At 43.7% G+C, this 72089-nt stretch overlaps 1 protein-coding gene and 3 long non-coding RNA genes across 15 annotated transcripts; 3 read left to right on the top strand and 1 right to left on the bottom strand.

The window, feature by feature from the left end:
* The first annotated feature begins 15488 nt into the window (after window positions 1–15488).
* On the top strand, window positions 15489–17874 carry LOC135369230 (uncharacterized). Of its 2 annotated transcripts, none has more exons than XR_010414993.1 (4): window positions 15489–15858; window positions 15997–16082; window positions 16187–16323; window positions 17317–17874. It is a non-coding gene; the product is annotated as an uncharacterized LOC135369230 (long non-coding RNA). The 2 variants fall into 2 exon arrangements; XR_010414992.1 differs by having other exon boundaries at window positions 16152–16323.
* A 29686-nt stretch (window positions 17875–47560) lies between these two features.
* LOC135369227 (uncharacterized) lies at window positions 47561–51421 on the top strand. 11 transcript variants are annotated; one of them, XM_064602847.1, is made up of 6 exons: window positions 47561–47666; window positions 48048–48385; window positions 48460–48621; window positions 48745–48942; window positions 50093–50182; window positions 51164–51421. In XM_064602847.1, exons 4-6 carry the CDS (start codon window positions 48796–48798, stop codon window positions 51356–51358), a joined length of 432 nt encoding a protein of 143 aa, XP_064458917.1. In that variant the 5' UTR covers window positions 47561–47666; window positions 48048–48385; window positions 48460–48621; window positions 48745–48795; the 3' UTR covers window positions 51359–51421. The 11 variants fall into 11 exon arrangements, 7 of the variants coding, with proteins under 7 accessions (XP_064458917.1, XP_064458918.1, XP_064458923.1 ...); XM_064602848.1 differs by lacking the exon at window positions 47561–47666 and adding an exon at window positions 47900–48002 and having other exon boundaries at window positions 48232–48385; XM_064602853.1 differs by lacking the exons at window positions 47561–47666; window positions 51164–51421 and adding exons at window positions 50326–50454; window positions 50556–50705 and having other exon boundaries at window positions 47900–48385; window positions 50093–50125.
* On the bottom strand, window positions 50144–50656 carry LOC135369229 (uncharacterized). Its single transcript, XR_010414991.1, has 3 exons — window positions 50617–50656; window positions 50312–50446; window positions 50144–50251 (listed from the first exon to the last, which is right to left on the bottom strand). It is a non-coding gene; the product is annotated as an uncharacterized LOC135369229 (long non-coding RNA).
* A 16626-nt stretch (window positions 51422–68047) lies between the features above and the next one.
* Window positions 68048–68375, top strand: LOC135369226 (uncharacterized). The gene is made up of 3 exons (XR_010414986.1): window positions 68048–68142; window positions 68211–68273; window positions 68338–68375. It is a non-coding gene; the product is annotated as an uncharacterized LOC135369226 (long non-coding RNA).
* The last annotated feature ends 3714 nt before the right edge of the window (window positions 68376–72089 follow it).

Below are 72089 nucleotides of genomic sequence, written 5' to 3'. Positions count from 1 at the left end.
GGCACTAAATGATAATGAACAACGTAGTAGGAATTTGAATATGGAGATACACGGGCTGAGCTATTCAACTGATGAGAACCTGCGTTCACTGTTGCCTACAATGGCACAAGAATTCAATATAACTCCGTTTGATATAGATGATATTCAAGAAGTTCATAGGCTTCATACAAAACGAAACACTACTCCACCTATTACAGTCCGTTTTAAGAACCAAGATGTTAAAAATCGTTGGATGGATGTGCGATCCAAGCAAGGCGGACTTCATTGGTTGGGTTCAAAGTCGTACTTGAACGAGAACTTAACGCAAAAGAATCGAGAGCTTTTTTGGAAAGCGAGAAACTGGTGTAAGGAAAATCATTACCGGTTTACGTGGGTGAAAAACGGAAAGGTTTTCATTAGAAAGATAGAGGGCGAAGGCGCAAAACAGATCAAATCTCTTTCCGATTTTGATACCTTGATCTGAAATGGTTGGTTGTCGTTATTCATGTCTATCGAGTCTTGTAGTGTTCCCGATGTCTTATCATTACGGAATAACTTATTAGCATCCGAAGTTTCTCTTGAAGGATCTATAAAGGTTTTGCATGTAAATATTAGAAGTTTACGTAAGCACTGGTTGGAGCTGGTTGCGTTAGTTGAGAGTTGTGCTGACATTTTAGATGTTTTGGTGATAACAGAAGTAAACTTATGTAATACAGAAGTTGAATTGTATCAGCTTAATGGTTTTGATGCATTTATCTATGTCAGACAAAATAGGCGAGATGGAGGAATTGCTGTGTTTGTTAAATCTTCATGACATTGTGACATCGAGTTTCCCGCGGTACATGAGGCTGAATTACTGTTTTTGACTGTCTTGTAAAACAAAATTGTTTACGCTGTTGGCATGTTATCGTCCACCATGTACCAATGTGACTTCCTTTTTGGAGGAATTACGTATAGTTCTTGATTCCAAGAAGTCTTGCAATGCTATTTGTATGGTTGGTGATGTAAATATTAATATACTAGATGATACCCGTAAGATTGTTTCAGATTATTTAGATTTGCTTACACATTATGGAATGCAACCCACCATTCGAGAACCGACAAGAGTTGAATCACGATTTGGCCAATTACAAGAATCATGTATTGACCATATAAATGTGCGTTCTCATTGTCAAAGCTGGTTTAGTGCTGTAATCTCCGAGAAAATCACGGATCACTATCTAGTCTACCTGTCACTTGTAGTTCATCCGGTTCAACTGAAACTACCACAACTATCTAGAATTGAAATTGTTGACACTAGGATACTTGACAGACTGTTAGCGAATAACGATTGGAATGCCATGCTTAGTACTGGCAACCATGTTCAAGTCTATGATAGGATGGTTGATTGTTTTAATGACTTTTACGAGAAAGCAAGGTTGGTGACTTATCGGAAAAGGAGACGTTCTCACCACTATTGGCTAACAAACGACATCTTGGCGGAAATAGCTGAAAAAAATGCCCTGTGGAGAAGAGTGCGCAATAGACCTGATGATGATGAATTGATATTGCAATACAAGACACAAAGGAACAGGGTTAACAGCATGCTTAAATTGGCAAAGAAGCGTTATTATTATAATGCTTTTAAAAAAAACAGCAGAAACCCCCAAAAAACTTGGGGGCTTATTAACAATTTGCGTGGTTCTAGTGGTGATAGTGATGAGGACGTCTTAATCTCTAAATTTGATTTGCCGCCAATGCGACTAGCCGAGGATTTTTGCACTCATTTTGGTCGTACGTCTTCAGAGGAATGCGCTCCTTGTGATTATCCTGTTCAATCTTCATCTATTGCGTCTGCATTTCTGCATGAGATGACTGAAGCTGACTTATGGTCAATTATATATCTAGTTTTAGGTGCAATAAGGCTGCTGGTTCTGATGGGATTAGGATTGCTGATATCAGACGTAACTTCTCAGTCTTGAAGGAAATACTGCTTTTTGTAATCAATGGTACTTTTCGTTCTGGCTATATTCCTCCTGGGCTGAAAACTTCTGTTGTGCGTCCCTTGTTCAAAAATGGGAAACGTGACTTGTTGACGAACTACCGTCCTATTTCGGTTTTGCCGATATTATCTCAAATAATGGAAAAGCATGTGTGTAGAATTGCTAATTCCTTTCTTGAAAAATTTGGATTACTTTCTGAGAATCAGTATGGTTTTGTAAAAGCTAAAGGTACTATATCGTTATTGGAAGACTTATGTGACCTTGTTTATGAGGCTCTGGACAATAACATCGTTACGGTAGCACTATCAGTAGACCTATCTAAAGCTTTCGATGTTATCAGTCACGCTCACCTCTTGAGAAAATTAGAAGCTATTGGGTTCAGAGGACCCTTTTACAATTGGTTCCACTCATATCTACAGGATAGAACGCAAAGGGTGAAAATAAAAGATGCCACGAGCAGACCTGTTTCCATACGTGCTGGTGTCCCGCAAGGGTCTTGCTTCCTCTTTAATATATACGTCAACGACCTTCCAAGAGTTACAAAAGGCGCACACATCTTTCAATACGCTGACGACACTTTGCTTCTAACAAGTCACGTTTCTTACACACAGGCGGTAGAGTGTTACAAGCCAACATTCGTTTGTTGATGGACTGGTTTAATGGCAATTCCATGTGTGTCAATCCCTCTAAGTCAAAGCTTATTTGCTTCCATAGCCCTTTGAAGCAAGTATCTTGTAATTTGCCTGTATATCTGCACGGGTCGGAATGTTATGATTGTGATTGCGTTTTCTTGCCGTATGTCTCTTCTATTAAGCATTTAGGCATTTATTTCGATTCGGACATGAAGTGGAATACTCATCTTTCGAATATTGCAAGGAAATTACGATCTGTCGCTTGTCTTCTGTATCATGTTAGAACTTTCATGCCTTACCCTGTACGACGGCTAATCTTACAATCTCTTGGTTATTCTCATTTACATTACGGTATCACCTTATATTTTAACTGTTCTAGATTTTGGAGTGATAGAATTGACAGTATTTTCCGTGCATCGCTTACGAGTTTGTCTTACGGGCGGTTACTCGGGTCATGTTTAGAAACAGTTGACCTCTTCAAGCTACATGGCATGCCACATTTAAAGGACCTTTTCACGGGGAACTGTTATACTGAGGCATTATTGGTCACAGGAATTTAGGAATTATCGCTCAAGTTGCTATGCCACTAGATCTTCAGATTTATATTATGTTCCCAGAATTTATACAAATTACGGGAAGGGTTATCGTCGTTATTATGTGCCAACCATATTCAACTTGTTACCTCAGGATGCTTTAAACTTTAATACTATCAGTGATGTTAAACAAGCACTTCATTCTTTGAAGTTTTTTTTTTTTGATTGCATATTAGCGCCGCGAAGCAACAGTGGCTATGAGCGGCGTACAGATGTGGACAGACGGAGAGAGGACAGCAGGAAGGAGTGGGGGACAGGGGGATTAGTATGCGTCCTGGGCCGACTTCAGGGGGAACTGTGCCGACATTCGTCTGGAAAGTCTTCGGAAAACCCAGGGAAAACCTCAGACAGCACAGCCGGCGGTAGGATTCGAACCCACCACCTCCCAGTCTACAGCACGACGTTGGTTACCACCAACGAGCGGACGCCTTAGCCCACTCCGCCATGCCGCTGGTATTCTTTGAAGTATAAGGACGTTATGAACCAAGCTGATAATTTTAATATCTAGATCGTTACTGCGTTGCTGTTTGGAAGTATTTCAGTCTGTGTTTTTTCAGTGTTTTCAGTGTATGTTTGTTTTGTCTCGCTAGTGCATAGTGTTTTGCCACTTGACCGCGAGGTTCTGCCCACAATCCTATCGGTTTAGGCGGGGCCTATATTATGTGTATATTTAATATATTGCAATAAAAGTTCCAATTCCAATCGTATTGATTAAGAATATCTTTGATTAAATGTGTTATCACTTCTGATTCATTGAAAACTTGTGTGATTACAGTTAATAAAAAATATTGTGTTTGATCTGTAATACCTGATGCAGTCCTCTGGAGCTATCTGATATGCCGGTTGCTAACTTGCATCTTGTTATCTAGATACTGTACTGCTATCGAGGAACCTGCACAACTGGGAAGACAGCGACACGTGCTTCAGCGCAAGAGAGCCATCAAGCTTCGACGTCATCAACAGAAGTGACACCTGGCGGACGTTATGACTTCATAAGCGCCCTACGATCGTCTCCGCTCTGCAGTCCTCTGGAGCTATCTGATATGCCGGTTGCTAACTTGCATCTTGTTATCTAGGTACGTGATTTTATCACAGTGTTATTCTGTTCGCTCCAGTGGACTGCAACTGTTATGGCTAGTATTTGTCTCGCATGTATGAAGCCTGTCACTACTGATGATAGTGCTGTTAAATGTGCCCTATGCAATAACCGCTATCACTCTGGAACATGTAGCTCCATCACGAAAACGACACTAAAAGCAATGACAGTGCCTGAACGGGAATCTTGGCTTTGTAACACGTGCACCGTGCACAAGAGGAGAACTGGTCAAGATCAAAATCAGATCACTCCTCAAATGTTACTTGCTGCTATTCAAAGCAATGGACAAAAGACTAGTGAGGTATTGGAAAGAATGACAACTATAGAGAAAAGACTGGACAGTATAGAACGGAAGTATGATGACCTTGTACATCGTGCCGATGACACAGACACTAAAGTGACAGCTATGGAAAGACTTCTGAAAGATAAGGATGAGAAGATTACCGGCCTAGAAAAAACTGTAAACTATAATGAGCAGTACGATCGCCGACTGAATATTGAAATTCATGGCGTACAGTACACCCACGGCGAAGAGCTTGTCAAAGTGCTTGATGAGCTCGCCACAAAGATTAAGGTTATGCCTATCTCAAATACGCCGGTAGAGGCTTATCACCGACTTCAGACTAGGTCAACAACTAAGCCGCCAGTTATCCTGATAAGGTTTAAGGATCGTTCCGACGTACAGTCGTGGCTTCTCGCAAAATCAGAAGTTAAGAAATTATCTATCGAGCATCCGTATCTAGGTCTGTTTGTGTGCGAGAACCTTACCCGCCAAAACAAAAACATTCTGCGGCTGGCCAAAGAACGGGCGAAAGAACAAGGGTACATGTACGTGTGGGTACGAAATGGTCGTATCTTCGTTAAACAAAATGACAAAGCTGAGCGCATTTGTATTGAACATGTGAATGATATTCAGAGGCTGTAGAGCGGCCCTCACTGCTTATTTTTTTTTTCTTTTTTTGGTATGTCCCTGCTTTCTGTGGATGATTTCTGTGACGAAACGCACAACTCTGGCTTCTGTGCCGCGCATTTAAACATTCGTAGTTTAAATAAACATTTCGATGATGTACAAACGTTGCTTTCGTCGGCAAGTATACAGATATTTGCTCTTTCTGAAACATGGCTTGATGATGAAACCTCTCAGTTTTTTCATATAACTGGTTACTCGGCAATCTTTTGTAACAGAGCTGAGAGAGAGCATGGAGGCGTTGCATTATACGTGAAGGAGGACTTGCCATTCAGACAGTGACCCGACCTGTCCATAAGTGTTCCAATGTGCGAAAGTTTATTTATCGAGTTACCGAAGCTGACTATCGGCAGGGCTATGCCATTCAGAAACTCATCCCTGATTGTTGGTGTAGTTTACAAGTCTCCTTCAGTAAATGCCTCTGTGTTCTTAAATGAGTTGGAGGCTACATTGCACTCGCTATGGACAACTAAATCAAATGTACTGATCCTTGGTGACTTCAATATTGATTGTCTGAAGCAGGGCTCTGTTGCTGTCAACTATTTGGAACTCCTAACGAACTATGGTGTAAATCAGTTGGTCAAAGTCCCGACTAGGTTTACAGATGATGGATCGTCAACCATTATTGATCGCATTACAACTAATTTTTATGAAAATGAGGTTGTTTGTGAAGTTGTTGCAACAGGGATCACGGATCACGAACTAGTCTTCATTTCTGTTAAAGCAGCTTGTCCACGAGATGATAGCATCAGGGAAAAGACGTTCACTGGTTTTGAGGCATTGGGAACATTGCTGGAAGCGGTAGATTGGTCGTTCTTAAATTCTGATGCCTCAGTTGATGTTAAGTGTAATGACTTTCTTACAAATCTCTCCACATCAATACAAGCTGCGACACATACTGTAACAGTTAGTAAGAGGAATAAGATAAGGAAGCCATGGGTAACACCTGCAATGCTAAGAAGCATTAAACACAAAAACAATTTATATAAAAAAGTTCGTATTCATCCGCATAACGTAACGTTAAAGGATCGTTATTCCGCATACGCTGCCATTTTACACAGAGTGCTACGCCATGCAAAAATATTGTACTACCAGGAAAGCATCAATAACGCTGTTGGTAATAGCAAAAAGGTTTGGAGTACGATTAATCAAGTTCTGTGTCGAACAGCTCCAGTGAATGACGTTCCTGCGCTCCGTGGTACTGGCGGACAGCTTGTTAACGACAAGCAAACAATTGCAGAGATGCTCAGTGAAAGTTTTGTCATAAGCGATGTCGATGGAGATAATGATGTTCCAGAACTGCCACTGCCTCCGCGCAATCCGGACTCGTTTTTCCTTGCGCCAGTTACTCCATTAGAAATCGAGAGTATCATTCAGAAATTAAACAATACAAAATCAGCTGGGCATGATGGGATATCTGTTTCTGTGTTGAAACGCTTCCGACATGCATTATCTGTTCCTTTAGCTAAATTAATTAACTCCATGTATCAAGAGGGGTCCTTTCCAGACGAATTAAAGATTGCGAAGGTGGTGCCTGTTTTCAAAAAAGGTGACAGGTTGGCTACCACAAATTACCGTCCAATATCTGTTCTGTCTGTGATCAGTAAAGTAATTGAGAGAAGTATACTATCCAGGTTGCAGAAATTTTTTTCTGATAAAAACTTACTTTCGCCTTCGCAATATGGATTCACGAAGAAAAAATCCACTGAAATCGCGTTGGTTGATATTGTTGAGTATTTAAAGAACAACATGGATAGCAAAATTTTAACATTGGGCACATTTATTGATTTTACAAAGGCATTTGACCTCATTAATCATAATATTTTATTAATTAAATTAGAACGCTATGGGGTACGAGGGCTACCTCTTGATCTCTTCAGGAGTTACTTAACCAACAGAAAACAGTATGTTAAAATTGATAGCAAACGCTCGTCAATGCGTGTGACTTCTTGCGGTGTCCCGCAAGGGTCTAAACTAGGACCTTTTCTATTTTTGGTCTATGTGAATGACCTGCCCAAGTACTTATCAACAGTTACAGCTTTGTACGCAGATGACACAAACATTTTTGTTGAAGGCAACACTGTACCTGAGGTTATTACTAAGGCCAACCTGGTTCTTAAAAGACTGTCTCTGTGGGTCGCTGCAAATCAGCTAAAAATTAATCTAACCAAGTCATGTTACATGATTTTTCATCCACGGCAAAGGAAAATCGCAAATCACAGTTTGAATATTATTTGTTGTGATGCAACACTCCAGAAAGTCGACTCTGTCAAATTCCTGGGTGTACATTTAGATTCTTGTCTCACTTGGTCTCCACATATTCTCCATGTGAGAAAGAAGATTTCACAGGGCTTATTTGCACTTGCTCGTTTAAGACACCTGGTGCCATTGAGTGTTTCTGTGTTAGTCTATCATGCACTTATTCATAGTCACATTTCATATTGTCTGGAAGCATATGGGGTTACCTACAAGACAAGTATTCAACCAATATTTCTTTTGCAAAAGAAGGCCTTGCGTATTATGATGGGACTCCCCCCATATGAGTCTGTTACATTTTGTTTCGCCTTACTGGGCATTAGAAACATCTATTCTTTAGTAAAATACAAATGTCTGTTACTTTTGTTTAAACTTTTGCACAATATGTTCAATTCATCATTAATTTCAGTTAGTTATGCTGCTAGTCAGTATTGCTTCAGAAATAGTGAATTTTGTGTAACGCTTCCCCAGCCCCGCACGAATTATGGTCTACAGTTATTTTGTTACTTCGCGGGAAAGCATTGGAATAGTCTTCCGTCACAGGTACGAGAAGTACCTAGTTTCGAGATGTTTAAACGGCTGTTGTCGAATCTGCTGTGATTGATTTCTTCTATTTATTCCTTCTTGTAACGCTTATTGCTGTTTATGTATTTACACTGAAACTGTCTCGGCAAAGTTATTTCTGATCTTTTTTTTTTTGTTGTTGTTTTCATTGTCTTGTAAAAAGTGTTGTGTTTTTTTCTAGGCGTATCAGATCATTAGTAATCACTGTAATTTTTACGGGGACCGCATTACAGGCGTGCCTAGCGGTCCCGCTTATAATTTGTAATGTATAGAATGTTTAAATAAAGCACTTATCTATCTATCTACCTATTCAATGCTATTGTATCATACCTTTAATAAGTATACTCTTTGTTACGTGTATTGTGTTCCTTGTGCTTCAGGTTTTTTGGCTGGGTTTTTCTCCTTCACACAGAGTCATAACATAATTCCTGACACTAATGACTTTAATAAATATATTTTCACTTGTACTTTTGTGTATGGCTATCCTTTGCATGTAAACAGTCTATGCACATCTGTTGTAGCTGAAAAAAAATAGGGATTCAATTCGGCTTAGGCTGAAAAATGACGAAAGTCGGCGGCCCAGGCTGAAGGGTAAACGCGCACGCAGCCCTCCGGCCACGCGCCACCCACCGGTAAGCGTCTCCATCCGAGCGCCGCCCGCCGGGTGTGGGAGAAAATACGCGACCCAAGTCGGCCCAGACTGAAAAATGTGAGAGGGTAAGCGCGCACGCAGCCCTCCCCCCGCCGATAAGCACGTGGACAACCCTCCGCACACGCGCCGCGCGGGGAAAAATACGCGCAGGGCTCAGGGGTTCAGGTTGTAGTTTCACCACCATGTAGTTCCTCACCGCCCTCTTACTACTAGTAGCTGTAACAACACCACCAAGGGGGGTCAGGCCAGCACCTGCAGATGTTGTCCTGACGACCTCCTTCGGTATGGTCCAAAGGGAGTTCTTTAAATATCGGGTAATGTATGAACACTGCCTCCGCTGTGGGAGCACACTCTGTGAAACAATGGTGTCGTCACAACTCCTTTAGGGGAGTAAATGGTTTGTCCCGTAGAACACTCCCGTTCGGAGTAAAACTTAAACCCTCCAGCTGCTTTCGAATCATGTGTGAAATTTCTGATTTCGGAATATCTGTGCATCCGCTTATGAGCGGCTCGCAATAGTACATACTCGATGGGGATGGGAAAAGTTGTGCATAAAAGAGAAAGGGAAGTGTTGTGACAGTGTACAAAAGGTAGTGGGGTGATATCTCCATCGAAATTTGGTGGTCTCACGGGACAACCCACTAGAAAAAAAAAACATCCGAACTTCCCTCAGTAACCTTCATTGGGAAATACTCTCGAACGTGGCAGACTCCGGGACAAGTATTCGACGTAATTAGTGTGTCAGAAGGTCACATTTCACGATGTGCTCTCACGTAAGAGCACGTAAGGCACTCTCACGTAAGGCAAACAAAAAATGAGGCGATTATAATAATAATAATAATTTTATTCCTTTTCAATCAAATCAAGATACAAAGCAGGCCCGCCTAAGCCGAAGGGCTTGTGACGCTAAGCCTGGAGGCAGTCAGCAGCAAGACAACTAACACAACTTAGCTAGAAGAAGCAAACCAAACACAACTACATAGTACACTAATTAGGCACAATAATATAATTGACGCAGTGACCTTTCCAAGTCTGACTTAGACTGGATCGTTAAAAACTGACAAGGAAGACCATTAAAAACGCGAGGGACATAACACACTCTGCGACACAGCCCATACCTAGTGAAAGAGAATGGTACAACAAATGATTTTGTTCTCATTGAACGGTTCGCCGTGACAGGTATTTTGAAGGTAGATTCCCAAAAGTGATTTAGTACAATGGTGGATTTAAAAAGATTATCAAAAGATGCAAAAGACAGATCACAAAAAAGGTCCCCAGAATTCCCCATGCAGCAATTTTTGTAAGCAACACTTTTGAGACAGCTTCTAAGAATGTTATTAACCTTAATTTTCCAAGTTTCACTACAATGTGCGAACAATGTTATACCATATCGTAATATACTGTGACCGAGAGCATCTAGCACTGACCCATGAACTCTCGAAGGCGTTACATACCTAAGAGAAAAAAGTACGCAGGACGTTTGCCGCAGACGCTTACAAACATACGATAACTGAGAATTCCATGTCATGTCCGAATCAAAATACAAACCAAGGTACTTGATTGTATGTGAATACGTCAATGGTTGTGAGCCAGGTAAAACAATAGAGCATGTGTCATCAAAGGCCTTAGAAGGATTGCGAAAGCAGATGAGCTGGGTTGTGTCAATATTCAACTGTATAGCACTTTTAGAGAACCAGTTAGAAACATTAGTGGCATCAATCTGTAGCAACCGAATGGCCTCCCGTTGAGATACGTGTACCGCTACCAATAAAGTGTCATCAGCATACTGAAATACTCTACAGAACTTCAAAACACGAAATAAATCATTCACGTAGAAATTAAATAATAAGGGAGCTAACACAGAACCTTGTGGAACACCAATGTCTACTGCTACAACGTTACTAAATGCACCACCCACAAAAACCACCTGAGTTCGATTACTTAAAAAATTGACCAACCAAGAGTATATACGACCTCTGAACCCGTAAGCATAGAGAAGACGGAAAAGAATATCATGGGATATGGTGTCAAAGGCCCTAGAGAGATCCAACGATAATCCAACAGCGAACTGCCTCTTTTCTAAAGCACCATAAAGTAGATCGCTAAGGTTCTCCAAGAGCATTATTGTACCACGACCTTCAATGAAACCGAACTGGTTGTCGGAAAAAAGCTTAAAACGGGCAGCAAAGTTATTCATTATCGAGAATACAAATTTTTCCATTATTAATGCAAGAACCGGGACAATAGATAGTGGACGATAATTCTTAACATCGTCACGCTTGCCTTTCTTAAAGACAGGCCTCATCACGGCTCGCTTTAGTAAAACAGGTATGTGACCCGTAGAAAAAATACCATTTAAAATAGAAAGCAGAATATGTTTAATAACATGAATATTTCTTTTGATGTCAATCGAGCGAATGCCATCGCAACCAGGGCTTCTTGTATTAGAGAGGCTGTTTACAATAAACAACAGATCACCCATATTCAACTCGGGAAACCCACACGAATCCCTATTGGAAAATACTGGCAACTCATAGCCAAAGGAAGTAGAACAACCCTGCTGCCTTGGGACACTACTAAAATGATCTCTAAACTTGTCAGCAAGGTTGTCCACACTACCAAAGCTATTCAGCAAAAATTCATCTAGATTACGTTCCGCGTGCACACCCCGCAACTGGTTTACTAAACTCCACGTCTCTTTCGAATTCTTCTTCGCACTACTGAATTTATTGTTGAAGTAAGCGCTCCTCGCTGATCGAATGAGAGCGGTTATCCTATTACGCATGGCATTGAATTTATTTTTTAAGTCTTGATCTGAGGGAAACCTACGACACCTATGCCACAAAATTTCCTTTTGCTTAATTAGAGCAAGAATATTATTATCAAGCCACGCATTTTCAACCTTCCGCTTGTGGAATCTTACTCGCCTTTTCGATGTATCATAACATTTTGTAAACTTGCCAACTAAAATATCGTACATTTGCAAGTGCGTACAATCTTTGAAATCATGACTCCAATCAAGCGATGCTAGATGTCTGTCGAATATATCATTATCAATAACATAAGTAGTAACAAACTGATGCATAGTAGCAGGGGGTTTGAACAAATCCTCACAACACATAAATGCAAAGGTGAAAAAATGATCAGAAAGTTTTTCCTCAACAACACCTCCCCAAACGGAAGTGTCACGACATCTCATATTAAAATGGTCTAAACAAGCAGAAACAAGATGATCACCCAGAAACTCAACCCTAGTCGGTACTTGTATCAATGATGAAATACCAAAATCCGCAAGAATATTCAAATAATCACATACAATAGATTTCTCCGGTTTCATAACATCAATATTAATATCACCAGTCATACATATGTCAGTGGAAGAAAAACTAGAAAGAAGCTGTCTTAACTCACTGAAAAATACAGTTATATTCCTCTTAGGTGGCCGGTATATGGCTAACAAACCAAATGAAGCATTGTCCGTAGTTATCTTTAAGGCCACACACTCCATTTCTTTACACATGGTTGACTGTATGCTAGCAAGAATACCATTTCTAACAAAAACAGCTATACCGCCCCCACGACTGTTCTCCCGTGTGAACGAAAAACATGAGTAACAAGGAATCTGATAGAGATCTATTTCAGCAGCGGAAACGTTTATTTCCGTTATAACAAAAATGTCGACCCAGTTTTTCACTTTGCTAATTGTAACTTGCAATAACGCCCAATGCCTACGCATACTTCTGATATTAATGTGCAAAACACCAATAGAAGTTGCAGAAGTCTTGAAAACGTTTACCTTCTGTTGCAATTCATTGAAGTTAGACCATGTAGTACATAAATCCATATCATTCAGACAATTTTAACAAGATCACTCTGAGAGGTAATGCGCAAAATGGAACCATTTTCATCCTTCTTCACGAAAATCTTTCCATTTTTTACCCATACAAACTTGTATGCACACTCTTTAGCACGTTGTTTAGCCATCCACAACAGTTCTCTGTAGAAGCATGTTAGATTCTCATTGACAAGTAACGGAAACGGCAGATCACCTTTTTCGAACAGTAAACGGACAAGCTTCCGTTTTTGCAGCCACATGTTTCTTATCGCCGAAGAGATAAATCTGATCAGTATAGGCGGTATTTTGTCACTTTTCGCTGAAAGGCGGTGGGCAGCCTGCACATGTTCTGGTTTAAACTCAAACATACCAAGTTTCTTAGCAATGTCTTTGACTATATCATCTATGCTTTCATTCGCCTCAACAGGAATACCATGAATTTCAAGATTCAAATTTCTACTGTACTGTTCACTTTCATTTAGAGAAATCTGCAGTTTCTGAATTACTTCAGATTGATCTTTCACCTTATCTTCCAGATGGTTTACCTTCTTTGAGATGTCAGTTATTTCACTCTTGTGTTTGGTTACTGTCTCATGAGCTTCATCGTAAACTGCAGAGAGGAAGGCAACTGAGCTTTTAAGCTCATTGATGGTGTCCCTGATAGGTAGGAGTGTTTCAATTACAGGCTTTAGTGATACGAGGTCCTCAACTTTCTCACTCAGTTGAGGAATTTGACTTACACTTGCTTTGACTGACAACAATTCAGTCATAATCTTATCAATGCTACCTCTAAAATCATTCATACTCTGACTAGCAGCCGCTGCTAGTTGGGCGCCTTGGCTTGCATCCCCTGAACGAGTCTCATTTACCCGACACGTACGACAGACCCATTCCTGCCGCTTTAGAGAACTCATTGACCGAAAACTCTTGTCATTCACACCAGAACATTGCGAATTTAAATGGTACCCATATTTACAGTTTGCACAGCACAACATATGACCATCAACAGGCAAAGCCTTATTGCAACTGATACAGTCACTCATGATGCAGTCAGCGGCGCCAATAACCACTATAAATTGATGACTACTGGTTGTACGTGCTTACCTATTCAAACATGAAACGCAGATATGAGCAACAGTCAAACAAGCCGCTGACTGCAGTGATCTGAGGGGTGTAGCATCCTTTTGTAGGTTCTGTAGGCGCACAGTGCTGCCACCACAATCTTGATGTCTGAAGAATCTGGGCAGAGGCGGTAGAAACGATGTCAGGAAGAAAGGTTGCAAGCCGGTCCCGCTCCAAAGCAGATAACTGTTGAAGGTTGTAACCTATTCAAACATGAAACGCAGATATGAGCAACAGTCAAACAAGCCGCTGACTGCGATATATGGATGGTTGCGCTGTAGTACACACGTTTATAACTCGAAAGTCGCTGTACGACGAGGAGGGTTATGTCACACATCACTTCTCCATTAAAATTTTGCCGGCAAGAGGGAGTAACTATTTTCAGTGATGGAGCTACATGGTGAATGCAGGAAGAAAGAGGGAGTAAGCGACTAACAGGTAGAGTACAAGTTGAGTAAATTTATTATTTTTATGTGTGTATGTATTTGCATGTAAATTTATTATTATTTATAAATGTGGGAAGTTACTTCCCCGTTACTCCTTTTTTTCTGAGAGTGCAGCAGTGACACTACCCTATGGAACCCCATTAATGCTGTGAAATGGAATAACAGTAACGCCCACTAGAGGAGTTGATAAAATGCCCTATGGGGATGTAACTGTCATGCCCTGCAGAGCTTCTGGCTTACGTTTCGGCAATGTTTGCGGACTAGTTTCTGCAAATTTCTCTCACTACATCTGTGTTCATTTAGAAATTAAACTGATATCAGGCCAAGGGACTAATTAATTCCTCGTAATGGAATTTGCTGCCTACAGGGACTGTTTTCTTTCGACACCAGCTTACAGGGTGCCAGCTACACATTTTGCCCTGCAGGTTATCTCACGTCTTCTCTGTAGAAAATATTATTGCCATTGCGAGATGACAAACTTCAGAATGATGAACAAATACCCGACCAGCTTCTGGCTTACGTTTCGGCAATGTTTGCAGATTGGTTTCTGCAAATTTCTCTCACTACATCTGTGTTCATTTAGAAATTAAACTGATATCAGGCCAAGGGACTAATTAATTGCTCGTAGTGGAATTTGGTGCCTACAGGGACTGTTTTCTTTCGACACCAGCTGACAGGGTGCCAGCTACACATTTTGCCCTGCAGGTTATCTCACGTCTTCTCTGTAGAAAATATTATTGCCATTGCGAGATGACAAACTTCAGAATGATGAACAAATACCCGACCAGCTTCTGGCTTACGTTTCGGCAATGTTTGCAAACTGGTTTCTGCAAATTCCCTCATTACATTTGGTTCATTTGCAAGTTAAACTGATATCAGGCCAGAGGACTAATTAATTGCTTATATCTGACCCCTCTCTCACCCCAGACAGTGCTCATCATTGCGGATCCCATGGGAAACCTGAAACAAAGTGTCTCCGCAATCACAGGCATTGTTAAAGGTCGGATATGCCGATTTTGAAGTGCCGCAGAACTGAGCGATACTCGCGCTGTGTGTTCATTACCGAACACTGAATATGTGTGCGAAATATCTTGCTCCAACTGTTAGTAGTTTTTTAGAAAACAGTTTTTTTAGTTCCCACGCCCGGCCGTCAGACCGTCGGCAAACCCTGCGCACGGGCGCACCGACGTCACTGCTCTCGGTTTATCTGTCTTTGGCTTGGCATGGACTCTTGGCTTGGCTGCTTGGCTTCTTTCGTTTCCTCCTCTGTGCACCGTACATAAGCGAACAGCTGTTATGTTGTTGCTAAGCCGGAAACAAAGCATGTGAATGTTTTTTTTTTTTTTTTTTGGCACAGCGTCGTTTGGAAAGTGCACTTCCTTGTTCTGACCTTGCCTTTTATGGGCTGGAGCTATATGATTCGTGAATATGCCACGGCGAAGTTGTCGAAGATGCGAGAGTGCTACGCTGTTAGAACAATTCATCGGTGCATTCAAGTGTTACCTATTATAAGCTGCCAAAAGACCAAGCAGTGCGAAGCTCTTGGCTGACAGTGGTGCCTGCTAATTTCCACTGCAAGGATTTGGTCCACGAATGTTATCATAGGTTACGCGCGACTCCAGAGGCAATTTGGAATCTCGGCACGTAATCGTCTGATGAAAATCCGAGGTGCCCGACGCATAACATTTTGAACGTGCCACGGAGGATCAAGGCAAAAAACGAGAGCAAAAAATGGTAAGTCGAGGTTTAGATATAAAAAAATAGCAAGCTTAATGAATCGATTGTGCAGCTGTCCCACTGCGCTTACTCTGATATAACCACGATTAACAACACAATAGTACTATTGATAATCTAACTTCTGAATTATCACAGGTGCACGCTGAAGGCGGAAATGAAGCATGATCTGGCTTGCATCTGGTCATGAAGAAATTGCTATTGCAGTCCACCTCCACCAACAGGTATGACAATGTGATGTTATAATTTGAGTATTCATCTATGTTCAACTTTTCATGTGCATTCGCATGCAGACATTTTGACACCACTTTTAAATCTGCCCTCAAAGTTACAACCTGTGCTTCGAGGGTGGAAAACAAAGATCGCCATTCCGGTTAGCTGCTATCTCCCAGTTCAAGCACTTTTGTGTCTGGACACTGGTTCCTGTGGATGGGGTGTTACAAGCTTTACTGTCTGATATAGAAGGTACGTTATTAGTTCAGTTAATTTGTCTTTTGCACATTTTTGTTACGGTTAGCTGGATTACTGTTGGACATACAATCCTTTGACACACCGAAGCTGATGTCGCCTCTGATAACATTTTAGAATTTTCAGTGTCATCAACGTCCATTGAGGAAGGTGCCTTTACTATCTGTGAATCTTCATCTGAAGAATAGCCCAGAATTCATGTTAACATTGTCTACTCTTATTAATTCACTGTCTGTTTTCTGAGAGCTAAGAAAAATGGAAACTATTTATTTGTCACAACTTCACACTGGATACTGGTGTGGTACTGGCTTGACATGTAAGCTAAAATACCTGGATTCTACAATAATTGTGTTCAACTTGGTGCATTACCGTGGGCAATGCCACATTCACTATATTTTTAGTGGGTCCGGTGCACAAATACTGTGTGCATACTGCATACATACATACTGTTTGATAGGCAAAAATACCTGAGCAGTGCTGTGTAGTCTTTTTACCCAAAGTCCATACTCTTACTGCAAAGTCACAGTACGTAGAACAGCAATGTGGAGGTATGCTGCGATAGAGATTCACAACAGAAAGAAGACTGTTGAGATCATCTAAATTTTAATGAGACGAGACTTTCGTGCACAAGGCTGCTCTTGTTAATGTCTAACATGAAGTTACAAAATCCCAGAATATAAAACGTGTTGTAATGTAGAGAGCGAGGGGTGGTACAGACATAAAGATAATTATATAATCATATATAATAAAATAAAAAGGGGGTACAACTGCCCCCTCAACTCAACTCGACAACTCAATAACTCTACTTATTCTCTACCTTACAACATGTCATATATTCTGGAATTTTGTAACTTGATGTTAGACATCAAGAAGTACAGCCTTCTGTGCAAAAGTATTCTTTCTGTTGTGCACAATCATTATGCAGTAAATGCGACTATCCATTTCTTGTCATTAAATGCTTTCCCTTTCTTTCTTTCTTTTTTTCTGCAGTGATGAGCATCCATAAGGACACATGCCAGAAAGGGAGTCTCTTTGGGATGACAAACCCTCATCACCTCATGAGGATACAATGGTTGACGAATGGTTCTCAAGCACATCGAAACTTCAAACAAATAATTCATGAAAAAGCCAGTCAGTGCTAGCACCAGGAATTGAACGTGGGCCATCCTGCTACCAGTCAGAGATGTTCAGTGGTGTAGCCACGGCGGGGCTAGGGGGGGCTCGAGCCCCCCCCCCCCTACCTGCCACGGACCGACCCACACAAATCGTGCAAATCCGAGAACATAATATATGGGGGGGGGGACCAGTGTCACTATCGCGAAAGTTCTTGCAGTTCATGGCGTCTATCTAAGAAGCATTCTTGAATGGCTTTCAAAGTATGAGCTTTTCAAAATACTTCCAATCTCGTGACACCACTTCATTGGTCATGACAGCCTATACATGTAATCGTACTGTGAACGTCTAAATCAACTATTTCGTTCCCTTTTTTAATCCTCAGTTTGAAGTGTGCACAAGTATGTGTGTGTTGTCGACACAGGATCAGCGGGGGGGGGGGGGAGTTTTCGTGTCGAGCCCCCCCCCCCCTACCTTTGAGGTCGGGCTACGCCACTGGAGATGTTACATTTCAGGCGCTCATTGACTTTTGGTGAATTACTTGTTGACTTTGTCCCAAGGTGGAGCTCACTACAGCTCATTTGCTATCTGTTAATGTTGCGGCGTGTGTTGCGTTTTTCTCTTTGTGTGTTCCAGACTCAGAACGGTTAATTTGGATCAGGTCAGGTACGTTTCATTTAGACATGGCAAACATAAAGTGGTGTTTCTCAACACAACTTAGCAGTGATCTTCATGCATTACTGCTACGGCCATTAAGCGTGAATAGAAACCTAGCCAGAGCAGCTGATACACAGAGAGAACATAGCCCGTGTGTGTTTGTCTTTCCCACCGCAGCCCTTGGGTTTCCTCCCTGATGGCTACACATGTCAGGGATAGGTTTCAGAACCGGTAGTTCCCGCCAAGTGTGAATTGCTTTTCAGGGGATCATCACGCTGGCAGATGAAACATATGGTTGAAATTATTTGCAGGACAGGAATTGCGCAGCTTCACACAAATACTACTACTACGACGTAAGAGTGGTTTAAAATCAATATTTTTTGTGTTCCTGACATTATCGCACAAGATGTAGTATCCACTATGATCCTTTATGTGGGGGGTATGTACAGTGCAATCAACAGATGCAATTTACAAATCTGTGTTTTCTACTGTGTTGAAATGGGGTAGTTTGTATCTGAGAGCCATAGTGAAACACAGGCCCCTGAGAAACATGGCAACACAGCAGGGGCTCTGGATGCTGCCTAAATTTCCAGAACACACAGCTCAAGGCAGCGGTTAAATAACAAGTGGTTAGAGAAATCCAAGATAGTTGCATCCGTAAGCAGTCCGCTGTTGGATTTGCTTCTGTCAGAGATACGTTATCTCAAAGGGAACGCACGGACACACTCAGAATGATACTAGGGCTGCGTGTGAAATAGAATGAGGAGAGGGGAAGATATATAACCCTTTTTCTTGTCTGTTATTCTATTGGTTAAATTGTCATTTTCTTAGCAGCATATGTGTATATTCCAGAGTCTGCTAATAAATATATCAGTTTAGAGCTAGCAGTCGCATTGTAGATGTCTCATCCTGCCCTTGGTTGCTTGTGATTCACTATGGCCATGCTTGCTAATGCAAAAACAGAAAAGAAAAAAAGACAATAGAAAAACACGAAAAGAGCGACCTAAAAAGCTGCCTGTTCTAGAGCTGACATGGAGGCAATGCAATGAGGTAACATGTTCCATTAATGAACTGTGCATAGTAGTACATATCACAACGGCAACCGATTATTCAGATTTTTCTTGAAGTACTTTGTTTTTTTTTTTAGCTTTGTTTGCACAGTCTATTATTGGAGCTTTATGTGATTCCCCTCTTCAGATACTTTAAGATTGCTGATGCTGTGCAGTTTGTTAATTTTGAAACTGTACTGTGCTGAGGTACAAAAACAGAATTGTCATATCTGCATTTGAGCACATAGGAATAATTTGTAAGTACTTTACTTGTTGACATTAATATTTGCACCAGGTCACAACATTGTTGATTTATGGAAAATGTAAATAAATATATTTATTTGCTTGCCAAACGATGCGCAAATGTCTTCTTTTCTAGTGAGATATTCCCTGTTCACCAGACATAAATGTGGAAAAGTTAAAGGGGCACAATGATGGTAGAGTCTAGCATTGCTTTTTGCCACTTCACATATATGCACTGTTATTCGTGTGCACATGTAGGAATAGGAAGGTAGAGGATGCGCATAAAAAAATTCGTATGCAGCCACACATATGGTTCAGAAGATTAATTAGATGATGTCCAAGCATATATAATTGTGCTTCATGTGCAATGGGTATGCTAACGGATTGCTTCCATGAAGCCTTTTTATTTATTTTTTATAAATTATTTTTATAAATGTTATTTTTTATTTCATATTACATATTGTATACTTATATTTTTATAAATTAAAAACTCAAGTTACACGGCCCTTTTTAAATGGTTTGGTAACGTGTCTCTCACTGTAAAGGTAAGAGGCCATTGAGAATGCTGCAGACAAGGTTGCAACTTACATATTGCTTATCACGTCCTACATACAAAGTGATTTGTACAATAATTCCTGAGCACGGAATTAATCCCGAGGCTGGCCAGTGATGTCACCCACGACGACAAGTCACATAATTGCCTTTAGTACTTTTACACCCCATGGGCTGAGTTGTGAATTGAAAGCGCACTCTACAGAAGGATAAGGTGCACCTGATTTCTAGGATCTATGCTATGCCCTAACTCTTCAGGCACCACATTTCTAAGTGGCAATATGTGCTCTGGTACTTCTTTTGCGTCTGCATAGTGTGCAACCACATGGCTACTGGAGCTTTCGTGTGCATGTTTTTGTGCGACGGTGTTCATTACAAACAATATCCAGATGTTAGACATAAAATGCAGTAGTTTGTAGCGTACCACACAACGCAGCGTGACATGGGAGTGCATGATTCAAAGAAAGCTTCTGGAAAATGCACAGAATCTCACAAAAAGTTTAAAATGTGATTTGTATTTCATTTTACGTCTTTCGTCGTTACATACCGTCGTCGACGCTGTTGCACATTGATAAATCGTACGTAAAACTTGTCTCATAGCAGTATGCGGTTTCTCAAATACATAGCACAATGTTCCTGCAGTAAGAAAACGCTGTCGGCATTTTCTTCCTGACACGGCTGTCGAAACGTCAGCCTCTACAATGGGCAAGTGCTGTAAAGGGGCTAACGCAGACGCGACTTGATACAAATTGTACGTGCTCACAAAACACAAACGACGAATTCCAGTCACAACATCGCACAGAGGTTGGTTCGCGAATGAGTTCGCAGCTTCTGCACTGTTTACTTATCGCGGAACGGTGGAACCCGGCTGTCCGCCATCTTCAAGCACAGATACGTGAAGCCGCGAGAAGCCGTAGCTGAAATCCACTGACAAGTACGAAGGCGCGTACACGTCACAATGCCCGTTCGGGCGCATTTACGTCATAAAAATGGCTGCGCCCATGTGTGTTTCGGAATGAATTACCTATTTTTTTGACATGGTACTGTACCGAACTGAGAGAATGAAGGTGTATTTTGGGGACAGCTGGATGTGGGCTTTCAGAATATCACAACCGTTTCGACTATTTGGGATATCGGCATAGCTGACCTTTAAGCATTGTCTGGACGGAGTAAGCAGTCGGAGTACAGGGGAGTAGGAATATAGTGCATGGGAGTAACTTTCAAGTGTGGAGGGTAAGAGGAAGTAGCCAACTTATAGGGGGAGTAAGAATTCCAGGCAAAGGAGTAAGTTCTAAGTGTGGAGAGTAACACAGCAAAAAGGGAGTAAGAGGAGGGAGTAAGAATTCTGGGCGACGATGTAAATTTCAAATGTGTGGAGTAACAGAAATTAAATAGAGTAACTTATAGGGAAGGGGGAGTAAAAGTGAGCAGTTACTCCCCCGTTACTCCTTTTTTTTTTTCAGAGTGCACGATCGATGGGATAAAACTTTGAGTATGTTCGAGGATTTCAGGAACTTCTGTTTTGCATAGTTTTTGTGGTGCACAAAAGACAACTTCTTGTCAAATACCACCCCCAGAAATTTTTGCTCATCACAAACTGGTAGTGTGTTGCCACCAGGAGCAGCGAGAGCTCAGCAAATGTGCCTCGCCTCCTCGTAAAAACAACACACGCTGTCTTTTGCGCGGAAAACATGAAGCCGTTTTCATCAGCTCACTTAGACAGACGGTTGATCGTGAGCTGCACCTGTCTCTCAGCTGTCGAAAGACTTGATGCTGTGTAGGAAACCTGGAAATCGTCTGCGTAAAGGGAGTACTGGACGTCAGGTATGATGGCTCTCGCTATCGTGTTCATTTTCACAACGAATAGCGTAACGCTCAGCACAGATCCCTGTGGAACCCCGTTCTCTTGTACAAAGACGTCAGATAAAGTTGGTCCCAGACGTAACACGAAACTTTCTATCTCTGAGGAAATTCTCGATGCACCTGTACATGCACCCTGTGATACCACATGCGTGTAGATCTTGCAGAATCCCGAAACGCCATCTGGTATCGTACGAGTTTTCGAGATAAAAAAAACACGGATGCGCAGAACTGCCCTCGAACAAAAGCCTCTCTGATTTGTGATTCTGGGTGAAGTAGGTTGTCCTGGGTGCTTCGGCCTGAATGAAAACCACTTTGGTGTTTGTCAAAGATGCCTGCCTCTTCCAAAACATATACGAGCCTTGCATTTACCATGCGCTCAAAAGTCTTCCCAAGGCAGCTGGTTAATGCGATGGGGCGATAACTAGTAGCAGCAGACGGGTCTTTCCCTGGCTTCAGAACTTCGGCTAGCTTCCAGGACAACGGAAGAGCTCCTTCTCTCCACACACGGTTAAAAAAGTGAAGTAAGATTTGTGGGTGTTAAATGCCGCAACATGTCACAGTGTATGCCGTCAGGGCCAGGTGCAGTGTTCTTTCCTGCCTGCATATGGTGTTTTGAAATATGAAAAAATGCGCCACGCAGCCTTTTATGTTCAAGTTGATTGCTTCGGCTAAACCTGTAACAATAAAAAATGCGTATATGCTCCGTGTAAAAGATGCCTACAAACGCGGCGAAAGCCTACGCAGTATAGGTCACTTGCGTTCTGCATCATTACCTATATATATAGACATCTACCCGAGAAACGTCATCATGACGCTGGCAGACAGACTGAAACCGAAACAAATCGGAAGGAGAGTGCTGGCTTCAACGAATGGGCACTTGTTCGCTGCCTGCTATTGAAAGAAAAGTAGGACCGAAGGTCCTATAGTCAATATGAGGTCGCAATGTGGTCCCCAGGATGGTCATGATGGTCCCTATGAGGGACCATCGTAATCCCCTCAAGATCGTGGCTTTCGGGCGCGACCTTGTTCGCACATAAGCTTCGGGCGTAGTTTAAGTCTACCAAATTGGTGGCGCTGTCGAACACTATGACGTCATTTCTTTACAAACAGGAATAGGCCCATAAGTTACGAAACACCTATCTGAAATCGCGAACGAACGAATAAAACAGGTCGGATGAGATTTAAGAAGACATCGACGACGGACGGTGACTGGCGAACGAAGAACTATGCTATTAAAGTATGAAGGGAATTGCCTCAGGACGATAGCCGCCGATATTTCGAAATATCGGCGGCTCTCCTCCTGAGGCAACTGCCTTCATATACTTCCTTACCGGAATAAATGAATGAGTGTGCCGGACAGCGCTAGGTGGTGAGTGAAAACTCAAAATATCAAGTACAGATTTCGCGTCTGCGATGTTATGAATACCTTTATGTAGAACAAAGAAACCGACTTAATCTACGGTTACACCACATGGACATAGACATATACGTGGAAACCATCGCGCACAGGCAACGCTGGAGGGCAGAATCCGAACGTACAACGTTACGTGTATGCGACGTATATAAACGAGGGGAATGTGCCGAGGTTGCTTGTTCGATTTCAGTGTGCGTAATATTGTTTGCCCAAAGCAATGTCGCGTAATTGTTCCAACCTCTATATGAGGTGAAAGAAGCGAATAATAAAGACAGGGTACATGCAGCATTGATCAACCAAGTCCCTCGTCGCGCTACATATCACAAGGATTTGAGTGTCTTTCTTGGCAATGTAAATATATAAATCACGTGCACCCTAAATGCGAGACGACTGTGTCACCAAATCTCGAGATCCTTGACAGCATACACGTACCCTACAGTACCCTATGTCATTGACGAAAACAACATGCAGGGACAAACTAGTAGGTGACCTGCATCCCTTTCTTGCTCCTATTCAAAGCTATCATCCAGGCATGACTTGGCAACAGCTGAATATAGCATCAACAAGGGTGACAGTTATACTCGCAGTGACGTAGTCAAGGGGGAGGGAAGTTTCGGGTGTTCAACCCTCTCTCCACCGTAATCTTAGATTCAGTAGTGCATTTGGGAGAGAGAAACGAGGTGGAAATTCTTCTCCCCCATGTAAAAAAAAAAGAAAAGAAAAACAGCTGAAGGAAGCAGACGTGAACGAAACGGCAAAAAATGTGATGTCTCATTCGCGCCTATCTCCTGCCACTGATTCGCACGAGTTCCATTGTTAGCTGAGGCTTGTTGAGACACACACACACAAAAAGAACTCTCCATGCAGAACACTTAGAACAGATGGATACATGAGACTTTCTTTTTGCATCGGTCAGGGCATTCTTTTTATATACAGGGTGTCTTTTTTTAGGCGATACAGATTTAAAAAAAAAAAACTATAAGGGCTATATAGACGGAAAGACGGGTCTCCGAAGATGCGCAATGAACAAAATAAAGAAAGAAATTGTGTTCCTTCACGATTTTTTTGCGGACGATCTACCGAACGGATTTTTGTTCTGAAAACGGCTACGATATCAAGTCACCGAAAGGAGCAGATGTTCTCATTCGGACAACTTCGTAGCTTTTATAACTAAAAAGTAAATTAACGGTTTTTAGGTAATTATTCATTTGAGGGTCTAGCAACATATGCCCAAGAACGTCCGCCGGACCAGAGACCATAGAAGTGAAAACAGTATGTCTATAGCCCTTAAATGTTTTTTATGAAAAATCTGTATAGTCAAAAAAAAAGACACCCTGTATACATATACATATACAGGGTGTCCCAGCTAAGTGCGAACATATTTTTTGAAGATATATGTGTCACTCTTTCCGAGATGAAATCAATTGCAATATAACATATGTTCAAGAGCACTCCCTAGGAGGGGATTAGCAGACTCCTAAAGCAATGTCTTAATTAACTTTCAATAATTAACTTTTATTGAAAGTTAATTAGGTTAGCTACGAAGTTGTTCCAATCAGAACATCTGATTTCCTCGGTCACCAGATACCAAAGCCGTTTTCAGAACAAAAATTCGTTCGATAGATCGTCCGCCAAAAATTCGTGAAGGAACACCGTATTTTTTTTCTTGATTTTGTTCATTGGGCATCTTCGGAGACGCGTCTTTCCTTCAGCCCCAGTGTGAGAGGGAAAAGAGCACACTATCGCCTCTTGCGTCATGGGACAAGCTTAAAAGGAAACAGAAAATGCAACCCAAGATAAGGGCAGTAGCGATAGAGTCACACGATACATTTGTTCTTGTTTTGCTTCCGCAAGTTAACGCTAATCGGCTAATCTTGGAAGCATTAGGCGGCACTGTGCTCTTTCACTCTCTCACGTTGGGGATGAAGGAAAGACGCTTCTTCGAAGATGCGCAATGAACAAAATAAAGGAAGAATGGTGTTCCTTCACGATTTTTTTTGCGAACGATCTATGGAACGGATTTTTGTTCTGAAAACGGCTTTGGTATCTGGTGACCGAAGAGATCAGATGTTCTCATTGGAACAACTTCGCAGCTTTTATAATAGAAAACTTAATTATTGAAAGTTAATTAAGACATTGCATTAGGAGTCTGCTAATGCCCTCCTAGGGTGTGCCCTTCAGCATACGCTATGTTGCAATTGATCTCATCTCGGAAAAAAGTGATAGATATATTTTTAAAAAATACGGTCACATTTAGCTGGGACACCCTTTAGAAGGCGATAGCACAAAACAAAAGCCTAACGTCCTGAGAAAGCTGAATTTTATTTATCCACGTGCAAAGCGCTTAAATATATCTAGCGTGTACAGGGTGGTAGGGTGTAAGGTGTTTAAAACTATAGCTCCAGGCTCCACGCATCCCAGTTACTTCTTGTTTGCACAGTGCTACACGGACTTCAAACGCACCGTTGGCTGCTCAACGTGCAACGCATATTCCCTTCATGATTTCAGGAATCTTATATCCGCAACATATTATTACAAACATATCCTAATATAGGTATTCCCTACACGTATGTGGTTGTCAGTAAGGGATTTCCGGTACTTACCGAAGTGCACCGATACATGCGCGCTGGTATTTATTTTTACGCGGTCGGTGACAATATTTATTCTCAGATAGTCAAAGGAAAGAGCACTTCAAATTATCCGTTCAATCGCACTATCTGTTGCTAGATATGGCTGCTGCTGCTCGCGACTTCCTTGCGCTATTCGCGTGGGTATTTTCAAACAAAACATTCTTGCAACGAAGGGCGTATAATATGTGCAGCTTCGTCTGAATTTAGCATGTGCCTGGTGCTTGAGTACGTCAATTTCAGGTTTTCACCGGTACTGTAACGACAACAAAATCAGGTAGCGTAACTATATGACAGAAAATGGCATAGATCTAGAAGTTGCCCGTCGAAAAGAGCCCCTTACAAGTTAAGAGAGAGTTACAAGATGCTAAAAGGGGGACTAAAGGGTAAAATTTCTGCTTGAGGAATGAAAGATCTTGTTACCTTTGTGACATTCGTGCGCTGTCACACGACATCTTTTAGTGACACTTCGCAGAAAGTGCACTAACGATTTAGTGAGCTCCCCAAACTCACTTCACTTCACTTCGCCGAATCGACAGGGTAGCCTCGACAACAGGTTTTGAGGTACGGTAAAAATATCGAGGAAAAGGCTGTGACAGGCACAATTTTCACACAAATTTTATTTTATTTTTTTCATCGGCGTACTTACTTTACTTAAGTACATTGTAACATTGTACTGAAAGGAAATGTAATTACACTCGTTAACTGCCTACGAAAGAAATACCTGCGGAACGGGAGCCGCGAATGATAGGGTTGTCCCTTTTGATTCGAGGAGAGAGTGAGGCGTACGCCTTTTTGTGGCAATTATCATCTATCTAAATTGCCACAAAAAGGCGTACGCCCGTCTCTCTCCTCAAATCAGAAGCAATAACTGTATCATTCATGGCAACGGTTGGCTCACAGGGTGCTATGCGGTGAAGCTTTGTTTTTAGAGTGTAGGATCGGTGTTCGCAGCCAGCACCGGGAGTGGAGATGGCACTGAAGAATATGAGTACTGCTCGAAGAGAAGTTGTCGTCTTCAGAAGCTGAAACACTGTCTTGCCTTCCCACAGCCGTGTGAACTGCAGTTCGTCCGATTTCCTTCCCAAAAAATACGAGTCATGCTCGCTGCGGCGGCGTGCTGCTGTATAAATGCCGCGCTTGCCACTCACTTTTGGGATTTCCCGTCTTCCTGCGACAAGGAACGCACGAACACACGGTGAACTTCTGCTAGGATCCTAACCTTGAGGAATGTCCTTTCCCAAACATAACAAAACCTCCCGGGGTGTTCCTATGGATATCCTTTCACGGAAATTCGGATCTCCCTGGAAGACAGACATTTTTCCGACGGACGTCCCCCACACCTCCGAGTGGCCACGGTTCGAACTTCCCACAAATATCCGTCGTTTGTCCTCATAGGATGTTACATGTAGGAGATATCTGGACATTGCACGGGCTTACTTATTTACATGCACACGTTGTGTGGATATACAAACATCCGTAGAGGAGAAAGATATTGATCCTCAGTTTTCGTAGAAATCAGCATTTTTCTGCCTGCCATTTTGTTTTAATCCCCGCCTCCGCACCTTTTAATTTCTGTTGCTCCTGTTTGTTTCTAGTAAATGCCATGAGGAAAAATGAACGCAGCATTTTAATAAGAAAAAAATATATATGAAAGCTCCGAGAAGACCACCCATTCCCAGAAGCTCACTTCGAAAGGCAGTGCCATTTTCTTCCAAAGAGAAAACAGATACCATATACTGTTTGTCTCGCGAGCATCCCCATATTCCAGATACCTTCCCGCCTGTGAATCAAAGCGATGGATGAGTTGTTTAAGCTTAATGCGATTACGCACGCGTACAACAACGAATTGAGAAATTGATCGGTGTACTAACTCGCTATCAAGACAACGTCTGTGTTTCTTACTGGTTCTGGTTAGAGACATTCAACTGGTACTTCGAAAGTCATACTTCGCAGTGCTACATCGCCCCCAGTTTCTCTCTCTCCCGCAATAAATGATCCGTGTAACATCCAGACCAGTGTTGTGGATTTGGCGGCTCAAATCGTATTTAAATCAAATCCACATTTTTTCTGAAGGTAGCAAATCAAATCCAAATCAAGTCCGGATTTAATTTTGACACGTTAAATCAAATCCTTTCAAATCTGGATTTGTTTTACCGGACCTAAATCAAATCCGCTTTTAAATCGGGATTTATCGAATCTTTTGACAAATCCGGGAGCCAAAATTCGTGCAGTAGCGTTACTAGACCTATAACCGTGTCTACAAATTACTAATACTGCACGCATTCACTAACAGCACTTAAATAACAGCGTGGCGTGGCACAAAGAGCAATAAATTTCGTCTGATTGACAAGGATATAAAGGGCCAACCTATCAATCCTCTGGCCGAAATTTTATTCCTATTTTAGGACAAATTTTTGAGTTTAGAAAGACATTTTCGGTTACGCCTGCTCGGCCTGCTCCAAACTATCAGTCACAACGTATCAGCCTGTGTCAGGGGCGGATCCAGACGCTCGGTTTGGGGAGGAGGGCAATTTCTTTGTCCGAGCGCGTAGTGGGGGAGGGGGAGAGGGACATTTACTGTATAAACCCAGGCAGAACACCATCTCCTACGGACGTCCGAAATAGATCCCAATGTCCATATCCGAAAACTGACCTCCGTGGGACTGTCCTCGGATATTTATGGAGGGATATCCGTAGCCGTATATCCGCAGGAGGTCTTGTTGTGGCTATTTCACGGATTGACCGAATCAGCTCCATGATGGGATGCTGTACGGATCATGTATTTGAAGAGACAGAGAAATGCGGGACGATGTAGCACTGCAGAAATTCGACTTTCCATGAACCAACTCACTTTCTCAAACTACATCAGTAAGAAACAGAGACATTACCTCTACTCCGACTTGATACGCCAAACAATTTCTCATTACGCCTTTGTTTGTGCACGCAATCGAATTAAACTTAAGCAGCTCACCCTTCATTTCGACTCACAGGCGAACAAAGCTCTCGAATATGTAGAAACTCGCGAGAACACCCATGTACAGTGTCTGTTCCCTGTTTGGAAGTGAATGTAGCCTCATTTGCAAAGCATTTCGGCTGAGTGACCCAATCTCCTTGTTCCTGTTTTTCCTTCTTTTCTTCTTTCTTTCTTTTTTTTTGAAACGCCGCGCTGATTTTTCCTCGTGGGAAGTAAAGCGGAGCAACAGAAAGTGAAACGACCGGCGACGGTGGCAGTTGTTAAAAAAATGGCGCAAAATCCGCTTTATATTTTGCTACAAAGCGTATACTGACTTCTGAAAATTAAAAAAAACAGTAACACGCGCTCGGAGATACACGCTACATCCCAGAGAACTCCGATTTATGTCCGTATCTCCTGGTTATATCCGCAAAGTGGACGTTCGTAGGAAGTTCGAAGCCCAGCCAAGTGTAGTATATCCGCTGGAGGAATTTCATTATTCTGCGGATATCCGTATCTCCGTGAAAGTATATCCGATGGACATCCGTAGGACATAATTTTCTGACTGGGAACTGACGTTTTGTGGGGGGGGGGGCGATTGGGGGGAGCAATTTCGCGAGTTGCTTCTACTTACAGCCGTCTGCTCGCTCTACCACAGGAGCAATATAAATGATATCTATACCAGTTGATAGAGAATGAGTTACCGGTTCTAATGAATCTACCTTCAAGGGAATGCGTGTACCCGCTCATGAACAATAAAAGTTCGAAATCGTACATTTTTTACCGGAAGTGCTGTGTTCGGGAATTTTTTCGTTGCGCCCCTTTAAAATAGGAGTCACGGAACTTTTTCCACGTGCTGTCTTGAACCCATAGTTTTTATCAGCCACATTTGAAGGATGTGGTAAAACAAGAAGCGCGTTGCTATGAGGTCCAAAGTTGGGAAAAAATCCGAACCAACCTTCCGCCTCTCCATATCGGAAACGGTTCATCTGATGGAGCTCGAAATTGTTGCATTTGTCATCAATTGAGATGCTATCTAACATATATTTTTTTCATGGAAATTAAAAATTGTCAATTTCCCACCCTTGTCGATTTAAAATGGAACTATCCAAGAGTGGACTGTCACCTCTAGCGTTCGCACGCCCCGTGCGGGCAACGGGCACGCCGAGCGTGCTCCCTCGTAAATGCTGAAGACGCGCAGCCATTTCGGATCGTTGGGATCGTTGAATGTGGATGTTGTATTTCACGCGCGACCAGCCGCCGTACGATTAACTGGAAGCTAACACCAGCCGCGTTTTGGAGGGCATGAGTACTTCCCCCAGAGCTAGGCAGTCCCGAGCATTGCCCGAGCCCAGAACTGCGTCGGCCTGCAGTGTGATAGCATTAGATTCCTCCTCACGAAAAAAACTCGTCCTCCGACATTTAATTCCCCGTTGGCTCAGACGGCTCTCCTTGCCGGCGCGTAGCCGACAGCTGGCCACTCCTCCGCGCAATGCCAGTGGAAGAGGGGCGCAAAGGGAAGCCCAACGAAAATACATGTAATGAATGAATGATGGGAGTTGAGTTGAAGGCATCCAGAAAGAAAATAGTAAAACTTTATCGCAAATCAGCCGCACTTTCTGTTGCATTGCCAACACGTAATTCGTTAAGTGTCCTTAAATTTTTGTGTTACACCAAAATAGAAAAAGTGATACTGATAAAAGTGTATTGAATCGTAGATGACTGGCTCACTCTGGGAGGGGCGGTGCACAACCCCCATCTCCATCATCACGTATCGTGTTGGTGTTGGCTCGGGCTTCACGGGGCATGAACAGTGTGGAGTTGGTAGGTATGGTACACATTCCCAAAAGCGGATTTTGGGTCAGGGACGTCCTCGTCATTTAGCACTGGGCGAACACGCCTGAGTGAAGGAATTCCTATCGCGGGCCTAGGCTCAGCTACGCCCAAAAACACACGCCTGCGTCGATTTCTACCATCAGTACTCAAAAGACCACACGTCGTTGGTTACTGTACCCTGGGGGTCACAACTAAATGGATCGTTAATAAATCGCGGGACATGTTACGAATACTTATACTAAACATGTAGCCCATGGGTCTATTTTAATGCTGACGTTTCGGGGCTTTGTAAAAATTTACCTCGCGCAGTACAGACTGTTGTAATCAAGGAGGAAAAAAAGGTATGCGAGGAAGAGTGGCACATCTTGCCATGATTGTCCGTGGGAGTAGGAAAGGCTTGCCTTCCCGAAATCACGAAATGATAGGATATGATATATTTATTGTTCGTTTTTACTTTGTTTTCACGTGAATGCGTGTACCTATATGCGTTCAATATGATGGCGAAGACCAAGAATTTCGCGACATGATTTGGTAAGCTTGAAGCAGGTCGTGCTTGAAGACTCAGCTGGAGGTCCACGAGAAAGGTGCCGTCCAATCGACAGAATAACATTAACTGCGTTCAAAGAACTGCACCTGGTGTTCCCTCGGTGCGGTGAGGGGAAGTGATTGAAACAAAACGGCTACTCCCGTCGCTCTGGGTAGAGGACGCCGCTAGTGCGTGTGCAGATTTCAGACAAGGTCACATTAATTCGCGTAGAATGTGAAACGACGCTTCGCTCAATTTCAAATCCATGCATCTTGTGAGGGAGCTTGGCGAAATCCACGCGCAAATCCGCTGAAAAGGGGGCGATTCAATCAAAATCAAAATCATTCGTGGAAAATGCGATTGAATCCAAATCCCAATCATGCCTGGAATATGCGATTGAATCCAAATCGAAATCAGTAGTGGAAAATGCGATTCAATCCAAATCCAAATCCTGCCCATATTTTTTTTTTTTTTTGCGCAAATCAAATCGCAAATCAAATCCGCCAGCCCTCCGGTGGATTTAAATCCGGATTGAAATCAAATCCGTGGATTCAAATCCGCAACACTGATCCAGACAGGGATCTAACTCGGACAATTCTTGAAACAACCGCGACCGGACATCCTGTGGATACAGATCCTGGGACGTCCATGTATGGGGCTCCCAGTGATAACCGACGGATATAGATTTCCGGATATGGACCTTGGGATTTGTTTCGGACATCCACAGGAGAAAGTGTTCTGTCTGGGTTAGCGTAGCCTTGACAGTGCTTGTGTCACGTGCTACTGACGTAAACTTTTTTATCAGCGAAATGCACTACCAGAGCTGCGCCAAAAGGAAATGCCTCAAGATTAGGATCCTAGCAGAAGTTTCGTGCAAGCGGGCCCTGATACACTGGAGCGAGACACAAGCCACCGATCGCGCAACCAGACGCGTAGCAAGTAACCATTGAAACCCATTCATACGCTATCGTGCTATTCCAAAACTGTGACGTGCTGTTCGCACATCACTCAGAAACAAGCGCACGCATTGTTTTGGTAGGCGTCATCATTCTGCAAGTGGACTTCACCTAGCGCACAAATGCATTAGATGAAGCCCACTTTACAAACCTACCAGTACGGCTAAACTGTACGTACGCTTCCGCCAGAAATGGCGAAATGTAACCCTTTGATGCCAGGTGAAGCCCACCTTACGGAGCAGCTTGTGTTGCTTCATATCGTTGTCTCCCCTTCGTATTCTTTGTAAAAGTATGTGCATTTTTAGCACGATTTCTACGCCTGTACCATGGGCGTCCCTGTGACTCTTTTTTCAGCGTAGGGCAAAGAATTACCGAAGGGAGAGGGGACAGAAACGTACAACCAATAGACCCAAGACAATAGCATGAGGACAATCGAATGCTTCGACATGCAGACGGTCCTCTGATATTGTCCAAATGATTAGACGATATCCGAGCATAATTCTTGACTACCTGCGAGCGTATACGAAGAGGGGAGTCAAGTCCTGTAGATCACATAAACAAAATACAGAAGCCGACACTGAAGATTTTTGTTTAAGTTTAATTTGTACAAGCTTTCGCGTGGAGGTCCACGCTTCCTCAGGTACAAAGTGAAGTGGTGACACACATAAGTATATATAGTATAGACATATACACTGCTGTACAAAAAAAGGGGAAGAGGAAAGGAGATATGGTGCCACATGTCTGTGTACAATGAATAGCTGGGCTGACGGATAGGTGACCTCTAACCGTTTAAGAACAGTAAAAGGTGTTGTTGTGAACAAAAAGGCTCGCCAACCCAGTTACGCGGAAGGGGGGTCAGGAGTATGGGAAACGAGTGGCCCAGAATGGACAAAAGGGAAGGTTACGGATTATCTAACGGAGTACCAGACGATGACTGAAAGTGGGGATTCAAGAATTGTGCACAAATAACAACAACAACATATATATTGTGATGATGAAGTGGCGGTGATGCCTAAATTTACATCAGCGGATATAACGAGCCAGGACTAAGATTCAGACCATTTGGTGTGAGACACTTGAATTGCGAAATTAAGTAGGACTCTCTATTCTTACGTTTAATGTCGGTGCGGAACCCAGATTCTAGCAATATAATTTTCAAATCAGTTTCAAAATCGTGATTAGGTTGATTGAAGTGAATGGCGACAGGAGGTTGGCGGGCATTTAGGATATCAAATTTGTGGCCATAAAATCTTTTTCTCATTGTGTTGGAGGTTTCACCGATGTATTGTGAATTGCACTTGCTGCAGAATATCAAGTAACAAATATTGGGTGAATTACAGTGGAGTGAATGACGAATTTTCAAACAGAAGTCACCCAAAGTGCTACGGGCAATGGTGGACGGCGCGATAAATTTACAGGTCTGGCACCGTGTACTACCACAGGGATAACAACCCGGCGAGCGCTTCATCATGCATGATGACGTGAGGATGTCGCGCAAATTTTTCGATCTACGGAATGCTAGTAATGGGGGAGTGGGAAAAATTTCCTTTAATTGCTCGTCAGCATGTAATATATTGAGGTGGTGTCTAAGAATGGAATTGGTATTGACAAGTGATTTATGATATGTGGTGGATAAAACTACATTACTTAAGTCCTTTTTGCGTTTCGGGGTGAATAAGGACTCCCTGGATAGGCTAGATGATTTGGCATACGAGTCATGGATGAGTTCAAATGGGTAATTTCTTTTTTCGACATCAGATACCATTTGCTGAGCATGTTTTACAAAATCAGTCTGATCTGAGCAGATTCGTTTCAGGCGCAAGAACTGACCATATGGAATACTCCTTTTCTGGTGATTGGGATGATAGCTTTCATAGTGGAGATACTGGCGCTTGTCCGTTGGTTTCTTGTATAGTTCAGTGGTCAGCCTACCAGATTTACATGACACTGTCACATCAAGGAAGTTGATGGATGACCTTGAATAGTTACAGGTAAATTTGATTTTGCTATGCAGAGAATTGAAGTGATCAAAAAATGACTGCAGAGATGCCTCATCATCAGACCAGAGGACAAAAATGTCGTCGATAACCCTGAGATATATAAGTGGCTTAAGGGGGAAAGAATTGAGGGCCGAGTTTTCAAAACGACCCATGAATAAATTGGCATAATTAGGTGAAACCCGGGAGCCCATGGCAGCGCCATGAATTTGGACGAAGTGTTGATCGTTGAATACGAAGTTATTACAGCTAAGAACTAGTTCTAAAAGGGGGATGATAGCGGGCATGGGAAGAATATCGGAAGGGTGAGAATTAAGGAAGTGTTCAACAGCAGATAGACCTTCGTCATTGGGAATGTTAGTGTATAGCGAAACGACATCCATTGTTGACAACAAAATGTCAGCATGGTTACTGAAATGGTCATGGACAGCGTTAATTTTGGAAAGGAAATCGTTTGTGTCTTTGACAAAGGATGGGAGAAGGGGTGGGATGTGTTTGATGCAGTGGTCAGCAACTAAGGATAATTTCTCTGTCGGTGTGTTTATTCCTGAAATAATGGGTCTCCCAGGGTTATTGGGTTTATGAACTTTGATCAAAAGATAAAAATTACCTGGTGTGACGTTCTTAGGACGCAAGAATTTGGAAATATGGGACGGGATAAGTTTACTAGTGACGAGTTCATCAATTTTCTTATTAATAAGAAGACAAAAGGAAGGGGTTGGATCCTGATCGATAGCTCTGTAGAATGAGCGGTCACTCAACTGCCTGTCTGCTTCCGCGATGTAGTCGGATGTATTGAGAACAACTATACCGCCACCGTTGTCCGCTGGTCTGGTAATAATGTCATTACGGGCTTTAAGATTTCGTAGCGCTACTTTCTCACAATTAGACAAGTTATCAGTGTGTACAATAGATTTCGAATAATTGGTCTTGATATCCTTGTGAACGGCCTTGATGTAATTGTCAATAAGGGGGCTAGTTCTAGAGGAGTCCGGCGTCCAGCTAGAGGGGTTTCGGAAGGGCGCAGCATCTGAGCTAGGTTTATCGTGAAAGAAGGTTTTCAGGTGCATTCTCCTACCTAAGTTGTGCAGATCGTGCAGAATTTCAAATTCATCAATATTACGCTCCGTAGGTACAAAACTGAGACCTTTTGAGAGAACACCAAGTTCAGCCTCGTCGAGGGTCACATCAGAAAGATTAAAGACGGTGTTATGGCCAGCCTTCGTGGAAAATGGTTCAGAATTTATCACGTCACAAATGCCAGGCGCTAAAATGGGAGATAGAATAAGATTATCACGTTTCGATTTTTTTGGGTTTGATTTCGTGAATTTTCTTCAGCTTATTGGCAGTGAATTCAGAGAGATTAAGAACTTCATGTTGAGAGAGTTGGTTCGCAAGCTGTTTGAGCTGGTTATCAATATCTTTCAAGACGTAAGAACTTTCCTGTCTGAGAATTTTAACTAGTTGGAGCGACGCATTATTGAGAGCGGTAGCCCACTTCGTAGAGCTCAAGCAGGAATGGAACTTAAAAGACGGCGTGATGGACAATGATAAACCTTTGGGAAATATACGTTGAGATATACAATCTGTATAAAAACTAAAATTAGACAGGAATCTAGCTTTCCTAGCCAAAAGTTTACGCGCTTTCAAGAAGGGCACTGAATGACGTTCATTGTTCTGTACAAGTCATTGTGTCCGGCCGGACCTGCGTTGTCTAGACTGCTTACGTGTTGTCATAGGGAAGCGACGGCCAACTCTCCTCTGTGCCCCGGCTGGAGGAGAAGAGCGTACTTGAGCAGACGCACCACGCGAAGTAGAAAAAGTCCTTGGTGAAGAACCCACGTTCACACAGTCAGACACCCCTGGAGATGCATCGGGGTGAAGTGGGGATCGCAGGTGGACTCCGGCACTATGGTTAACACACTCCGCAGGAGAGAAGCTGATTACGTTGTCAGCGGCTGGAGAAGAGGCCGGGGGACTGTTGATGGGTGAAGCTGGAGCTTGTGGAGAAGAGGTCTTGGGCACAGGGGTTGTAGGAACCAACGCAGGATGGGAAGCAGAAGGGGCTGGTTGGTCGTTGCACGAGTTAAGTGGAGCAAGAACGTCGGCATAGCGCGCAGTCGTGGCGTCGGTTGTAGAAGTGGATGGTCTCTGATCGACGGGGAAGGGGGGGAAATCTTCCAGACGCAGCTCAAAGGGGGAAGACGTCACAGCTGGGGGTGGGAGGTCTTGCAAGATGTGCGTGAGGATTCCCCTCTTCCCCTTTTTTTGTACAGCAGTGTATATGGCTATACTATATATACTTATGTGTGTCACCACTTCACTTTGTACCTGGGGAAGCGTGGACCTCCACGCGAAAGCTTGTACAAATTAAATTTAAACAAAAATCTTCAGTGTCGGCTTCTGTATTTTGTTTATACTACCTGCGAGCCTGTGATAAGTCGGTTGTCACCAGCATCAAGGTCAACGCGGCGCAAAGAAAGGTAAAACAAGAGGCGGGAACACTTGCTCCTCTCCCCGAAAATACCGTGCACTTTTCTTTGCGACAATCAAGCAGGCGGGGCTAAAGCCGAATTTTTACTGCTTTTTGTAGACTATATCTGTTGCGATACAGTGCATAGTTTCGGTTGGGTGTGTGGTTATCAGTGGAGGACTTCATATTTCTGTGAAAAAAAAAGTGAGGTTCGCTTGACAATTTTCAAAGTTCAATTGAAAAATAAATTTACCGCAATTAAAAATTGTCCAAAACCTTCCTCAATCGTCGCAAAAGTTTCTAGGAGGTAATTGCCAAGAGTCCGACAATCCTCCGGCGAGTACGTAGCCATTTAGAGTATTTTATCACCTAGGGTGAAACACCCTGTATAGAGGTCTTAGATGGTACGTTTGACGACTCGTGACGCATATCTGGCCGTATTTGCCTGAGTCAATGCTAGCGCAATCGACAAAGCCTGTAAATGCAGTTGTAATGATAATTTTCAAATCATCGTACTTTTGCCAAATCACGAAATCATTGTACTTTCGACAAGAACAAAAATACAAAAAAGAAGAAAAACACCACCGCTCGCTCACCTCTATAAATTTATAAATTCTATAAATTTACCGCATTTATTGAAAGCATCAAAAAGTATTTCAGTTTCTGGTGGTTTCAGGTCAGGTCAGGTCAGGTCAGGTTAGGTTAGGTTAGGGTAGGGTAGGGTAGGGTTGGGTTGGGTTGGGTTGGGTAGGGTGGGTTGGGTTGGGTAGGGTTGGGTTGGGTTAGGTTAGGTTAGGTTAGGTTAGGTTAGGTTAGGTTAGTTATACGCTGGGTGTTAGTGCCCGTCACAGGACACACAAACTTCACGTTGTGGTCAGCTGTTGCGTACTGCAGATTCATGTGTGTCCCGTTGACCTCGCGCAGGTAGCTTATGCATCTGTAGTCCTGTCATTCGTCTGTCGCTACCTTCGTGCCCGGTGCGAAGCCCTGCCGAATGAGCGGGCCGGGTGTAAAGAGCTATACTCAGATATCGTCAAAATGGTTTGAACATTATCAGAGCCTTCGATTGTCCTGATGCTTGTCCTGTGCATACATGTCCCGTGTTTATCTGTTGTACGTTCTAACCCCCTCGCCTCCCCGTGAATGGATTACTTTGCCCTACGCTGGAAAAAAAAGTCACACGCACGCTCATAGTACAGACGGAGAGGCGAAAAGAAGCGACGTTGCGATCACTGTCCCGTAATGTTTGTTTGTTTTTTCTTCGCTCGCTTTTGTCGATAGTACAAAAAATACAAGATAGAAATGCGCAAGTAAACTTACAAAGGAAAGAGAAAAATAAATAAGAAAAGAAAGCGTTCCAAAAAAATTCACATACTTTTACAATACCAAGGGGAGAAAACGACACGGAGCAACATATGCTGCTCCTTAAGGTGGGCTTCACCTGACATCAAAACGTTACATTTCGCCATTTTTCGCGGAAACGTACGTACAAATCTAGTGTTAGCGCAGCGGTCAAAGTACGCGCGCACGAGAGCGAGGAGGGCACGATACCCGAGGCGGGCGAGACGGCCGGGGAGTAAGACAGAGGATTCCGTCGGAAGCATTCGACGCTACACCTTTGGCAATGTCAGACGTTTGTCTTACGTATGAAAGTTTCGTTTTTTTTTCTTCCTACTTCCGATTCCGATTCCATTTTTATCCGACACTAGCCATTCTGGTAGGTTTGTAAATTAGGCTTCACCTAACGCACCTGTGCGCTAGGTGAAGGCGAGTTGCAGAATGGTGACGCCTACCAAAACAATGCCCCGGAAGGAGGCAAATCATGACCAGGAACGGTGTCGATGCCGGTTCGGCTGATTTGCTGACGCGAGTTTCGTTTCTACTGCAACGCGAGGCTATCGAAAACGAGTAAATATAACGAGTTTCGACAAAAACTGGTGTTCCACGAACAAGACTCATTTAAGAGAAAAAAGTTTCATATTCAAAGCGCACTCTGCTGCACGTATACAGCGTCCATATACAGGGTGTCCCAGAAAACGTGTCATTGAATTATAATAGAAAAACTACGCCACCTAGAATCATGCGGTCAACGGCATTCGTTCTTACTAGGTTTTTGCCAACTCCTGATGTGAATCTTATGTACCGAAAGTTTAATTATGTAAATATTTGCTAAAATTTGCCAAGTAAAGGTCTTTTTTTACCCCACCAATATAAAGAGCGTGCCGAATTCACTCAAGTTCATGATAATTGAAGGCGATATTTCCGAGCTATCCCATTCGAAAAAATAGCAAAACATCATGCTTTTCGTAGCACCGCACCATAACGCGCGACGACTTTTTGAGCGCAATCGCTCTCAGTCCGACGATAGGGGGTTGTAAACCTATCGCACAGAGTGATAGTAGAAAAAGTGACAGTTCCTGAAATTGGGAGAGGGAATGTGCGATCCCAGCGAAAGTCGGCCTGATAAGCCATATACCTGTGTTATCTCTTTCTGCGTTGCAGGTGTGGGCTGGGTTTCCGACCTCCTTTCGTTGGACTGAGAACGATTTCGCTGAAAAATTTGTCGCGCGCTAGCTCCGTAGAGCATGACGTTCGGCTATTTTTTCTGATGGGATAGCCCCTGAATATCCCTGTCAATTATCATTAATTTCCGATCATTAAAAGCGACCTTTACTTGGCAAAATTCCGACTTCAATTCGCAAAAATTTACATTATTAAAATTACGTTGCACGACCTTCACATCAGTCGGTGGCACAAACCTAGTAAGAACAAATGCAGTTGACCGCATGATCCTACGTGGTGTAGTTTTTCTAAATTATAATTCAATGACACGTTTTCTGGGGCACCCTGTATACTGGGATGCTCAAGATATTCCTCTCCAGACCTTCTCCTCTCCTCTCCAGACCTTCCGATACCGATAGCTTCCGATTAGAGCTCTGCCGGGCCCGGGCCCCCGACCCGGCCCGCGGGCCCAGCCGGGCTTGTTATTGGGTGTGTGCTCCGGGCCGGGCCGAGCCTCTGCCGACAAAATACGCTAGTACCGCGGGCGGGGCCGGGCCCGGGCCGACAAATATGTTTCCGAGAGTCAGGCCCCGCCGGGCCACGCAGTTAATTCATACAATGGAGATGCGTTAGTTCATATCATCATGCGCTTGCGTCATTCCTGTGCATATTTTGCAAAGACAAGCAAGGGATACTGCATTAGGCATATGATTCGACCCTATGGAACATTCTGAAAACCACTTTACATTGCTCCTCACTCCTCACGTATTTCACAATCACTTGGCAAAGCTTGGTGAGATGGGTATGGACTGGGAGAAGGAGTTTGTCGACCGCATCCTGTACCTCCGCAAAATCTTGACAGTGTAACGATAACGCCCATGCCCGCGTACGTTCTGGATTTAATTTGGTCTGGTGCGGTTATGGTGTTAAACCGCCATCACTTGTATGTTTGTCTTCTCTCCTTATAAATTTACTGGTAAATTTGTTGGATAATCGCCAGAAACGCGTACGTCGCGGCTGGAAATACTATTCCAGGATCTACTCGCCGGGTCACCGGGCCGGGCTCTATTTGCTTAGACTCCGGGCCGGGCCGGGCTCTAGTCACTGGGTCACCGGGCCGGGCCGGGGCGGGCTGCATAAAAATATGAAGGTCCGGGCTCGGGTCGGGCCCAGAAAAGTCGGCCCGTGCAGGGCTCTACTCCCGATACCGTCTACCAAGCTACAGTATGCGGTACATATTGTTGCAATACTGCAGGTATCACTTGAACCTCCATGAGAGTCCTCCTGTTGATATGGTTGTGCCTCCTCTTTGTATGCCTGCAAGAATTCAAAGAAATCTGCCCCCATTCACTGTGTTGTCCTCTACTTGTTCGCAGATGCTCAAAATATTCCTCTCCCGACCTGAAGACAGCTTCCGATTACGTCTACCAAGCTACCAAGCTGCAGCAAGCGGTATATATTGGTGCAATACCGCAGGTATCACTTGAACCTCCATGAGAGTCCTCCTGTTGATATAGTTGTGCCTCCTCTGCCACATCGTGCAAGCCTGCAAGAATTCAAAGAAATCTGCCCCTATGCAATTTGTTGCCCTCTACATGTTCGTAGATGCTCAAGACATCCTTCTCCAGACATGAAGATTGCTTCCGATTACCGTCTACCAAGCTACCAAGCGGTACATATTGCTGCAATACCACCGATGTGACTAATTCCGTGTGAATCCCCTTCTGCCATTTTGAAAGAGTGTTACTACCTCTTTGACACTTGTTCACTCTACGCGACAAATTTCCCGAGACATGAGAAATGTCGCAGCAGACAAACTAGTGTACACTAATGCTAAGCAAAAGTGCCCGATGCAAAGCATGAAACCAAGTCCTTCAATGTAGACAAGAATAGGCATTGCCCAGTAGGATGTCAAAATGACGCGGACGCATTGCCCTTCCACCGACAGTTGGTTCGCCCCGGTCCATGACTGGTACACCTTGACAACTGCCCTGGGTATATTGTACCAAAGCAGCCCACAAAAGACACCCGGATGCAGCGTGAAAACAAGCGCAAGGTATGGGCGCCCTACAGCTAAGAACACTGCTAGACCCGTCAGGTACACAATTGCGAGCGCGGTTTTCGCCATCATCTTTCCGCCACGAAGCAGTTGATCGACTTGAAGTTTCATCCTGAAAGAAATGACAGAAGGGAATTAGATACGCGAAGAGAGAGAAGGTAGACGCGAGGAGAAGTAAACACGAAGAAGAGATAGACGCGAAGAAGAAAAGGCAAACACGAAGGAGAGATAGACGCGAAGAAAAAAGGCAAACACGAAGGAGAGATAGACGCGAAGAAAAAATCTAAACACGAAAAGGAGACGGTAGACGCGAAGAAGATACGAGAGAGGAAAAGACGATAGAAGAAGAGAAGAGAGGAAAGACGGAGAAAGAGGAGACGGAGCGACTGGAGGTTCGGAAAGATTGGCGATCGATGGAGATGCACCGTTTTGCAATTAAGTACTCCCTTCTCATCGTCTATGGTGAAACGCCAGTTGCCTTTACCACCTAGCGGCACTATACGGAGCACCAGTGCATGGAGCACCTAGCGGCTGTCATTAGATGGTCTGACCATTCCCCGTATATCTTTCCTTTTCTCTGCAAATACCCCCTGGTTTTGGTCACGACAACGGTTTCGAAAACATGATAAGCCAATGGCGCTGTTCCTTTGTACGGGGTGATATCACATTGCCAAACTTGGATTTGGTAACTTCCTTTTCCGTAGGGCTTTCCATGTACTAAAACTCACAGGAAAGGGAAGAGGAAGAAGTTATAGTCTCTGTGATAAAATGGCAAAATAACAAAATTCGCCGGCCGCAACGCGGTGCTCGCGTGCCCTGGAAAGCCAGATACTGAGACCTATAGCCTTCACACTGCGTTATTTTGCGAACGACTTCATCAAAGACAATGGTAGATAATAAGGGTTTATTCTCATGACGCCATTCTCCGGAGACCGCCACTGTCGCTTGCAGGTAGATGCGCTGCATACTGTAGGCACTGATCTCTATGTATAAAGGCTGGATCGCGCATAGGAGAGGGGCGCGTGGGAGAGAGGTGCGGCAACAGGGCGCCATGTTGGAAGGCCCACTGGCGCCGGCTGTTCCCATAGGAAACAATGGGAAGCGATTTGACTTTGAGTATTTATTGCGATTTAAACGCACCTCATTGCTGATTAGCAGGCATCTTTCTTAGGAATCAGTGTGCTGATGTATTCCAAACGTGCTTCAGCCGTGTTCCTGTAGTTTTTAATGATAATTGCCTTCTTTTTCTTCTCCGCTGCCTGTATTCCGAATAGGGGGTCGTAACTGTCGTGCACAGGGCGCATACGCATGAAGGTGAATTTGGTGAATGTTAACCTATAAAATTAATTATTTTTGCTCAGGAAAGTTTCACACTGTTTGTTATTGTAAGGTAATTCCGTTTTTATATTTTTTGTTTGTTTTCGTTTGTTGTTCGGTTTTCGTGTGGTGTTCCGCGGCTCTCGTTCGTTATTAAGTAGTTTGGTATTGTACGGTTCTCGTTTGACTTTTTCCTTTATCGTATTATGTTCTACGAGTGTCTCTGGGTGTGTTCTGCAATAAGACCTCGATCCTTATTTTGAAGAGGCTCATTATTTTATTCACCACATCAGCATCCAGCAATGGGGTGGAGTATAGACCCTGGCGATGAAACTTCCTATTCCTTATCTTAAAATAACGTTATTGTCACGAGTGCTTTCCAGTTGTTCAGCTGTCAGCGTATTTCATTCCAGAAATTCGAAGCGCTGTGCACGAAGAGCATGCACATGCATGACTTATCACACACGCTGTAGGAGCGACTGCACATACGAGGTTAACACAGCAGTTTATTTACTTCCAAGATACCTCACAAATTAAAAGGACAGCGGAACAAATTGGCTTATTGGCGCAGGTTCCTCATCCGCTTCTTCGGCACAGCTGAGCGACTGTGAGGGGAACCTGCAAGTACAAGCGCATTGTTTATAGAAAATACATGGTCTTGAAATTGGTAGGAGCAGCCACAAATGCTTTTTTAGTACGTAATGGCACCAGCGAAGCAGCAATGCAAACAAATTCGAGATCAGGTGCATGCGATGCGAATAAACATATTTTTCCTCAAAATAAAGACTTACCTGCGAAAAATTATCTGCCCGTGTGAAGTGTACTCAAAGCTGCAACAAACTGGCATGACATGCCCTTTAGTTTCAAGTAAATTTTAAAAAATACGGGCAGCCCCGCTTGAACTAAATGCAGACGACAGAATGCGTGGGGCCCACCAATATGGCGGCCGGTGACCACGCTGTGGAGCACCCTATGCGCGATCCAGCCTATATACTATAGGGATCAGTGACTGTAGGTCCCGTCCAAGCCGCTACCCATATCACACCCACCGTATATTTGTAGATGGGCAGAAATCCAGCGAACCGGTAGAAATGTAGGAAAGGAGTTGCCTCTGGACAGAAGCCCCCGATATTTCGAAAACAGAGAGCGGCTTCTGTCCTGCTGAGGCAACTCCCTTCCTACACCGTATATTTGGTGTTTCAAAGTTATTGTGCAGCGTGATTTGTAGCATATCCAAGCAATTTTCATGTTTTCGACGGTAATAGTCACCCAAAAAGCATATGGCAGCGAACTAATGCGGGAACATAACTTCGAGGGACCTATAGTATGCCGGCGAGGTAACGTTAGTGAATAAACCCTACTCTACCCTCAAGACTCCGTCATTTAGTTTTTTTCGCGTGGCCTCTCGGTATTTCTTTAGTCCACGGAGGCCATTACTGGAGCGCTGCTGCGACTTGGAAGGCAGCCATGTTTGTTGACATATTGTGTCGTGTAGCGCTATGGTCTTTCTAGCCCGCCATATACAGGGTGTCCCAGAAAACGTGTCATTGAATTATAATAAAAAAAAAACTACGCCACCTAGAATCATGCGGTCAAGAGCATTTGTTCTTATTAGGCTTTTGCCACCTCCTAATGTGAATGTCATGTACTCCAAGTTTAATTATGTAAGTATTTGCGAACTGAACTCAGAAATTTGCCAAGTAAAGGTCACTTTTTTACCCCACCAATATGAAGAGCGTGCCGAATTCACTCAAATTCATGATAATTCACAGTGATATTCACGAGCTATCCCATCGGAAAAAAATAGCCGAATATCATGCTTTTCGGAGCACCGGACCATAGCGCGCGATGACTTTTTGAGCGCAATCGCTCTCAGTGCGACGAAAGGAGGTTCCGAAGCCAGCCCACAGAGTGATAGTAGAAAAAGTAACACTTCCTAAAATTGGGAGAGGGAAAGCATTATCCCAGCGAAAGTCGGACGTGATAAGCCGTGCCTGCTTTGTCTCTTTCTGCGATATCGGGGAGGGCTGGGTTTCCAACTTCCTTTCGTCGGACTGACAAAGATTGCGCTGAAAAATTCATCGTGCGCTATTCTGTGCGACCTCCGTAGAGCATGATGTTCGGCTATTTTTTCCGATGAGATAGCTCCTGAATATCCCTGTCAATTATCATTAATTTGACTACATTAGACACGCTCTTCACATTGGTGGGGTAAAAAAGTCACCTTTACTAGGCAAATTTCCGACTTAAGCTCGCAAAAATTTACATAATTAAACTTACTTTACACGACATTCACATGAGGAGGTGGCAAAAACCCAGTAAGAGCAAATGCCATTGACCGCATGACCGCATGTCGTGTAGTTTTTTTATTATAATTCAATGACACGTTTTCTGGGACACCCTGTATAGGAGCGCTAACCAAGGGTGCGTGCTAAAAGAAACTCGCAGGTCGAGTAGATCAACTCTGGATTGTGAACATAGAGAACAACGTTGATTTTCCAAGAGTCACTCTAGTTACGCAGCAAATATTTATGTGGATTCTACATTGCACCCTCAACATATTGTCAAACTTTACCACGAACGAGAAAGCCGTCTTTATTGAACATACTGCGCACCCAATTGCAGTGATCGAGTCGTGCCCACGTGACCCCGGAGAAATCCCGGGTCGAGTAGCTCAGAACAAGTAGCGTACGAACGTGTACTCAGAAGGACGTGTACTTAACATGTACTTAGGAAGGCTGAAGTAGCTTAGGAACGTGTACTCACCTCGACTGAGTAAAGATGGCGACGCGTAATGCGCGTTCGGTCGGTTCGATAATCACCCGCGCAATACCACTATAGGTGCATTCTTTTCGCTTGCACCTCCTGCACCAGATCTGAACTGGGTTATTTGCGTGATGCACTTTCCTGTTGAAAAGAAAGGCATTACTAATAACTAGGGCCAGGATTTTTAGGCATTTGCCTAAAAATGCCTATAAATGCCTAAACTGAACATTTTCATGCATAAATGCCTTTTTCCAAGTTTCGTGCCTAGAATTGCCTATTCGAGACAATTTGGGACCGGACCTTCTTACTTCCATGCTATATATCGTGGCAGAACGGGAGGTTTTGTCACCTTCCAACACACATTTATTCTCGTCGCAACCTTGACGACTATATAGGGCAACCATCGCATCACAAAGCCGGAAAAATACGTTGACCCCTCCGATAGCCATCTTTTCTGCACCCCTGTGACTCATCGACCGTTTTTAACAGGGATATGTTGATCCCCCTCGATAGCCTCTTACCCTTCGCCTCTGTGACTCACGGACACGTAACCTCCTTAACAGAAACTCATGGTGTGAGGCTAGCTTTTTGTGTCTCCTGTCGTAGAGTAGAGTTAGTTAACAAGGCTGCTCACCGCATCGGTTGGTTGCCATCAGTACAACGCAGTGAACCGAAAATTTCTCCTGCCTGTCGACGAACATCAAAAAGCCCCAGGCAAAAATCTGGAGTGGGACCACTTCGAAGTGGATTATCGGACAGGAACCACTTGGAATGTGGAACCATTCAATGGCTGGGACCAGTTAAAAGTGGAACCAGTTTCACGGTGGTACCTCTTGTAGTGGAACCAATGGAAATTATCTAGTGGTCCCTTCTGCTAAGTGGTCTCGGATCCGACCACTTAGCAGATGGGACCACTAAATGCATGTAAGAACCGAAAGTAATGCGTAGAAAAGCACATACTGTTGAAGTAAATATTGTTTATTCTGCTATGAGCATACATTAAGGATAAAGAAATTATCGATACATCTCTCACGTACTAAGTCGCACACGGGTAATCACTCACTGCGTTCAGACGAGGCATGTGCTTGTGTTGAAGTTGCGATGCACTCACGGACAACAGGGAACATGGCGTTTTGTTGACCACCTCACACCTGTATTTTCTCAAAGATGACACCTCCGTCCATGTAGGTCGCGGCATGTACCATTTTCCTCTTCAACAAACGATCCTAATGTTTGTACTCGTCTTAACCATGTTTCTCAGGTTCCTCTAGCTCCTAAAATAAAACACATAATCGGTAGTAATCGAAGCACCACGGTAAGCACTTATACCTCTTAAAATCGGAAGAAGCATTCTGTGCAGTCCGTTTGGCGTTTCATCGTCCGGTTCTTCTCCGGACGCTGTGTCTTCCTAGCGTCGAAACTTCTCCGAGATATCGCCAATATGTTTCACATGACTCATTGTCATCACGTTGTCTTAGAAAACGCACTAAAACCACGTAAATAGTGCACAGGCGATGCCCGATATCTGCCACGGCAACCGAAGAGAAAAAACGACCTCGCAACGACGCTTCAAGTTCCCAACTTCCAACTAACGCGCTCTCTCTGCTCCATAGAGATAATATAGGAAGACTCTAGAGAACGGCCGTGGCGCGCGGCCAATGCTTTCTCCCTACCGCGGGGTGTGCCCACCTGCGCGCGGCCAGCGGAGGCATAGACAGCGTTGCCAGACCTCTTTTTGCACGCTAAATGTTAGCGAAGTACTCGTTTTTGAGGGCAACAATGCGGATCTCTATGGCAACGTAAGTGAGAACGCCTCGGGCGTGGCGTTCGTCTGCTCTCATGGCCTCCGCATTGCTCGCGGAGCCGAGCAGGAAATATGTAAGCATACACCTATCAGTTGTTGTTTGCATGCATGATGCAGACGTTTGTCGTCGTACCTTTGGGCAATTGCGTTCAACGGCTTCTTTTGGAATAATAGCTTGTATCGTGGCGTAAAAGGATAACGTGTGTCTTGTTGCACACAGTGAGGCCTAGCGAATAGCATGTAATGTGGATATATGACCGTTTAAGTGTTCGAACAAAGAAAGGTGTGTTTCCGAACTGTGCGTTTCGACGAAAGGCCTTTATTTGCCGTGGTTGTTGGTCATTAACAGGGACAACAGGCGAAATTCGTGATACATGTTACTGCCTGTGTATCACTCCTACCTTGTTCCGTCGTTTGCGCGTTATAACAATGCAACGATGTAGGAAAGCGTCGTAAACTGTTAGTGTTTTCATCAAGGCACACAGGTATATGTAAGAAGAAAAAATAAATTTTGGGTCGCAGGTCCACTTGGGGCGAGCGAAGACGACAACGATTTAGGGCATCTACTGATTGCGGAACAAGATTTGTTTCGTGAGCATCTGCCTCACTTGGGCACCACGACTTGCTTCTGTAATTCTTCTACTATGTTCTCTTAATCTGATGCCAGCATACTTTTGCAGGATCACTTTTGCCAGTGAAATTATGTGATCAGGCTCCTCTGCATAGTGCTGGCACAGTGGTAGCTTGTCACCGTGTGTTAGGATGAAGTGATTAAACGATTTCAAAACGATCGCCCGCACTACAAGCTTCACAGACCTCAATTTCTCGAGACGAAAGGTCTGCTCAGCGCTACACAGCAACCGTGTAACAAACGAGGATGGTTTAACCAGCCCTCCATTGTCCCTGAGCATGATGAGAACACTTGATGTCTCGTCATCTAGGAGTGTGTCCAAACAACCATTACAGGTGAGTTTTGAGGAGACAATTCTAACAACATATCCTCCAATATAGGCAACAATGTCCTCGCTGAACCTGCTGAGTCTGGATGATTCCCCGTAGTCATGGTCAGCACACTGTAGAAGGGCACAGATGTTGTCCTCTGCAGGAACTTCTGCAGTGGGAGTCTCCTCACCTGCACTTTCCTCCCTTCGCGGCTTGCCCTGGTGACCGAGTGTCTCTATGCCTTCCACTGTAGGCGCAACATTCGCAGAGCTTGGGGCCTGAACTTCAGCGTGTATCAGAAGCTTCCTGTAGGCATGACGGAATTGGGAAGCTGATGGGTTATTATTCCATCCTCCTCTTTGCCTGATGCAGCTGAAGAACAGTTCCAAGTGGTCCTGGCTGAGGCGGTACGTAGTGATGTAATTAGGGGAGTGCAAGGGAGTAATATAGTTTGTTCAAACATACTGTTTTCTGATTCTAGACCTCTACATGTTACCTGCATGCGCCCGCCTGGAACAGCGCTTCTGCCAGCTGTGCAACACTTTTTAGCGTAAAGGCCACGCTGATGACTGACATGCGTCTCCCATGCTGAGCAGCTAGCTCCCCGGATGGAAGTCGCAGTGTCATCATTCTTGACGACAATGTAAGCATCGTTTTTCCTTGCTGGGAAATTGTTCCATTGCGAAGTGGTGCCTTAAATCCTTTGCCAATGGGACTGTGCGAATTAAGCAAATCAAATGCTCTGTAAAAGATGTTCATGCTTTAGCTTTAGTGGCCACAGTCATGAAAATGAAAGGCCTACTCATCTACGTCGGCAATGAACGAAGCTGTTGCGTCACTTCCTTCAAATTCGGTCAATCCCAGGAGCCGTGCGTGGGTCAGGGCTTTGCTCACGGATGAACTTAGAGTCTGCGCTGCAAGGCGGACCTTCATGATCTGGCGGCCAAACTCAATATGGGATCTGGTGAGCTTGTTTGCTGCTCTGAGGCCCTCCTTCTCTTGGAGTTGCTGCAGCCTTTCAATAAAGGCCCACCTGATTGTCTAAGAAGGGTGAAAGTATACTTAAATTTGTTGGCAGGCAAGAGAGAAACTGTACTGCATTCAAATGCAGAAAAGTGAGCTCAACTTATGCATAATGCTGGAACGTGGAGGGACCAGAAAAAAACTCGTCCATCCTTGTTCCCACATTATTCACAAGGGACAGTTGGTAGTATTGTCATCCTATTTGCTTACTCCATAGTGGCTGCTCTGTAACACCTTGTGGTCCCCAAACATGTTCCTGAGCAGTTTAAGACTGTGTGCAGCATCAATAATTAGGTGTATGCTCTTGTCAGCATCAGCAGGATGGGAGAAAAATGTCCGAAAGTCCTCTGTGTTGTTGGCATGGATATGGCACCCCAGCAGTCGCCCCATCATAACATTAGACGATAGCCCGTCACAGACGACTGCCACGACTTCGAGCCCACAATTTGTTAGCACCATGATGGCTTCTGTCAGTAGTGTCTTCAGTACTTCCCCAGATAGCCCCTTATTTAGAAAATAGCCGAAGGGTATTTTCCATGGTGATGCCACGCCCACAGCCATAAATACCAAAGAGTCACCGGCTAGGGGCGCATCATCCGTGTCATGAGGTGTGTGGTCCTCCCCAAAATCAACGTAACCAATTAACCGTCCAGTGGCCTTGTCTACTTCACATTTTTTGCGTATGCTCATTCCATCAAGCATGATTGAGCACAGCTTCTCTCTCCTCTCAGTTGTTTCATGCTTTTTCTTCAGGTGGTCTAAGACTTCCTGCGTGAAGCCAGGCCAAGCACCAATAACCTTTGACCATTCGCGGACTGTGTCTACAGCTGGCATTGGGAATAGTTTTGAGACATATTTGTAGGCACGAGGTGAATAAAAGTGGAGTGTCATTGCAAATCTCCTAGTTTCTGGGGAATATCTACGGCCTGGCTTTTTCTTTCTCACGTTCTTTGCCCATTCCTTAAGTATCTCTTGTGGCAGTTCCCCAAAGGACTCCAGCTTTGTTTGAGCCTCCTCTGCCAACAAGTTCTTTTCCTTCAGTTCAGCAATGAGGCTTTTTAGATTTTTAATTTTCTTTTCTTTCTTTTCAGGGTCAGTTGCAGCCGTCGACGGACACCACGCAGGTACTGGTTCTTCTCTCGAAGTTGTCTCATTCCTGTTCTTGGCGTTGTTTTGCTGTGGTAGGTGTGCTCCTTGTGACCCTTGGGTGTGATCGGGCTGCCCTCAGTATCTGTGTTGCTCACAGACACCTGCAAAGTTGCTTGTTGGTTAAGGACAGCATTCCCCAATATTTTGCATTTTAAAATTACCGGTTGTCGTGTAGGCGTGGTTTCATTGCATGTTTCCGGTTGTTGCTGCCCTGCTCTGGGGTCAGGGGACAAAACATCTAGAGAAATGTCCTCAAGTCGTTGTGTTTTGGGATCTGGGCTTTCCTGCTGACACTCCTGAAATGGTAGTAGGAACTGTCGCTGCTCACAGGAATTGGAATGCATTGTTTCGCAGTGGGCTATAGTCACAAAAGCAATTTGTCTGTGTTTTCATGTTTTTCACCAGCAGAAGAACCTGACAGCAGAAAGCAGCAGGAATAAGAAATGACATACAGACATATACTCACTGCTTTCCGCTTTTGTGGCAGCTTACAGTAGGGATGGTCCTCATGGTCAAACACGTTAGCCTAAAAAATGTTTGCATTTATTTCTACAGCTCGGGTTACATGACGTTACACTGCATATAATTCACGCTTTGAGAATAGTTATTGGAGCCTTAGGCCCACAAATAGGTATTACATTCTTGAGCACTAGTGAGGCATCATCATCATTATTATTATTAAGAAAGCTCATATGCTCACAGGCAGTAGGATAGCCGGACTAGGGCTGGGGGTCTGGGCCCGTGGAATACTGCTTTCAGGCCCTTCCTTAGAAAAGAATGAAAAAAATCCTACATGGAAGCAGATGTATGACTTATTGACCAAGCCATTCTTACAAGCAGTGAAACAGGTTGAGGGGGGCTGGTAGTCTCTGCTTCCACAGCACTTGCCTCGGGCATCTCCTTGATACAAAATTAAGACCATTAAAAAGGGAAGGAATCGCACAATCTATAGGCCAAGCCGTCCTACAGGTCTAGTTGTAAAAGCACGTAAGCAAGAATTCATGTCCTTACAGGCAGTGGAACAGCTGGAGAAGGGACGGCGGGCTCTGCTTGCTCAGCACTGCCTTCAAGCATTTCCTGGAAAACATGCAGTGAAGGCAGTCATACAGGGGGGTGGCTGCACAAACTACTATGTACTTACCAGGGAAACTGTGTCAGCACCACTTTCATCTCTTTCATCTGGCTGGCTGGCTGTTACTTGGCTCTAAAAAAGTTCTTCCATTATTATCTCCTTTTGTATCATTTTAAAAGTAATAAAGAATAACCGGATACCTCAGCAGTTCCTGGCCTCACTGTCATAGGGACCGCGTTTGCCTTCAGTTTTGCTGTCTGAGGACCAGCGATGAAGCTAGAAGTGTGGAAGTGCCTAGAGCATACTCTCTGACCGCGTGTAGGAACGAGCGATTGCATGTCAAGTGCTTCCAGCCATCGGGAAAGCAGGTGTGGATCCCGCGGAAAACTGCGGTAATATGTATCTCAAGATCGTGCCGTAAGTTTCGACAATATTCGTTTAGAGTGAACAACGTTTATAGGCGACTGGGCACGCCACAGAAAATACTTGTGCATGGACCCAGTGGACACTTACTTGTGAAATGACACCCCGCAGGATTTACTCTGCCTCATTTTACATTTCACACAACAGCTGGGCATCTTTCAAGCTGTGTAACTGCAGCGTCCGCGTCTGACAAGTACAGAGCGATGCGAAAGCGAAGCTACATGCCAGTTCCCTGCTGGTGCTCGATTGAGCCAGAGAACGTTGAGATCGCAATTTGACAGCACTCAGGAACTGAACTTGCAGACTTTTATTGACTTTTATCAACACTTTATTTCTCAATTTTGCACATTTCACCAAAACAGTCACAGATTTGTGACATTTAAACGAGTTTTGAAACAAGAGACGAGGAAGACAAACTTAGCGGTGAAGCGCGCAGCCAAAGGCAACCCTGTTCATGCCTCCCAAAATGTCAGCGCCCTCGGGGGCACACTTTTCTTGCCGAGTCCGACCCCCCTGCTCTGCTCCCTCTCGCGGCCCGCCGTTAGAATTTGAATTGAAAGCCTCCCGCCGCACCGGAGCGCCCTCATAATTATTGCATCTGCTTTGGGTCAGCCCGTGCAATTACCTCTTTGTTTTTAGTTCTTCTAATTATTTGGCGGAGTGTGTCATCTTTGGATTGTGTCTTTTGGCAGTTTGCTGGTACATTTTATGACATTTGCCTTTAGATGAGAATATGAGCACGAATTGAAGTTACAGCATATATTTTATCGAAGACGTAAACGGATAAAAAACCCAGAAATATAGATCATACGCGTGCTAAAATACATAAAAAGATAAAAAGATTCAACTGGAACCATTCCGGAACCATCCACATTCAAATGGAACCAGTCCAGATTCAAATGGAACCATTCTGGAACCAGTCCAGATTTTTGCCTGGGGCTAGAAACAGTTGGCATTTCTTTGAATGAATCTCTAAAGATCCTACAATGTGTCCGCTCTGCGCTCCAAAACCTGGAAGGGAAAGGCTCCAGAGCCACCACGAAGATGGAGGCACTCATTCAAAAGAATCGGGCCCTTTCCACACTGCTGAAGATTGTAGAGATCCTAAATGGCGGGGACACACCTATACCAGATCAAGACCTCAGCCCGTACGAGATTTCATGTTTCAAGTTTCCACCTGTGACGTCATATGACGTGGAAAGAAGCTTCTCCCACTACAAGGCCCTATTTAGAGCAAACAGATCAAGTTTCAGAACGACTTTCACTGTGCCATGCTACGAGAATAGTGAAGAAATGAGTCAATAGAAGCGTACAATGTTATTGTGCCTATATTTGCCTATTTCGCTGTTTTTAGGGCCTAAATGCCTGCCTATTTCGCACTTTTTTAGTGCCTAAAAATCCTGGCCCTACTAATAACGTCCCTTTCAGCTGGAAAGTGCAGCTCCCGAAAACCCGTTTCGCGTGGAGTCCAAAGTAGTGCAGTCCAGTGCAAGGGAAAAGAATGCGCTTACTATTTTACTTCGAGGATGAGGACGACGAAGAGTGGGCACTGATCGCGAAGTTGATGGAGGACGACTGTCCCACCGAAGAAAGGTACAACTTTCTTTGCTAAAGTACGCATATGCTGCTGACCTCTGCGCCCTTCACGCATGTGTTTTTAGTGCCGGAACTTGTACTACATCAAATGATTTCAGCGAAAAGGGAAAGATTTCGGCTAACTACAATAGCCAGTGCTTGACGAATGCTGCCCACAATTTTCCTACAGGATTCCTGCGGCCAGGATACGGGGCTATACGCCGAAGTTACCGTGCCCGCCCAAAGCACGGAATCGTTCCGAAGACACTTCAGGCTACAGAAGTCTTCTTTTGAACGACCAGTATTGCTGCTAGCGCCCAGCATCATGCCCGAAATAAAATGGGCAGCGACAGAAGCACCGAAGCAGTTCATTTGGTGCCTTGCAAATACGGAAAGTTTCAGCTAAACAACTCTCGCAAATAGTAACACTGGTCAACAGTTGCATGTGTACATCACTGTTTGGAGATGGTCAGGTAATATGAGTAAAATTATCAGGAAACACCCGGAAAAGTCGGGGAATTGAAATAGTAAAGTTTGGTAGACACCCTGCGTTGTAACTAGTTCCCTTTCAGAGGTAACTGCCTCAACACTGCTTTACATACACACTGCTCGCTCGTTTTTGGAACAAGACATCAATGAAGTTTTATCTGACATGTATCTGCAGGTCTATTGGAGACAGATTTAACGTCACGAATTAAGTCATCCGTGTTTCGTGTTGTGAAGCGTGTTGGCATGGCGCCATTGGGTCACTCACGACACTTCATAGGGTGGCCCACACAAGAGGAGGCGCTGCACATCGTGTTGCGCTTTGAATCAAAGGCAGGATTCCCCAAGATGCTTGGTGCCATCGATGGAAGCCACATCCCAATAAAAGCACCCCGCAAGGACTCACGGGCACATGTAAACCGGAAGAGGTTTCACTCCCTTAACCTCCAAACAATATGTGATGACAAACTAGGGTTCGTTTACTGCAGCGCTGGTGAACCAGGCTCCTACCACAATGCACGGGTATTTCGGCGATCTGATTTTGCGCGTAATGGTGAGACCCGAATTGTTACCACTGAACAGCCATATCTAGGGGGATACTGCCTATCCATTCGAGGGATACCTAATCACCCCATATAGGAACAACGGGAAATTGACCTCAAGCCATGCATCTTTCAACAAGAAGCACTGAAAGTTCCGAGTTGTTATCGAGTGTCCATTCGGGCTGTTGAAGTCTCGCTTCCGAAGACTTATTTACATGGAGACGCGTCGCCTGGACATCGCAGCGACACTCATTGCTGCTGCATGTATCCTGCACAATGCGTCCATTGAGTGGGGAGACGAATAGACAGGCACAGGGTACGAGCTCGACAGCATAGAGCAAGAAGAAGCAATAGCGGAGGATGAGGATAGAGCGAAAGAAGTGGGCACACAGAAGCGAGATGCCATAATGAATCGCTTGTGAACTAATCTTCCACGAGTCGAGTAGGTCACATGACCGAGTTGTATCATGTGACCACAGAGTACGCGCCCGGTCGAGTAGCTTTGGGAACGCATGGGGACTCCGACCGAGTTCAGATGGAGGCCGGTGTCATCACCGCTTTCATCTCGCGCGCGTCAGATTTAGTTTGCAGAGACGACGATAACGACGACTGGGAATGTATTGAACAAGGTTAAAACTTGGGCGGGTTGGTATGACAGCTTCGCACATCTTCGCACTGGGGTTTCTATCGATTTTAAGAAGGGAATGTATTGTGAGCTGTTTACAGGAGTCACCATGCCCCGTCGGACATAGTTGAACTCTGTCTTGTCGGCCCAGTGGGCATTTGGCTTTTTCAGCACTTTGTGTATTTAGTTACTTACTGGACAGTTACGTTCAGAGATGGCTTGTCTGGTAGTATTTCTTCCAAGACACTGCAGAATTATCCCCCCTCTACTGGAGAATTAAATGGAAAAGAAGCTGACATTGTCGTCATTTATTTGTTAATTGTTTGTGGGATGGAAGACTTCACGTACCATTAGCTACTCCAAATGCATGAAGTGGATACATCCCGTTGCATTTGGTAGTCAAAAGAAATAAAAGAAGAAGAATATTAACATCATGGCGACAGAAGGTGAAAAATACAAAAGGTGGATGCTGCTGGTTGGAATCCTAGAACTGAGTTAGTGCTGCGGGCGTGGTTAGGTCACTGAAATGTCCGCGGCGTCGGATTCGAATGTAAGCTGAACGGCTGAAACAAAACTTAATTTATCCAAGTTCCACCCAGGCATTTATCCACCAGCTACCCTGCGCCTATGCAACATATTTTATCTGAAACCTGTTCACACGAACGTATCGACAAACCTTCTTACAAGTGTGAAGGCAAAGGAAGAAAATTAATATTCCATTTCAAATCCAATTTCGGACACACGCACACAAAAGTAATAACAATAACAATGCTGGTCAGTAATAGCCCTTACTCCTAATATAGTTTTGAACGTTTCACATAGAGCTCTGCCTTTACAAGGACCACGTGGCTTCAAGGCAGTGAAAAAAATGAACATTGCAGGGCAGCTGTTAGTGAACATATGCTAAATAGATAATGGAAAAGCGAAGTACGTGAAGACAAAATAGAAAGGCGCACCAGCGATACTGACTTTGTCCTGAGAAATATATCCGGCTCACATGTCTTTGGGCGTTCGCCAGCCATTTCGGTGTCCCTTTGTGTATTGATAACCCGTCGTGGAGGTCGAGGCTTTTCGACAACCAAACGTTCATCTGGTTTCGATACCGCGCTTTCGCGGAAAAGAGCAGACGACTAAAGCCTGACGTCATTACTCGAGCGAACCTTCCCTGACCGGCATTCCCAGGAGAGTTGAATCGAGTTACTTGACCCGGTTTTGGAACGGCGCTTCGGGTACAGAGCTACTCCCGAGTTGACTCGAGTAGGTTCTGGAACGCAACCATACTTCCAGCCAGGTTGAGGTTTAGAACATCACGAGATTTATTCCCCTCCCCGAGTCCACGAGCACTCTTCGTCGTCTTTCACATGTGTACTTCGATAACATCACAACTCATATTTCACCTTTTTTACGTAAAACTTAGCTAGGGGCATTTCTCTTTGCACTTTATACAGGGTGCCCAAGCTAAATGCGAACACATTTCTTAAAAATTTATATATCACGTTTTCAGAGATGAAATCAATTGCAAATGCTGAAGGGCACTGATTAGGAGGGTATTAGCGAATTCCCATGGCCATGTGTTAATTAACTTTCAATCATTAACGTTGTAATTCTAAAAGCTACGAAGTTGTCCCAACGAGCACATCTGATCCCTTCGGTCACCTGATACCGGAGCCAGTAGTAAAGAGTGGTTGAGAAACAACATGGTGTCCAAACTACGGCACCCCTGCCCATGAGCCCTGCGCGTATTTTTCCCTGCGCGGCGCGTGTGCGGATAGTTGTCCGCGCGCTTATCGGCGGGGGGAGGGCTTTTACATGGGCGCGTTTACCCTCTCACATTTTTCAGCCTGGGCCAACTTCTTTCGACATTTTTGCGCCTTGGCCGACCTTTTTCGCGTATTTTTTCCCACGACCAGCGGGCGGCGCACGGGTGGAGGCTCTTACCGGTGGGCGGCGCGTGGCCGGAGGGCTGCGTGCGCGTTTACCATCACACATTTTTCAACCTGGGCCGACTTCTTTCGTCATTTTTCAGCCTGAGCCGATTTGAATCGCTAATTTTTTCCAGCTCGAACAGGTGTGCAGTAGGCTGTTTACATGCAAAGGATAGCCATGCACAAAAGTACAAGTGAAAATATATTTATTAAAGTCATCAGAAATTATGTTATGGCTCTGCATAAATGGGAAAAACTTAGCCAAAAATCTGAAGCAGAAGAAACGCAATACACGTAACAAAGAATATACTTATTACAGGTATGATGCAATAGCATTGAATATAGGCATCACAGATCAAACTGTAATCATACACACAAGTTTTCAATGAATCAGAAGTGATAACACATTTAATCAAAGAAGATATTCTTAATCAATACGATTACAATCAAAATTACAAGTTTTATTATAAAAAGTCTGAGATGTGAGAACCTGATAGATGTAAGCAATTTCGAGCACAACAGCTAATATTCCATTATGACTCATTTAATCAAAGAAGATATTTTTAATCAATATGATTCCAATCAAAATTAAAAAAATTATTATAAAGTATTATTATACGTGACCACCATAGTGGAGCTTTAATTACAAGTGCCGATAGTTAATTGTGGACAGCAGAGAACCCTGAAGACCACGGGACACGAACACAAGAGGAAATAAAATCTATAACACTACATTTAACCAAAAAAAACAACAGAGCAGGAGAATAATCTATCATTTTAAATATCACAAAATCATCCTCGTGACTTAATCTAGTCGAACCCAATACAATTTTCATTGTAAGAGACACTACAAACCTTACTTTGTTTTATGATTCCAACAAAGAAAATATATTAAAAAATGAACTTCACTGCATAGCACGCTCCTAGCCAACAACCAGCTCTAATATATCTGCCCTGATTTGTTGAAGACGGGAGGCGTACACCTGTTTTGTGACAGTTATGAACGTTTTCGAGCTCAATAGGGAATCTAAGTTGATTATTCCAACATTACACAATTAACCAATTTCTTATTAAGTGAACAGCATAGGCGTAAGGAAATAACGAGAAACAGAACTATCGACAGCTAATAGAGAACGAAAACCCAGCACGTAAACAAGAGGTACACAAAGGATTAATACTTGAAAAACAATCTATAAAAAACGAGAAACATGCACGCACTTAACACTGAATAGCAGAGAAACACTCTAAACGGCACATCTGCCAACGTGTAAACAACAGACAAGAAAACATTATTGAAACAAGATCAACAGCTAATAGAGAGCCGGGTGTTGTTTCCAATGCAGCCCCCAATAGACGGATTATCTCCGATGAATAGAAGGATTAGCCATTGTGTAGGGTACACAACTAGGGTTGCCACCTTTCATAGTGAAAAATACCGGCTGAGGGAGAGGAGGTGGAATAGAGGGAAAGGAGGAAATGTTCGCGGGAAAGAGAAAGCGGGTGAGGGGTGGAGAGTATACAGAGAGAGAAAGAAGGAACCAGCGTACTCGCTCAAGACAACAATGATAATAATAATGAATAACTAAGAAAACGACTGGTGACTGCGGAGTTGGGTCTGTGCTCCAGATTTATTCAAGCTGTAGTGGATTGTTGAAAGGAAAACCCTACAAGCCCCTGTCCCTGTAAAAGCCCCTATGAGAGATGTTGAGCCACAAATACCGGCAAAAGGCTGCCGGTATCATCTTCGTACCGGCAGAGCGGGCAAATAACCGGCCGTGCCGGTATAAAACCGGCCTGGCGGCAACCCTATACACAACTAGAGGGCGCTACGAGCGACGCTTCACCACTGGGGGCCGCTGCTGTCGTATTCCGCGGATGACGTCATTGCTCCTTCGGGGAGCATGGTGAGAGATAGCGGGAGGCATGGGATGGCGGTGCGAAATAGAGCGCCCTTGTGCAAGGCTGTGGGGGTGCTGCGAGCGATAGGACCGCCACTCTCCGCGGCGGCTCTCCACAGCGTTGTTATGGCCTCGTGATCGCGATAGGCGGCGTCGGTGGCAAAGGGTTTTGGGTCCAGCGTTGTGTACCAGTCTTTGAGGGAGTTTATATTAATCTCACTCCGTTTATTGTTCAACTGATGGTTGTTGTTTGAGAGCTCAATTGCTATGCTGTGAGATTGGTGTGTACTGCACGCATACGACAATATAAATAAATTAATATAAACAAAAGGACGTGCACGATAAATTACGCCACATTATTCTTCCCGTGTTGCTACACTTTACATTAAAAAGCACTTTCGCGAACCAGTCCCTTCACAAACAGCCGTGTGCATCCCGTCGTGTATATAGACTTGGATACTTTCCTTTTAATTGCCTAATAGCGCTTTTGCGACTCGACCGAGTATGTTAGAAGGCTCAAGACTTGCGCAATGTTATTTTGGTGATGGTACATATGTTCAGACGAAAGTGGAGGAAAGTTGTTCCCTATTTGCTTTATATATTTATTCACTTCATTATATCCACATTTTTGTCACCCGTCTTCTCCTTTGGCGCGCATGCAGTGTTGCTTTAATGACATTGAAAACACTAGTGTGGACATTTTTGCTGACATTACTCTATTTTTATCCTCTTTGTAACTTTTTATCCTTTTGTAAGTTAATCTTTCCGTGCACCTCTATGTAGGCTCACGCTGTTGGCGGGCACGTGAAACTAATAAATAAATAAATAAATAAATATCATTCTCACATACTAGTTTAAATTTAATTAGCGGTTAGTAATACTGCAGTATAAGCAATTTAGAACATTACAGTGCTGTAAGATATATTGTAATCACCTTATGGCTGCAGAATCACTGGGTGGATATCAGTAAAATTTTAGTGCCTTCTTTGCTGTGGTGGTCACTGCCACTAATAGGGATTCAGCTGAGCGTTGTGGCAATTTCAATGTAAACAGTCATCTGCTATATTGGAAAGTGAGTGATTATGGTCAAACGAGTCTCAATAAACATGATACATTCTACAATACAATCTGTAATTCCTAAATGTCAGTATGACAAGGTATGAAGAAATGTTAACATAGTGCATGTTATCATGTTATCCAAAGCAAGTTCTTCCACATCCCCCCCCCCCATGTACACACACCGAGAAAACAAATGGGTCTTGGGTTTGCCTCTGGTAACATAATTTAACTACACAAATGCAGATATGTGCAATCAAACGCATTTGCAAGGAAAGCATGAAGATTATTGCAGTTGCAACAGCCATGTCAGTAGGTCATGCACACCCTGGTATTTTTGAAATTTCTCAAACTTTTCCATATCTTCTATATGCAACGTGCTGGACATCTGGTGTGCAACACCAGATATCGAGCCAAAATCTGAGTCAGTATTGGGTCATGAACACACCGGTTTAACATGAGCAACAATAAGGAAGACGGAATGTCAACAAGTTGCAAACCGCTGTTCCATCTTGCACATTTGTCATGCTCATCTAGGTATTTTTGAAATTTCTTAAACAACTCCACGTCTTTTATATTCAACGTGCTGGACATCTAGTGTGCAACACCTGATATCGAATCAAAATCTGAGCCATTATGGGGTCATGAACACACCGGTGTAACATGAGCAACAATAAAGGAAGACAGAATGTCAACAAGTTGCAAACCGCTGTTCCATCTTGCACATTTGTCATATGCTCATCTAGGTATTTTGGAAATTTGGAATATGAATAGGATGAATAAATGTTAACATAGTGCATGCTATCCGAAGCAAGTAGCAAGTTCTTCCACATCCCCCCGCCCCCGCCCCCCCACACACACTCAGAAAAAAAAGGTCCTTGGTTTGCCTCTGTGCATGTAGCTTCTCTGATGAAATTACCTAATATTGATACAAAAAGTTTGTTGTTTTTGTTTGCATGTCGTCTGGCTTATTGTTGCTCATGTTACACCGTGTGTTCATGACCCCATACTGGCTCACATTTTGATTCGATATCAGGGGTTGCAGACTAACATGTCCAGCACGTTCAATATAAAAGATGTGGAAATGTTTAAAAAATTTCAAAAATATCAAAAATACCTAGATGTGCTGGACATGTTAGTCTGCAACCCCTGATATCGAATCAAAATGTGAGCCAGTATGGGGTCATGAACACACGGTGTAACATGAGCAACAATAAGCCAGACGACATGGAAACAAAAACAACAAACTTTTTGTATCAGTATTAGGTAATTTCATCAGAGAAGCTACATGCACAGAGGCAAACCAAGGACCTTTTTTTTTCTGAGTGTGTGTGTGGGGGGGGGGGGGGGATGTGGAAGAACTTGCTACTTGCTTCGGATAGCATGCACTATGTTAACATTTATTCATCCTATTCATATTCCAAATTTCCAAAATACCTAGATGAGCATATGACAAATGTGCAAGATGGAACAGCAGTTTGCAACTTGTTGACATTCTGTCTTCCTTTATTGTTGCTCATGTTACACCGGTGTGTTCATGACCCCATAATGGCTCAGATTTTGATTCGATATCAGGTGTTGCACACTAGATGTCCAGCACGTTGAATATAAAAGACGTGGAGTTGTTTAAGAAATTTCAAAAATACCTAGATGAGCATGACAAATGTGCAAGATGGAACAGCGGTTTGCAACTTGTTGACATTCCGTCTTCCTTATTGTTGCTCATGTTAAACCGGTGTGTTCATGACCCAATACTGACTCAGATTTTGGCTCGATATCTGGTGTTGCACACCAGATGTCCAGCACGTTGCGTATAGAAGATATGGAAAAGTTTGAGAAATTTCAAAAATACCAAGGTGTGCATGACCTACTGACATGGCTGTTGCAACTGCAATAATCTTCATGCTTTCCTTGCTAATGCGTTCGATTGCACATATCTGCATTTGTGTAGTTAAATTATGTCACCAGAGGCAAACCCAAGACCCATTTTTTTTCTCAGTGTGTGTATATGGGAGGGGGGGATGTGGAAGAACTTGCTTTGGATAACATGATAACATGCACTATGTTAACATTTCTTCATACCTTGTCATACTGACATTTAGGAATCACAGATTGTATTGTAGAATGTATCATGTTTATTGAGACTTGTTTGACCATAATCCCTCACTTTCCAATATAGCAGATGACTGTTTACATTGGAATTGCCACAACGCTCAGCTGAATCCCTATTAGAGGCAGTGACCACCACAGCAAAGAAGGCACTAAAATTATACTGATATCCACCCAGTGATTCTGCAGCCATAAGGTTCTTACAATATATCTTACAGCACTGTAGTGTTCTAAATTGCTTATACTGCAGTATTACTAACCGCTAATTAAATTTAAACTAGTATGTGAGAATGATAAATGAAGTGAATAAATATATAAAGCAAATAGGGAACAACTTTCCTCCACTCTCGTCTGAACATATGCACCATCACCAAAATAATATTGCGCAAGTCTTGAGCCTTCTAACATACTCGCTCGAGTCGCAAAAGGCTATTAGGCTATTAGGCTATTATATTAAAAGGCTATTATATTAAAAGGAAAGTATATAAGTCTATATACACGACGGGATGCACACGGCTGTTTGTGAACGGACTGGTTCGCGAAAGTGCGTTTATAATGTAAAGTGTAGCAACACGGGAAGAAAAATGTGGCGTAATTTATCGTGCACGTCCTTTTGTTTATATTAATTTATTTATATTGTCGTATGCGTGCCGTAGACCCCAATCTCACAGCATAGCAATCGATCTTTCAAACAACAACCATCTGTTGAACAATAAACGGAGTGAGATTAATATAAACTCGCTCATAGACTGGTACACAACGCTGGACCCAAAGTGGAGCAACACGGGAAGAATGATGTGGCGTAATTTATCGTGCACGTCCTTTTGTTTATATTAATTGATCTATATTGTCGTATGCCGTATGCTTGCCGTACACACCAGTCTCACAGCATAGCAATTGAGCTCTCAAACAACAACCATCAGTTGAATAAACGGAGTGAGATTAATATAAACTCGCTCAAAGACTGGTACACAACGCTGAACCCAAAACCCTTTGCCGCCGACGCCGCCTATCGCGGTCACGAGGCCATAACAACGCTGTGGAGGGCCGCCGCCGAGAGTGGCGGTCCTATCGCTCGCAGCGCCCCCACAGCCTTGCGCAAGGGCGCTCTATTTCGCACCGCCATCCCATGCCTCCCGCAATCTCTCACCATGCTCCCCGAAGGAGCATTGACGTCATCCGCGGAATGCGACAGCAGCGGCCCCCAGTGGTGAAGCGTCGCTCGTAGGACCCTCTAGTGGTGTACCCTACACAATGGCTAATCCTTCTATTCATCAGAGATAATCCGTCTATTGGGGGCTGCATTAAAAACAACACCCAAATCATCCTCGTGACGTAATCTAATCGAACACTATACAATTTTCATTCTAAGACATGCTAAAAACATTACTTTGTTTTATCAACACAGAAAATAGATATGTTAAAAATGAACATCACCACATAGCACGCTCCCAGCCAACAACCAGATCTGAATATATCTGCCCTGATTTGTTGAAGACGGGTGCGTATAGATGTATGGAATACCCCGGAACACGAACGACACGAACACAAGAGGAAATAAAATCTGTACCACTACAAAGAAGATATTCTTAATCGATATGATTACAATCAAATTACAAGTTGTATTATAAAAAGTCTAATATTCCTACACGTGAAAACCATCACTGCAATAGCCTGAATATCTGTCATAACATTTCGCGCGCAATTCCAACATTACACAACTTTTAATTTCTTATTAAGTGAACAGCATAGACTTAAGGAAATAACGAGAAACAACACAATCAACAGCTACAATTAATAGAGAGCGAAACCTGCGCACAATCTAACACATAGAGAAATAATAGCTAATCAATCTATCAAAAGGAGAAATATTACAATATAGCACAGACTTAACGCTGAAGAACAGGGGAACACGCGGCGACACGTAAACAATAACAGAGGAAAATAATCTATCATTGAACCATCATAAGATCGAACAAGATACAATTTTCATTCTAGCAAACATTACGAACCTTGATGGAGGTATCCATGACATAGAAAATATGCACTGTTTTCATCTTGGTTTTAACTCTTTTCCTCAAAGCCGGGAGACTTTACGTCTGTATCTATATGACCAAGCTCCAATGCTTTATCACTCAAAGGGTTGGGGGCTATATTCCTTCGTCCAGCGAACAGAACGTTCTAGAGCTCAGATAAGATAGTTCAAAGGTGATATATTTTATTGTGCAATGCAAATAGATGTCGATATCACTCGCGGGGATCACTATCTTGTCGCATCCTTTCCTTGAGACGGAAATCTTTCCTCAAAGTGGTTGTCAAGTCGACTAAGTTTGTAGAGATGCGATATTGTTATTGAACATGTGAGAAAGTCCAAATTTTTATTTGGTAGCAACGATACTCAATCAAAAAACCAGAAACAAATTTAATTACATCAATTTTTGAAATATCTTGCAACAGAAAGTTCTAATGAACCACACAGAAAAATCAAATGTGAAACGCAGCTCAGAAATATGAGGCATTCCTAACTCAGAGATTATTTTTTCTTATCTCAATCGAGTGAACAATTGAAACAAATACGACAGAATTAATACATCATGTATACATAATGTTCAACTCATAGAATATCAATCGAAACAAAACAATAATTAATTCAGACAAATCATTTCTAAGCAAGCAGCGTGAGTACACCGTAGAATCTGTACAGAAACTTGTCATTTTCAATGAATAAACATGATCAACTAGTGGATTCAAGCAATAAAGTGTGACGAAACCCGACGACCCCCAACACCCACATCAAGTTAGGGAGGGATGGCCTCTAGTATGGCCTTGAACATAGAATCATTGAAAGCGCACATTTTTTTCTTACTCATCACATCTTTTTGTAAATCAATTTCCATAATTCTCATGGCACGGGGATATTAATAACATTCTGAAAAATTTTAATCAATAAAATGAGCATAGATATGCTTTTAATTAAGTGTAGACGCACACTTGAAAACAGAAGAGACAATTGTTCTACATAGAAAAGATGGACAGATGTTGTACTCGCTACCATAAGTCATGGGAGGACCTGATAAAACACTGCTTCGAAAAGGAAGAGCCGCGAAACGATTCCATTATCGCTGCCTTTCAATACGTCCTAGACATGGTCGTATTTTGAGATATGGTACAAACTACAGAACTGAAGGTGCAAGAATTTATATGCCGAATCTACAATACTTATAAAAATATCTGCACATCAACGTTGGAAGGACCACTGGGATTGATGGCGGAGTTTTTGAGATTTGCTAACGAAGAATTGAAATACACTAGACCAGATGTAATGCAGAATGTAATCCAGAATCATTGCAATGGGCGTTGCGTTCATCAAGAAAGCAGTCAGATCAAATTATCATATACAAACGGTCTATATCGCACGATTTATTACGGATTTGTTGAAATTACACATATCTGAGATGAAAAGTACATAAAATCTTATCACGTGATATGTTCCACTACCACGGCAACGCAAGTATTTTATTCTACCGGTCAGTGATGTCGAATGAGCAGAAGTTCAATATTGTCGTGCAAGGTCTGATGTATTATCACCTGTTGAAACTCAACAAGCATATCAATTGCGGTGGACCACCGGACGATTTTCATCTAATACTCTCTTGTACACCATTCAAGAATCTTCATACAAAGAAGGGAAACATCAATAAGAGAATGTGCAAGTTCATCACGACAAAGTGCAAGTTGTTGAAGCAATACAAACACGGCGACAACATATCACCTGCGTTAATAAACGCTGGATTCAAGCACCCAATAATCAGAATAAACTATTTCATGTCTTCGGAATTCATCAATGAAGACAACAAACGAAAACTTCAGAGTTTGAAATAGAACTGTAATTTATCGGAATAAACAAGCATATAATTGAAATAATAATTGTATTCTTTGTCATCATTGCAATGTATTCTACACATCGCAACTAAAACAGCTTATGATTAGATTGAAGATTGCTAAGGAGATGAATATTCCACACTGTGTGTAAGAATTCTCATATAGAATGAGACCTGACCATCAAATAGGTTTTACCTGACTACACTCTGTACAAGTTCAACATCTGAAGGATAGAATTGCTGGAGAAGGATCGGTCATTGAATTTTAGAGGCATGATACATTTATGCAGAGCCATAACATAATTTATGATGACTTTAATAAATATATTTTCACTTGTACTTTTGTGTATGGCTATCCTTTGCATGTACACAGCCTACTACACACCTGTTGTAGCTGAAAAAAATAGCGATCCAAGTCGGCTCAGGCTGAAAAAAGACGAAAGAAGTCGGCCCAGGTTGAAAAATGTGTGATGGTAAACGCGCACGCAGCTCTCCGGCCACGCGCCGCCCACCGGTAAGATCCTCCACCCGAGCGCCGCCCGCCGATCGTGGGAAAAAATACGCGAAAAAGGTCGGCCAAGGCGCAAACATTTTGAAAGAAGTTGGCCCAGGCTGAAAAATGTGAGAGGGTAAACGCGCACGCAGCCCTCCCCCCGCCGATAAGCTCGCGGACAAAGATCCGCACACGCGTCGCGCAGGGAAAAATACGCGCAGGGCTCAGGGGAAGGGGTCACGTAGTTTGGACACCATGTTGTTTCTCAACCACCCTTTACTACTGGCTCCGGTTACAGGTGACCGAAGGGATCAGATGTGCTCGTTGGGACAACTTCGTAGCTTTTAGAATTACAACGTTAATGATTGAAAGTTAATTAACACATGGCCATGGGAATTCGCTAATACCCTCATAAGGAGTGCCCTTCAGCATATTGCAATTGATTTCATCTCAGAAAACGTGATATATAAATTTTTAAGAAATGTGTTCGCATTTAGCTGGGGGTGCGTTTTTTTATTCTACCCGGGTAACCCCCCGGGTTACGCACCACGTGACCCGAGTAAGATGTCACGTGATCTGTGGGTAGGTACCCCCGTTTAGAAATTTTCGCCCATTACGAGTTACGCCCGTCTCAGCGAACATGGCGGCAGAGGCAGACGACGTTTTTGACGAGGACATGATTTTAGAAGTTGCGGCACTTGTGCTGCTTGATGCATTTGACGAAGCGGAAGATGATGACGAAGGAAGAAAAAGGCATCCATCCAACGAAACAACAGTCGTGCTAAAGCCACCGAAATATGCTCGGAATCGCAAAGTTAAAAGACGCGGGACTCTCACTTGACGTGGTGTGACGTCATAACCCTCTGCTACCCACCTGCTGAGCTGGGTCAGTGAGAGTAGGTACCCAGAGTAACCCTCCAGCGACGAGACTTGAATTTTCGCCGGTAGGTTATGACGTCACTTCCGTCACCCTCGATTTTCCGCCCAGTAAGGGTTACCCCTGAGTTACCCGGGTAGAATAAAAAAACACACCCTGGGACACCCTGTGTAAAGTGCAAAGAGAAATGCCCCTAGCTAAGTTTTACGTAAAAAGGTGAAATATGAGTTGTGATGTTGTCGAAGTACACATGTGAAAGACGACGAAGAGTGCTCGTGGGCTCGGGGAGGGGCAGGGGGGTCGGACTCGGCAAGAAAAGTGTGCCCCCGAGGGCGCTGACATTTTGGGAGGCATGAACAGGGTTGCCTTTGGCTGCGCGCTTCACCGCTAAGTTTGACTTCCTCGTCTCTTGTTTCAAAACTCGTTTAAATGTCACAAATCTGTGACTGTTTTGGTGAAATGTGCAAAATTGAGAAATAAAGTGTTGATAAAAGTCAATAAAAGTCTGCAAGTTCAGTTCCTGAGTGCTGTCAAATTGCGATCTCAACGTTCTCTGGCTCAATCGAGCACCAGCAGGGAACTGGCATGTAGTTTCGCTTTCGCATCGCTCTGTACTTGTCAGACGCGGACGCTGCAGTTACACAGCTTGAAAGATGCCCAGCTGTTGTGTGAAATGTAAAATGAGGCAGAGTAAATCCTGCGGGGTGTCATTTCACAAGTAAGTGTCCACTGGGTCCATGCACAAGTATTTTCTGTGGCGTGCCCAGTCGCCTATAAACGTTGTTCACTCTAAACGAATATTGTCGAAACTTACGGCACGATCTTGAGATACATATTATCGCAGTTTTCCGCGGGATCCACACCTGCTTTCCCGATGACTGGAGCACTTGACATGCAATCGCTCGTTCCTACACGCGGTCAGAGAGTATGCTCTAGGCACTTCCACACTTCTAGCTTCATCGCTGGTCATCAGACAGCAAAACTGAAGGCAAACGCGGTCCCTATGACAGTGAGGCCAGGAACTGCTGAGGTATCCGGTTATTCTTTATTACTTTTAAAATGATACAAAAGGAGATAATAATGGAAGAACTTTTTTAGAGCCAAGTAACAGCCAGCCAGCCAGATGAAAGAGATGAAAGTGGTGCTGACACAGTTTCCCTGGTAAGTACATAGTAGGTTGTGCAGCCACCCCCCTGTATGACTGCCTTCACTGCATGTTTTCCAGGAAATGCTTGAAGCCAGTGCTGAGCAAGCAGAGCCCGCCGTCCCTTCTCTAGCTGTTCCACTGCCTGTAAGGACATGAATTCTTGCTTACGTGCTTTTACAACTAGACCTGTAGGATGGCTTGGCCTATAGATTGTGCTATTCCTTCCCTTTTTAATGGTCTTAATTTTCTATCAAGGAGATGCCCGAGGCAAGTGCTGTGGAAGCAGAGACTACCAGCCCCCTCAACCTGTTTCACTGCTTGTAAGAATGGCTTGGTCAATAAGTCATACATCTGCTTCCATGTAGGATTTTTTTCATTCTTTTCTAAGGAAGGGCCTGAAAGCAGTATTCCACGGGCGCAGACCCCCAGCCCTAGTCCGGCTATCCTACTGCCTGTGAGCACATGAGCTTTCTTAATAATAATAATGAGGATGATGCCTCACTAGTGCTCAAGAATGTAATACCTATTTGTGGGCCTAAGGCTCCAATAACTATTCTCAAAGCGTGAATTCTATGCAGTGTAACGTCATGTAACCCGAGCTGTAGAAATAAATGCAAACATTTTTTAGGCTAACCTGTTTGACCATGAGGACCATTCCTACTGTAAGCTGCCACAAAAGCGGAAAGCAGTGAGTATATGTCTGTATGTCATTTCTTATTCCTGCTGCTTTCTGCTGTCAGGTTCTTCTGCTGCTGAAAAACATGAAAACACAGACAAATTGCTTTTGTGACTATAGCCCACTGCGAAACAATGCATTCCAATTCCTGTGAGCAGCGACAGTTCCTACTACCATTTCAGGAGTGTCAGCAGGAAAGCCCAGATCCCAAAACACAACGACTTGAGGACATTTCTCTAGATGTTTTGTCCCCTGACCCCAGAGCAGGGGAGCAACAACCGGAAACATGCAATGAAACCACGCCTACACGACAACCGGTAATTTTAAAATGCAAAATATTGGGGAATGCTGTCCTTAACCAACAGGCAACTTTGCAGGTGTCTGTGAGCAACACAGATACTGAGGGCAGCCCGATCGCACCCAAGGGTCACAAGGAGCACACCTACCACAGCAAAACAACGCCAAGAACAGGAATGAGACAACTTCGAGAGAAGAACCAGTACCTGCGTGGTGTCCGTCGACGGCTGCAACTGACCCTGAAAAGGAGAGAAAAGAAAATTAAAAATCTAAAAAGCCTCATTGCTGAACTGAAGGAAAAGAACTTGTTGGCAGAGGAGGCTCAAACAAAGCTGGAGTCCTTTGGGGAACTGCCACAAGAGATACTTAAGGAATGGGCAAAGAACGTGAGAAAGAAAAAGCCAGGCCGTAGATATTCCCCAGAAACTAGGAGATTTGCAATGACACTCCCCTTTTATTCACCTCGTGCCTACAAATATGTCTCAAAACTATTCCCAATGCCAGCTGTAGACACACTCCGCGAATGGTCAAAGGTTATTGGTGCTTGGCCTGGCTTCACGCAGGAAGTCTTAGACCACCTGAAGAAAAAGCATGAAACAACTGAGAGGAGAGAGAAGCTGTGCTCAATCATGCTTGATGGAATGAGCATACGCAAAAAATGTGAAGTAGACAAGGCCACTGGACGGCTAATTGGTTACGTTGATTTTGGGGAGGACCACACACCTCATGACACGGATGATGCGCCCCTAGCAGGTGACTCTTTGGTATTTATGGCTGTGGGCGTGGCATCACCATGGAAAATACCCTTCGGCTATTTTCTAAATAAGGGGCTATCTGGGGAAGTACTGAAGACACTACTGACAGAAGCCATCATGGTGCTAACAAATTGTGGGCTCGAAGTCGTGGCAGTCGTCTGTGACGGGCTATCGTCTAATGTTATGATGGGGCGACTGCTGGGGTGCCATATCCATGCCAACAACACAGAGGACTTTCGGACATTTTTCTCCCATCCTGCTGATGCTGACAAGAGCATACACCTAATTTTTGATGCTGCACACGGTCTTAAACTGCTCAGGAACCTGTTGGGGGACCACAAGGTGTTACAGAGCAGCCACTATGGAGTAAGCAAATAGGATGACAATACTACCAACTGTCCCTTGTGAATAATGTGGGAACAAGGATGGACGAGTTTTTTTCTGGTCCCTCCACGTTCCAGCATTATGCATAAGTTGAGCTCACTTTTCTGCATTTGAATGCAGTACACCTAGCTTCCATTTCAGTTTCTCTCTTGCCTGCCAACAAATTTAAGTATACTTTCACCCTTCTTAGACAATCAGGTGGGCCTTTATTGAAAGGCTGCAGCAACTCCAAGAGAAGGAGGGCCTCAGAGCAGCAAACAAGCTCACCAGATCCCATATTGAGTTTGGCCGCCAGATCATGAAGGTCCGCCTTGCAGCGCAGACTCTAAGTTCATCCGTGAGCAAAGCCCTGACCCACGCACGGCTCCTGGGATTGACCGAATTTGAAGGAAGTGACGCAACCGCTTCGTTCATTGCCGACGTAGATGAGTAGGCCTTTCATTTTCATGACTGTGGCCACTAAAGCTAAAGCATGAACATCTTTTACAGAGCATTTGATTTGCTTAATTCGCACAGTCCCATTGGCAAAGGATTTAAGGCACCGCTTCGCAATGTAACAATTTCCCAGCAAGGAAAAAGGATGCTTACATTGTCGTCAAGAATGATGACACTGCGACTTCCATCCGGGGAGCTAGCTGCTCAGCATGGGAGACGCATGTCAGTCATCAGCGTGGCCTTTACGCTAAAAAGTGTTGCACAGCTGGCAGAAGCGCTGTTCCAGGCGGGCGCATGCAGGTAACATGTAGAGGTCTAGAATCAGAAAACAGTATGTTTGAACAAACTATATTACTCCCTTGCACTCCCCTAATTACATCACTACGTACCGCCTCAGCCAGGACCACTTGGAACTGTTCTTCAGCTGCATCAGGCAAAGAGGAGGATGGAATAATAACCCATCAGCTTCCCAATTCCGTCATGCCTACAGGAAGCTTCTGATACACGCTGAAGTTCAGGCCCCAAGCTCTGCGAATGTTGCGCCTACAGTGGAAGGCATAGAGACACTCGGTCACCAGGGCAAGCCGCGAAGGGAGGAAAGTGCAGGTGAGGAGACTCCCACTGCAGAAGTTCCTGCAGAGGACAACATCTGTGCCCTTCTACAGTGTGCTGACCATGACTACGGGGAATCATCCAGACTCAGCAGGTTCAGCGAGGACATTGTTGCCTATATTGGAGGATATGTTGTTAGAATTGTCTCCTCAAAACTCACCTGTAATGGTTGTTTGGACACACTCCTAGATGACGAGACATCAAGTGTTCTCATCATGCTCAGGGACAATGGAGGGCTGGTTAAACCATCCTCCTTTGTTACACGTCATCTGTGTAGCGCTGAGCAGACCTTTCGTCTCGAGAAATTGAGGTCTGTGAAGCTTGTAGTGCGGGCGATCGTTTTGAAATCGTTTAATCACTTCATCCTAACACACGGTGACAAGCTACCACTGTGCCAGCACTATGCAGAGGAGCCTGATCACATAATTTCACTGGCAAAAGTGATCCTGCAAAAGTATGCTGGCATCAGATTAAGAGAACATAGTAGAAGAATTACAGAAGCAAGTCGTGGTGCCCAAGTGAGGCAGATGCTCACGAAACAAATCTTGTTCCGCAATCAGTAGATGCCCTAAATCGTCGTCGTCTTCGCTCGCCCCAAGTGGACCTGCGACCCAAAATTTATTTTTTCTTCTTACTTATACCTGTGTGCCTTGATGAAAACACTAAAAGTT

This window comes from Ornithodoros turicata, chromosome 9 (assembly GCF_037126465.1).
Source record: "Ornithodoros turicata isolate Travis chromosome 9, ASM3712646v1, whole genome shotgun sequence".
NCBI lineage: Eukaryota > Metazoa > Arthropoda > Arachnida > Ixodida > Argasidae > Ornithodoros > Ornithodoros turicata.
Note: the sequence above shows the minus strand (reverse complement) of the source record. Positions and strands in the feature narration are given on the sequence as shown.

Bases quoted from the DNA above. Each gene is read 5' to 3' on its own strand.
- LOC135369227 (XM_064602847.1), top strand. From the start codon at position 48,796: ATGAACGAAGCTGTTGCGTCACTTCCTTCAAATTCGGTCAATCCCAGG. The intron at 48,943-50,092 runs GTGAGCTTGTTT...CTTTCTTTTCAG, and splicing joins CAAACTCAATATGGGATCTG to GGTCAGTTGCAGCCGTCGAC. The intron at 50,183-51,163 runs GTAGGTGTGCTC...ATGTCCTTACAG, and splicing joins CTTGGCGTTGTTTTGCTGTG to GCAGTGGAACAGCTGGAGAA.